The sequence below is a fragment of the Oncorhynchus gorbuscha genome, linkage group LG10 (genome assembly GCF_021184085.1).
Source record: "Oncorhynchus gorbuscha isolate QuinsamMale2020 ecotype Even-year linkage group LG10, OgorEven_v1.0, whole genome shotgun sequence".
Lineage (NCBI taxonomy): Eukaryota > Metazoa > Chordata > Actinopteri > Salmoniformes > Salmonidae > Oncorhynchus > Oncorhynchus gorbuscha.
Window position 1 is genome coordinate 87,898,780 of NC_060182.1, and position 72,089 is coordinate 87,970,868.

Consider the following 72,089-nt stretch of genomic DNA (forward strand, 5'->3'; position numbering starts at 1 on the left):
ACCTTGAATTCATTAGGGTTAGGGCAGGTAGTAGCTACACCCTTAACTCACACTATACTAAACACCAATGGCTATTAGTGCACCCTCTCTCTGTCACTAACCTGCGAAGGACACATAAACAAGACAAGCAGTCTCCGATAAGCTCTTCTAATTACAAACACACATTTCAGCCTGCACATCATTATATAATGATTATTTTATTTCTTCAGATACTTGGCGCTGTACAAACAACTGATCCTCAAGATCCTGAGGCTCGGACCAGGTGACGTTCCTTAAACTATTCACTTCGCTTTATTCCCAAATGTTTGGTCATTACTGACTGAGAAATAATAATATCACATTTTCATCAGAGGAGCAATGTTTTTGGTCTCTTGGGGTACGTCTCTATAAGCTTGGCACATCTAGCCACTGGTATTTTTGCCCATTCTTCAAGGCAAAACTGCTCCAGCTCCTTCAATTTAGATGGGTTCCACTGGTGTACAGCAATCTTTAAGTCATACCAACATATTCTCAATTGGATTGAGGTCTGGGCTTTGACTAGGCCATTCCAAGACATTTAAATGTTTCCCCTTGAAACCGCTTGAGTGTTGTTTTAGGAGTGTGCTTAGAGTCATTGTCCTGCTGGAAGGTGAACCTCCGACCCAGTCTCAAATCTCTGGAAGAATGAAACAGGTTTCCCTTAAGAATTTCCCTGTATTTAGCGCCATCCATCATTCCTTCAATTCTGACCAGTTTCCAAGTTCTTGCTGATGAAAAACATTCCCACAGCATGATGCTGCCACCACCATGTTTCACTGTGGGGATGGTGTTCTCGAGGTGATGAGAGGTGTTGGGTTTGCGCCAGACATTGCATTTTCCTTGATGGCCAAAAAGCTCAATTTTAGCCTCATCTAACCAGAGTACCTTTTTCCATATATTTGGGGAGTCTCCCACATGCCTTTTGGCGAACATCAAATGTGTTTATTTCTTATTTTTTCTGCAATGGCTTTTTTCTGAACAGTCTTCCGTAAAGCCCAAATCTATGGCGTTTATGGCTCAAAGTGGTCTTATGGGCAGATACTCAAATCTTCGCTGTGCAGCTCCTTCAGGGTTATCTTTGGTCTCTTGGTTGCCTCTCTGATTAATGCCCACCTTGCTTGGTTCATGAGTTTTGGTGGGCAGCCCTCTCTTGGCAGGTTTGTTGTGGTGCCATATTCTTTCAATTTTTTAATAATGGATTTAATGGTGCTCCATGGGATGTTCAAAGTTTCAGATATTATTTTATAAACAAACCCTATTAAAAATATATTTAAATTACAGGTTGTAATGCAACATAATAGGAAAAATGCAAAGGGGGGGTGAATACTTTTGCAAGGCACTGTAGATGGTATTTATACATTATAAAATCATGTTTTCAGTCACATGACAAATGTATTATATGCTGTATTATAGATATTTTCATCTGACCAAGATAGTTTGTGTGTATGCATTGATATGTAGTCTCTCTATGCCTTTTTTATGTATGTAGTTCTGTCCTTGAGCTGTTCTTGTCTATTAATGTTCTGTATTAGGTCATGTTTCATGTTTTGTGTTGGACCCCAGGAAGAGTAACTGCTGCTTTAGCAACAGCTAATAGGGATCCTAAAAAAATGCTAAATAACAAATCTACATGTGGTCATTGCTATTGATAGTCTCTCTATTATCTTGATATAATAGCTATTACACAGCATGTCCCTCTGAAAATCAGTCTGATGATTCCATAAACTGAATTGGATAGAGTACATGAGTATTATAGTATTGTATTCATCTCCATGCCTCATCTCCTCTTCCTAGGTGGAGCTGTGATGCTGTTGGTGTAGTATTGTATTCATCTCCATACCTCATCTCCTCCTCCTCCTCCTAGGTGGAGCTGTGATGCTGTTGGTGTAGTATTGTATTCATCTCCATGCCTCATCTCCTCCTCCTCCTCCTAGGTGGAGCTGTGATGCTGTTGGTGTAGTATTGTATTCATCTCCATACCTCATCTCCTCCTCCTCCTCCTAGGTGGAGCTGTGATGCTGTTGGTGTAGTATTGTATTCATCTCCATACCTCATCTCCTCCTCCTCCTCCTAGGTGGAGCTGTGATGCTGTTGGTGTAGTATTGTATTCATCTCCATGCCTCATCTCCTCCTCCTAGGTGGAGTTGTGATGCTGTTGGTGTAGTATTGTATTCATCTCCATGCCTCATCTCCTCCTCCTCCTAGGTGGAGCTGTGATGCTGTTGGTGTAGTATTGTATTCATCTCCATACCTCATCTCCTCCTCCTCCTCCTAGGTGGAGCTGTGATGCTGTTGGTGTAGTATTGTATTCATCTCCATACCTCATCTCCTCCTCCTCCTCCTAGGTGGAGCTGTGATGCTGTTGGTGTAGTATTGTATTCATCTCCATGCCTCATCTCCACCTCCTAGGTGGAGCTGTGATGCTGTTGGTGTAGTATTGTATTCATCTCCATGCCCCATCTCCTCCTCCTCCTCCTCCTCCTCCTAGGTGGAGCTGTGATGCTGTTGGTGTAGTATTGTATTCATCTCCATACCTCATCTCCTCCTCCTCCTCCTAGGTGGAGCTGTGATGCTGTTGGTGTAGTATTGTATTCATCTCCATACCTCATCTCCTCCTCCTCCTCCTAGGTGGAGCTGTGATGCTGTTGGTGTAGTATTGTATTCATCTCCATACCTCATCTCCTCCTCCTCCTCCTAGGTGGAGCTGTGATGCTGTTGGTGTAGTATTGTATTCATCTCCATGCCTCATCTCCTCCTCCTAGGTGGAGTTGTGATGCTGTTGGTGTAGTATTGTATTCATCTCCATGCCTCATCTCCTCCTCCTAGGTGGAGCTGTGATGCTGTTGGTGTAGTATTGTATTCATCTCCATGCCCCATCTCCTCCTCCTCCTCCTCCTAGGTGGAGCTGTGATGCTGTTGGTGTAGTATTGTATTCATCTCCATGCCTCATCTCCTCCTCCTCCTCCTAGGTGGAGCTGTGATGCTGTTGGTGTAGTATTGTATTCATCTCCATGCCTCATCTCCTCCTCCTCCTCCTAGGTGGAGCTGTGATGCTGTTGGTGTAGTATTGTATTCATCTCCATACCTCATCTCCTCCTCCTCCTCCTAGGTGGAGCTGTGATGATGTTGGTGTAGTATTGTATTCATCTCCATGCCCCATCTCCTCCTCCTCCTCCTCCTAGGTGGAGCTGTGATGCTGTTGGTGTAGTATTGTATTCATCTCCATGCCTCATCTCCTCCTCCTCCTCCTACGTAGGTGGAGCTGTGATGCTGTTGGTGTAGTATTGTATTCATCTCCATGCCCCATCTCCTCCTCCTAGGTGGAGCTGTGATGCTGTTGGTGTAGTATTGTATTCATCTCCATACCTCATCTCCTCCTCCTCCTCCTAGGTGGAGCTGTGATGCTGTTGGTGTAGTATTGTATTCATCTCCATGCCTCATCTCCTCCTCCTCCTCCTAGGTGGAGCTGTGATGCTGTTGGTGTAGTATTGTATTCATCTCCATGCCTGATGAAGCCCACCAACCTGCCTTAAGGTGCCCACCAGTCTGCCTGATGAAGCCCACCAGCCTATCTGATGAAGCCCACCAACCTGCCTTAAGGTTCCCACCAGTCTGCCTGATAAAGCCCACCAGCCTATCTGATGAAGCCCACCAGCCTGTCTGATGAAGCCCACCAGCCTGTCTGATGAAGCCCACCAGGCAGGCCATTAGGATGCCCACCAGGCAGGCCGTTAGGATGCCCACCAGGCAGGCCATTAGGATGCCCACCAGGCAGGCCATTAGGATGCCCACCAGGCAGGCCATTAGAATGCCCACCAGGCAGGCCATTAGGATGCCCACCAGGCAGGCCATTAGGATGCCCACCAGGCAGGCCATTAGAATGCCCACCAGGCAGGCCATTAGGATGCTTACCAGGCAGCCTGATGATGCCCACAAGGCACTATTTTGAGAACACTGATGTACTGATTTACGTCATCGACAGTGCAGACAGGCCCCCTTAGGGGGCCTGCTGTCTCAGGGTCCAACACCCATAGGCACCCCTGACCCCTTAACTTCTAACAGACTGTTCCAGCCAGTGGATGTGCCATATATACAACCATAGTACAACCAGAATACAACCAAACACACAACTGCTAATGAACACTGATCTGTTATCTATATTACAGCTATACAGCGTTCAATCTAATCTTCTATTACAATCAATAGTATTCCACCTAGACAAATCAAGGCCCTGCCTCATCTAATACAAAAAATTATTGGGAACAATTTACACTTATAATGCAATAACGGTGAAATAAATAAAATAACCATACATGCCATGACATACTGTGTGCATAGTTTCAGGGCCGGCCCTGGGCATAAGCTCATTGGCAGTCAGCTAGATTGGAAAATTAGTCTACCCAGCTATCTAAACTTGTAGTAATCATGGCCAATTTACCGACCGGGCACGAAGGGGGGGTCCTGCCCAGGGGTCCTGACCTCCAGGGGGCCCCTACTGATTCTGTTATTCACTCTCACTCATAGCATATCAACATGGAATCATTTATGGCTAAAGTTATAGAATTGCAAATAACTTGCTTAAAAACAGAAAACTTTTCCCGCCTAGGGCCCCCGAAAGGCTAGGGCTGGCCCTGCATAGATGATCTGCCATACTATTCATAATACAGGGGGTTTAGAGTCCACTACAAAATATTACAGACATACAGCCACGACCCGTGTTCCACGGCCAAATGGCCAGATTACGCACACGCCACACCCACAGTACCGTAAATCACAGGAGACTTCACATGAACGGAATCAACCACCGACTCACATTGGTGTCTAGAAAACACTTGTTTGAAATAGTTCGTGATTTTTATATATTTATTTTTCAGCGTGCCTTTGAATCTGATTAAAACACATCAAACTTGAAGCATGTGCGTGTGTGCACTGTGCGTGCGTGCGTGTGTGTGCGCATGTTCCTGTCAGCCATAATAGGCTGTGTTGCGTCAGTCTCCTCTCTTCTCTCCTGTGGGGCTAGCTAAGTACAAGCTAAAATAACAACCTTCGAGATATTCAAATATTTGAGCAGAGAATGGAGTCTACAACACACTCTCTCGTTCTGCTCTATATCTCCTGTAGGAACTCACTCACACACACACACACACACACACATACACATACACACACCTGCAGCTCAGCCAAAGGGCGATGGTTCCCATTCAGGAAATTATACCTGGCTCACTTGCGCTCCCTCTCTTTCTCCCCCATTCACTTCTTCTTCTCTCTCTCTCTCTCTCTCTCTCTCTACCGCCTCTCCTTCTCTCGCTCTTTCTCCTCCCCTTTGCCCCTCTCTCCTCCTCTCTCTCTCTCTCTCCTCTCCCACTACCCCTGGCAACAGTCAGCAGTAGTCTATGTTGAGTCAGTATTCTACTTGACACTCATCACGAATGTGTGTGTGTGTGTGTGTGTGTGTGTGTGTGTGTGTGTGTGTGTGTGTGTGTGTGTGTGTGTGTGTGTGTGTGTGTGTGCGTGCGTGCGTGCGTGCGTGCGTGCGTGCGTGCGTGCGTGCGTGCGTGTGTGTGTGTGTGTGTGTGTGTTCTCTGCTAAAATGAAATAAATAAAATGAAATAGCTGTGGGTTTTGCCCCGATAGACTGGCTAACAACTGAAGGTTGTGGATGGATGGAATCGTAAAAGCCTAACGTGTTCCCATGGTAATGGAGTGTCAAATGCATGTGTTTGTTTGGGTCTTGACTTCGAGCAACATGTGAGCCTCGTGTGCTGGATTAGCTTAGCAACGCAGTAAACCCCTCCCGACAGGAAAACATACATACAGTACAGGCATGCATACTCTTAACTGCACCTTCCCCCATACTGAACATATACACTCAGTGGCCAGTTTATTAGGTACACCACGCTGTTCAAGAAAATGGTTCGCTCCTACAGACAGTGAGTCACGTGGCCCTGGCTTGCTATATAAAGCAGGCAGGCATCGAGCATTCAGTTACTGTTCGATATAACGTTAGAATGGGCAAATAGTGAGGGGGGGACTTTGAATGTGATAGGATCGTCAGTGCTTGGAGTGCCAGTTACAGTGTCTCAGAAACGACCGACCTCCTGGGGTTTTCATGCATAACAGTGTCTATGGTTTACCGGGAATGGTGCAAAAAAGAATGGTGTGGCAGTCCTGTGGGTCAAAACACTTCAATGATGAGAGAGATCGAAGGAGAATGGCAAGAATCATGCAAGCTAACAGGTGGGGCACAAACAGGTAGATAATGATACAACAGTGTTGTGCAGAACGACATCTCGTCGGTCCTTGTCACGGATGGGCTATTGCAGCAGACAACCTCACCGGGCTCCACTCCTATCAGCTAAAAACAAGAAGAAGCTGCTCCAGTGGGCACACGATCACCAACACTGGACATTTGAGGGTAAAAACCTGCCTGGTCCGACGAGTCCAGGCTCCTGTTGCGTCATGCTGATGGCAGAGTCAGGGTTTGGCGTAAGCAACATGAGTCCATGGCCCCATCCAGCCTGGTGTCAACAGTACGAGGAATGTTTTCCTAGCACACGTTAGGTACCTTGATACCAATTGAGCAACGTTTGAATGCCACACCTTGTAGAATCCATGGCCCGAAAAAAATCAGGTTGATCTGGAGACAAAGTGGTTTTGTGGTTTTCCCCGACACAGTACTAGATGGGTATACCTAATAAACTGTCCGCCAAGTGTATGTTAATCCCTTGCAATCTCGTCTGTCTCCATCATAATGACCTATCTGTCCCTGTCTCCACTTTGGCCGCCATTGCAATCATGACAAAACAAAACATATAGTAGCAGCATGTGGTTTTCCCCTACCAGGCCAGTGGAAACAGAGGGAACTGAAAGACCAGGATCTGTATACACAGTATGTGTAGGAGCCATAGTTTAGAGTTTGGTGGTAGTGTTCTGTGCTGACATAGTTACAAATGGAAAGTAGGTTTTAAGACATACAGGAAACAATCTGTCTCTTGTCACCTTCCTTGTAAAGACTCCAGTGATCAAGAACACGCCAGACCCATGTATTCCAGTAATGGTGTGTGTGTGTTTAACACGCCAGACCCATGTATTCCAGTAATGGTGTGTGTGTGTGTGTGTGTGTGTGTGTGTGTGTGTGTGTGTGTGTGTGTGTGTGTGTGTGTGTGTGTGTGTGTGTGTGTGTGTGTGTGTGTGTGTGTGTGTGTGTGTGTGTGTGTGTGTGTGTGTGTGTGTGTGTGTGTGTGTGTGTGTGTGTGTGTGTGTGTGTGTGTGTGTGTGTGTGTGTTTAACACGCCAGACCCATGTATTCCAGTAATGGTGTGTGTGTGTGTGTGTGTGTGTGTGTGTGTGTGTGTGTGTGTGTGTGTGTGTGTGTGTGTGTGTGTGTGTGTGTGTGTGTGTGTGTGTGTGTGTGTGTGTGTGTGTGTGTGTGTGTGTGTGTGTGTGTGTGTGTGTGTGTGTGTGTGTGTGTGTGTGTGTGTGTGTGTGTGTGTGTTTAACACGCTCTTAACCCATGTATTCCAGTAGTAGTGTATGTTGCACTCGACTCAGTGTTACTCTAGTTGGAGCTTGTCTTGTTTCTGAATGCGTTGGGTGGAGTGAAGACAACCATATGACATTTGGAGGCAGACTCAACATCATGAATTAACAACACATGTTCTTTCTGCCCCCTTCATTCTTAAAACGACAGCGTTTTCCTTTTGGACCTCACTTTCAGAACGTTTGACCTACATTAGATTGAAGAGCCCAGATTATTACACCAAACTATTTATCTTTGTTTACAAAACATACTGATCACATATTTTAAAAGCAATGGCTTAATTTAACGTGGTTATATTTTAGGTTCCTTCCTATAAGCCAAAAGAAATGGATTTTGTCCAAGAGTGATGTGTGTTTTAGTTGTTAAGAACATCATCTTAGGTAGCGACAGCGTAGCCTAGTGGTTAGAGCGTTGGACTAGTAACCGGAAGGTTGCGAGTTCAAACCCCCGAGCTGACAAGGTACAAATCTGTCGTTCTGCCCCTGAACAAGGCAGTTAACCCACTGTTCCCAAGCCGTAATTGAAAATAAGAATATGTTCTTAACTGACTTGCCTGGTTAAATAAAATAAAAAAGGTAACCAATTTGTAAGTCTGTATAAGAGCGTCTGCTAAATGACTTAAATGTAAAGGTAGACTCAGCGATATGACGTAGATGCAGAAAGTAAACCTCATAGTGGGTCAATTTCCTCAACAACTAAGAGCGGTGAAGCGTGAGGGTGAACATTTCCACTATATTGATGCCCTGGCTACCACAGTGTGAAACAAACCAGTGCACATGCGCAGATACTCTCCGTGATCGTGTGAGAGGACATTTTTGCATCTCGCTCATCTCAATATTGGCGGTGTTACTTGTAGCAATGTCATTTTGCTGAGTCTATCTTTAAGGTTGAGCACCATGAATTGGTGGTTCTTCCTATTGTTTGGTTATTGTTTGGTTATTGTTTGGTTATTGATTGGTTATTGTTTGGTTATTGTTTGGTTATTGATTGGTTATTGATTGGTTAATGTTTGGTTATTGTTTGGTTAATGTTTGGTTATTGATTGGTTATTGTTTGGTTATTGATTGGTTAATGTTTGGTTAATGTTTGGTTAATGTTTGGTGATGGATTGGTTAATGTTTGGTTACTGTTTGGTTATTGTTTGGTTAATGTTTGGTTAATGTTTGGTTAATGTTTGGTTAATGTTTGGTTAATGTTTGGTTACTGTTTGGTTAATGTTTGGTTATTGTTTGGTTATTGATTGGTTAATGTTTGGTTAATGTTTGGTTAATGTTTGGTGATGGATTGGTTAATGTTTGGTTAATGTTTGGTTAATGTTTGGTGATGGATTGGTTAATGTTTGGTTACTGTTTGGTTCATGTTTGGCGATGGATTGGTTACTGTTTGGTTAATGTTTGGTTATTGATTGGTTATTGATTGGTTATTGTTTGGTTATTGATTGGTTACTGTTTGGTTAATGTTTGGTTAATGTTTGGTTATTGATTGGTTATTGATTGGTTATTGTTTGGTTATTGATTGGTTACTGTTTGGTTAATGTTTGGTGATGGATTGAAGGGATTCTGAGTAGGGCTGGTACAGTGTGATCATATCACTGTGGTTGACGTACGTTCAAAAACAACACTACCATCCCAGAGTTATTGTGCTGATCTAGGATCAGGTCATGCAATCTCTTATTGTGTTCTAAAAGGCAAAACTGATCCTAAATCAGCACTCCTGCTCTTTATAGAGACCCTTTATACATACGGCCACTGTTCATCTTACTGCAGCTCTGTGATGTGGTTCACGTACGGTCAGAAACAACACTAGGATCCCTGATGCAACGGTCCGTGACCACTGGGTACGGGGGAGAATGCTTTCCAAGTCAAATCAGCCCCGGCATGCAAAGACAATGGGTTGAATGTTTACACTGTCACTCACAGAAAGGGACTGTTGATGGAACTCTGTGTTTGGTTTCGCCAGATATAAATGGGACCCATCTCCAAAACGTTCACTCAAGTTTGCCAAAAAGCACCTGAAAACACCTCATCAAGACTCTTGGAAGAATGTTCAATGGACAGATGAGTCAAAAGTATAACATTTTGGACAACATGGGTCACGTTATGCCTGGCAAAAACCAAACACTGCATTCCACAGTAAGAACCTTGTACCAACGGTCAAGCATGGTGGTGATAGTGTGATGGTTTGGGGATGCTTTAATGCCTCAGGACCTGGATAACATGCCTTAATAGAAGGAACCATGAAATCCGCTTGGTATCAGAGAATTCTACAGGAGACTGGCAGGCCATCCGTCTGTGAGCTGAGAATGAAGTGTAGTTGGATCTTGCAGCAAGACAATGATTCAAAACACACAATCAAGTCTACATGAAAATGGTTAAAAAGCAACAAATTTGAAGTTTTGGAACGGCCTGGTCAAAGTCCAATCCGAATCCCAAATGAAATGTTGTGACAGGATTTGAAATGAGCAATGTCACGGAGTTAAAGCAGTTCTCCGTGCAAGACTGGTCCAACATTCCTCCACAGCAACGTGAGAGACTGATCAACAACTACAGGAAGCGTTTGGCTGGAGTCATTGGAGATAAAGGTGGCACAACCAGTTATTGCGTTTAAGGGGACAATTACTTTTTCACACAGGTTTATTAGGGTTATTAGGTGTTGTGTAACTTTGTTAATGAAATAAATTAACTAGGTATGTAATTGTTGTGTTATTTGTTCACTCAGGTTCCCTTTACCTAATATTAGGTTTTGGTTGAAGATCTGATATCATTCAGTATCAAAAATATGCAAAAGTAGAGATAATTAGAAAGGAGGCAAATACTTTCTCACAGCACTGTGTGTCAGTGTATATCATATTAATTAAGTAGTACTATGTAAAATAGCTGCTCAGTTCCATCAAGCCCCTCTCTCTCTCTCTCTCTCTCTCTCTCTCTCTCTCTCTCTCTCTCTCTCTCTCTCTCTCTCTCTCTCTCTCTCTCTCTCTCTCTCTCTCTCTCTCTCTCTCTCTCTCTCTCTCTCTCTCTCTCTCTCTCTCTCTCTCTCTCTCTCTCTCTCTCTCTCATCTGAAACCTCAGCCCTTTCCCAAGTAATGAAGTAGACTATGTAAAAGAGCTGCTGTGTTTCATCAAGCTCACACACGCAACACACACACCTCTCCGCAACACACACACCTGTCCACAGCACACACACCTCTCCGCAACACACACACACACCTGTCCACAGCACACACACCTCTCCACAACACACACACCTGTCCACAGCACACACACCTGTCCACAGCACACACACCTCTCCGCAACACACACACCTCTCCGCAACACAACCTCAGCCCTGTGCTGCTGGCCTGCTGTTTGCTCAGGACTTAATGAGTGTACATACCCCAGGTCAGGTGGCTGGTGACCTCACAGACCACAGGCAGATCAGGTTGTCCTTGTCACTACTAGTCTCTGAGTCGGTTTGTTACTCCAACACACACACACATACAGATGCAGGATCTTAATTTGAGCCAGTTTGCTACAGCAGGAAAATAGTCCTGCAGCTACACAAAATTTGAATTATTGTGTGGACTATAATAAATTGACATTTTTGTAGGGGTTGATACATTTTTTTGTGAAGGAAAATCAAATCTGAAATGTACAATCTTCATAAGCTTTTTTAAATCTCAAATACACAACAAGTTTTAAATGCCCTGCATTGCACGAAGGTTATCCTGCAAAAGGGTAATCAAATTAAGATCCTACACCTGTGCACATACACACACACTCTTTTTTAAATCTCAAGCGAACATCTCTTTTTCTCCCTCCATAAGTCCCATTATTAGACAGACACAACGCCATTAGAGGCACAAATGCTTTGATTTATACCTGTGTGATGATTAGCTGTACCCTGTCCATGGTTGAATGGACCTTCTGGGTGACATCTCTCATGTCAAACACTTCTTGACACACCAATGGAATCACTATCTATTGGTTACTCTTTTCATGCACAATATTCTCAGATCCATTGGGATGGAAAAACTCACCTAGAAGTTAAAAACTTTTAAAATCTCTTAATAACTTAAACATTAATATATTGACCTACGCTAATATAATATAGATCGACAAGAGTAGAAGGTTATCATGGTCGAAATGAATTAATTCAACACGTGTAATTGGAATACGGCTGGGCCTACCTATTCAGAGGCAATACGGCTGGGCCTACCTATTCAGAGGCAATACGGCTGGGCCTACCTATTCAGAGGCAATACGGCTGGGCCTACCTATTCAGAGGCAATACGGCTGGGCCTACCTATTCAGAGGCAATACGGCTGGGCCTACCTATTCAGAGGCAATACGGCTGGGCCTACCTATTCTGATTCAAAATGGCATGAAAAGGAAAATGTGAAAGAATTAAGAAACATTTATTCTCTCTGGGAAACTGTCGACCACCAGTAGGCAACCTTGCAACGTTTTACCCAGCCGTAGCCTGAGTAGAGTATACCACCCAGCCGTAGCCTGAGTATACCACCCAGCCGTAGCCTGAGTATACCACCCAGCCGTAGCCTGAGTATACCACCCAGCCGTAGCCTGAGTATACCACCCAGCCGTAGCCTGAGTATACCACCCAGCCGTAGCCTGAGTATACCACCCAGCCGTAGCCTGAGTATACCACCCAGTCGTAGTCTGAGTATACCACCCAGCCGTAGCCTGAGTATACCACCCAGCCGTAGCCTGAGTATACCACCCAGCCGTAGCCTGAGTATACCACCCAGCCGTAGCCTGAGTATACCACCCAGCCGTAGCCTGAGTATACCACCCAGCCGTAGCCTGAGTATACCACCCAGCCGTAGCCTGAGTATACCACCCAGCCGTAGCCTGAGTATACCACCCAGTCGTAGTCTGAGTATACCACCCAGCCGTAGCCTGAGTATACCACCCAGCCATGACATCCCTACGCAACATTCTTGTTTCATGTCAAGCGAACATTAAGTTGGCAACAATAAGTAACACGCACAGAATGTGTTGTATTGAGAAGTTATTGTAAATACCCTATTGTAGATTTTATGCCATTCTGATGCTAAAGTTGTAGCCTAACAAATAGCCTACTATCACTAACAAATTTCTACAATTTTAGGACCAACAAAAAGCTTTTATGTAAGCACTTAATCTGTATTGAATTGTTGCATATGGCCTACATTCCTAAAACTCTGGCTAAATTTCACATGTGTGACTTTTAAAAGTGTGTAGAATATTATTTCACGCACAAGTTCTTTTTGATAATACTACTTTCACTTGAGTTTCTAAGGTTTCTGAAACAACCGCTACAACCGCTAAGGTTTCTGAAACAACCGCTACAACCGCTAAGGTTTCTGAAACAACCTCTACAACCGCTAAGGTTTCTGAAACAACCGCTACAACCGCTAAGGTTTCTGAAACAACCGCTACAACCGCTAAGGTTTCTGAAACAACCGCTACAACTGCTAAGGTTTCTGAAACAACCGCTACAACCGCTAAGGTTTCTGAAACAACCGCTACAACCGCTAAGGTTTCTGAAACAACCGCTACAACCGCTAAGGTTTCTGAAACAACCGCTACAACCGCTACGGTTTCTGAAACAACCGCTACAACCGCTACGGTTTCTGAAACAACCGCTACAACCGCTAAGGTTTCTGAAACAACCGCTACAACCGCTAAGGTTTCTGAAACAACCGCTACAACCGCTAAGGTTTCTGAAACAACCGCTACAACCGCTAAGGTTTCTGAAACAACCGCTACAACCGCTAAGGTTTCTGAAACAACCGCTACAACCGCTAAGGTTTCTGAAACAACCGCTACAACCGCTAAGGTTTCTGAAACAACCGCTACAACCGCTAAGGTTTCTGAAACAACCTCTACAACCGCTAAGGTTTCTGAAACAACCGCTACAACCGCTAAGGTTTCTGAAACAACCGCTACAACCGCTAAGGTTTCTGAAACAACCGCTACAACCGCTAAGGTTTCTGAAACAACCGCTACAACCGCTAAGGTTTCTGAAACAACCGCTACAACCGCTAAGGTTTCTGAAACAACCGCTACAACCGCTAAGGTTTCTGAAACAACCGCTACAACCGCTAAGGTTTCTGAAACAACCGCTACAACCGCTACGGTTTCTGAAACAACCGCTACAACCGCTAAGGTTTCTGAAACAACCGCTACAACCGCTAAGGTTTCTGAAACAACCGCTACAACCGCTAAGGTTTCTGAAACAACCGCTACAACCGCTAAGGTTTCTGAAACAACCGCTACAACCGCTAAGGTTTCTGAAACAACCGCTACAACCGCTAAGGTTTCTGAAACAACCGCTACAACCGCTAAGGTTTCTGAAACAACCGCTACAACCGCTAAGGTTTCTGAAACAACCGCTACAACCGCTAAGGTTTCTGAAACAACTGCTACAACCGCTAAGGTTTCTGAAACAACTGCTACAATTCAGAAAAATCAGGTAACAATCCAAACAATGATTTTAATTCAGATACATTCAATTTCATTGTGCATGTTTTGGAACTGCAGCTTTTTACTTGTTCTACCATAATGTAGTCTTAAACATTAGGGAACGTTCCCCATACGGTCTCCACCGTGGACTTATAATGTAATAACTGCACTTTGTTTAACCACAGTACCTTAGTCAGTCTAATAAATAAACATTAGGATAACTTCTCTGAAACGTTGCATTACATTTAAGTTGAGAAGTGAAAAAAACAATGTTCAATATTGAGACTGTTGCGTTTATAAAATAAAAAAACAGAACACAAACAAAAATGAAAAAATACAAAACATCCAAAATAATGGCAATTTATTTCACCCTGAAACACTTCAATGCAAAACATTGTTTTCCTGCTGGTTTAGATTGTCACCGCCTGCTTTAGCCCCTTGTCTCTAATAACATTTGCAGAGAAGTGTTCAAAAATGGGTTTAAGAGACAAACTGTTGATGAGGATGGCACAATGTCCCCCATCCCCAGTCAGTCAGTCAGTCCTTCAATACACCTGACCTGTCCTGTGAGCTGTCTGCTGGACAACAAGCAGACAGTGTCATGTCTGTAGATACTGTAGAAAGTGTGGCAAACCTTTCCTTCCATGTCCTGTCTTTAACGAGGTGTTAACTTGAGTTCTCCACACCATGTTACATGGAAGAGAATGTTGTGATTGATATTTCTCCTAGGTGAGGTCCTTCCTTTAAATACAGAGAGGTGATTGTTTGTGATGAGCTGACAAGGGACCCATTGTAAGAAAGGACTCATCTCTCCATTTCTCCTTCTGTCATCCTCTTTTCTCTCAATCTGCCCATCTGTCTGTTCTTCTCCCCCTCTTCTTCCCTCTCTCTCTCCCACTGTCTCTCCGTCCGTCCATTCGCACGTCTGCCTGTGTTCTACAGTGCTGAGGCGCTGACGGTGTGGGGGTGGTGGGCTGTCATACCCTTGAAGGCCAGCGAGGAGGCAATATTGTCACAGCTGTGGTGAGAGAGAGCACTGCCACTGGGCGGCTGCCATGTGGGACCGGTCACATAGGCCGACGTGGTGGCGCTGTACCCCATGTAGGGCGACACTGGGGTGGGGGGGGGGTAGGCCGGGATACTGGGCGCTGTGACATAACTGTTCACTGTGGGAAAACCACTCTGCATCTGTCAGGGAGAAGGGAGAGAGAGGGGAGAGAGAGAGGGGAGAGAGATGGTGAGACAATAGATAGGGAGGAGAGAAACAAGGTGAGGTAGGTAGAGAGCGACATAACGGTTCACTGTGCTTGGGCAAGACACTTTGTGTCAGAGAGAGAGAGATAGATAGAGACACAGGGAGACCAGATTAGACAGAGGTGGAGTGAGGGCCAGTGAGAAAGGAGAGACCTGGTTAGACAGTTAGAGAAAGAAAGAGGAGAGAGACCTGGTTAGACAGAGTTAGAGAAAGAGGAGAGAGACCTGGTTAGACAGAGTTAGAGAAAGAGGAGAGAGACCTGGTTAGACAGAGTTAGAGAAAGAGGGGAGAGACCAGGTTAGACAGATTTAGAGAAAGAGGAGAGAGACCAGGTTAGACAGAGTTAGAGAAAGAGGAGAGAGACCAGGTTAGACAGAGTTAGAGAAATAGGAGAGAGACCTGGTTAGACAGAGTTAGAGAAAGAGGAGAGAGACCAGGTTAGATAAAGTTAGAGTCAGGTAGAGTCAGGTAGAGAGAGGAGAGACCAGGTTAGACTGAGGTAGAGTGAGGTAGAGAGAGGAGTGACTAGGTCAGACTGAGTTAGAGAAAGTGGAGAGAGACCTGGTTAGATAAAGTTAGAGTCAGGTAGAGTCAGGTAGAGAGAGGAGAGACCAGGTTAGACTGAGGTAGAGTGAGGTAGAGAGAGGAGAGACTAGGTCAGACTGAGGTAGAGAGAGGAGAGACTAGGTTAGACTGAGTTAGAGAAAGTGGAGAGAGACCTGGTTAGATAGAGTTAGAGAAAGAGGAGAGGGACCTGGTTAGACAGAGTTAGAGAAAGAGGAGAGAGACCTGGTTAGACAGAGTTAGAGAAAGAGGAGAGAGACCTGGTTAGACAGAGTTAGAGAAAGAGGGGAGAGACCAGGTTAGACAGAGAGAAAGAGGAGAGAGACCTGGTTAGACAGAGTTAAAGAGGAGAGATACCTGGTTAGACAGAGTTAAAGAGGAGAGACACCAGGTTAGACAGAGTTAGAGAAAGAGGAGAGAGACCTAGTTAGACAGAGTTAGAGAAAGAGGGGAGAGACACCAGGTTACACTGACTTAGAGAAAGAGGAGAGAGACCAGGTTAGACAGAGTTAGAGAAAGAGGGGAGAGACCAGGTTAGACTGAGTTAGAGAAAGAGGAGAGAGACCAGGTTTGACAGAGTTAGAGAAAGAGGAGAGAGACCAGGTTAGATAAAGTTAGAGTCAGGTAGAGTCAGGTAGAGAGAGGAGAGACCAGGTTAGACTGAGGTAGAGTGAGGTAGAGAGAGGAGTGACTAGGTCAGACTGAGTTAGAGAAAGTGGAGAGAGACCTGGTTAGATAGAGTTAGAGAAAGAGGAGAGGGACCTGGTTAGACAGAGTTAGAGAAAGAGGAGAGAGTTCGGGTTAGACAGAGTTAAAGAGGAGAGAGACCTGGTTAGACAGAGTTAGAGAAAGAGGAAAGAGACCAGGTTTGACAGAGTTAGAGAAAGAGGAGAGAGACCAGGTTAGAGTAAGGTAGAGTGAGGTAGAGAGAGAGAGAGGAGAGACCAGGTTAGATAGAGGTAGAGTCAGGTAGAATGAGGTAGAGAAAGAGAGACCAGGTTAGACTGAGGTAGAGCTAGGTAGAAAGAGAGAGGTAGAGAGAGGAGAGACCAGGTTAGACAGAGGTAGAGTGAGGTAGAGAGAGAGGAGAGCCCAGGTTAGACAAAGGTAGAGTGAGGTAGATAGAGGAGAGACCTGGTTAGACAGAGGTAGAGTCAGGTAGAGAGAGGAGAGACCAGGTTAGACTGAGAGAGACCAGGTTAGACAGAGGTAGAGTGAGGTAGAGAGAGAGGAGAGACCTCTCTCTACCTCTACCTCTCTGAACAGGTTACAGAGAGGTAGAGGTAGAGAGAGAGAACAGGTTACAGAGAGGTAGAGGTAGAGAGAGAGAGAACAGGTTACAGAGAGGTAGAGAGAGAGAACAGGTTACAGAGAGGTAGAGGTAGAGAGAGAGAACAGGTTACAGAGAGGTAGAGGTAGAGAGTGAGAACAGGTTACAGAGAGGTAGAGGTAGAGGGAGAGAACAGGTTACAGAGATGTAGAGGTAGAGAGAGAGAACAGGTTACAGAGAGGTGGAGGTAGAGAGAGAGAACAGGTTACAGAGAGGTAGAGGTAGAGAGAGACAGAACAGGTTACAGAGAGGTGGAGGTAGAGAGAGAGAACAGGTTACAGAGAGGTAGAGGTAGAGAGAGAGAGAACAGGTTACAGAGAGGTAGAGGTAGAAAGAGAGAGCAGGTTACAGAGCGGTAGAGGTAGAAAGAGAGAACAGGTTACAGAGATGTAGAGGTAGAGAGAGAGAGAGAGAACAGGTTACAGAGAGGTAGAGGTAGAGAGAGAGAGAGAGAGAGAGAGAGAGAGAGAGAGAGAGAGAGAGAGAGAGAGAGAGAGAGAGAGAGAGAGAGAGAGAGAGAGAGAGAGAGAGAACAGGTTACAGAGAGGTAGAGAGAGAGAACAGGTTACAGAGAGGTAGAGGTAGAGGTAGAGAACAGGTTACAGAGAGGTAGAGGTAGAGAGAGAGAACAGGTTACAGAGAGGTAGAGAGAGAGAACAGGTTACAGAGAGGTAGAGGTAGAGAGAGAGAGAGAGAGAACAGGTTACAGAGAGGTAGAGGTAGAGAGAGAGAGAGAGAGAGAGAGAGAGAGAGAGAGAGAGAGAGAGAGAGAGAGAGAGAGAGAGAGAGAGAGAGAGAGAGAGAGAGAGAGAGAGAGAGAGAGAGAGAGAGAGAGAACAGGTTACAGAGAGGTAGAGGTAGAGAGAGAGAACAGGTTACAGAGAGGTAGAGGTAGAGAGAGAGAGAGAGAGAGAGAGAGAGAGAGAGAGAGAGAGAGAGAGAGAGAGAGAGAACAGGTTACAGAGAGGTAGAGAGAGAGAACAGGTTACAGAGAGGTAGAGGTAGAGAGAGAGAACAGGTTACAGAGAGGTAGAGGTAGAGAGAGAGAACAGGTTACAGAGAGGTAGAGAGAGAGAGAACAGGTTACAGAGAGGTAGAGGTAGAGAGAGAGAGAGAACAGGTTACAGAGAGGTAGAGAGAGAGAGAGAACAGGTTACAGAGAGGTAGAGGTAGAGAGAGAGATCAGGTTACAGAGAGGTAGAAGTAGAGAGAGAGAACAGGTTACAGAGCGGTAGAGGTAGAGAGAGAGATCAGGTTACAGAGAGGTAGAAGTAGAGAGAGAGAACAGGTTACAGAGAGGTAGAGGTAGAGAGAGAGAACAGGTTACAGAGAGGTAGAGGTAGAGAGAGAGAACAGGTTACAGAGAGGTGGAGGAAGAGAGAGAGAACAGGTTACAGAGAGGTAGAGGTAGAGAGAGAGAGAACAGGTTACAGAGAGGTGAAGGTAGAGAGAGAGAGAACAGGTTACAGAGAGGTAGAGGTAGAAAGAGAGAGCAGGTTACAGAGCGGTAGAGGTAGAAAGAGAGAACAGGTTACAGAGGGGTAGAGGTAGAGAGAGAGAGCAGGTTACAGAGCGGTAGAGGTAGAAAGAGAGAACAGGTTACAGAGGGGTAGAGGTAGAGAGAGAGAGAGAGAGAGAGAGAGAGAGAGAGAGAGAGAGAGAGAGAGAGAGAGAGAGAGAGAGAGAGAGAGAGAGAGAGAGAGAGAGAGAGAGAGAGAGAGAGAGAGAGAGAGAGAACAGGTTACAGAGAGGTAGAGAGAGAGAACAGGTTACAGAGAGGTAGAGGTAGAGAGAGAGAACAGGTTACAGAGAGGTAGAGGTAGAGAGAGAGAGAGAGAGAGAGAGAGAGAGAGAGAGAGAGAGAGAGAGAGAGAGAGAGAGAGAGAGAGAGAGAGAGAGAGAGAGAGAGGTAGAGAGAGAGAACAGGTTACAGAGAGGTAGAGGTAGAGAGAGAGAACAGGTTACAGAGAGGTAGAGGTAGAGAGAGAGAACAGGTTACAGAGAGGTAGAGAGAGAGAACAGGTTACAGAGAGGTAGAGAGAGAGAGAGAGAGAGAGAGAGAGAGAGAGAGAGAGAGAGAGAGAGAGAGAGAGAGAGAGAGAGAGAGAGAGAGAACAGGTTACAGAGAGGTAGAGAGAGAGAGAGAACAGGTTACAGAGAGGTAGAGGTAGAGAGAGAGATCAGGTTACAGAGAGGTAGAAGTAGAGAGAGAGAACAGGTTACAGAGCGGTAGAGGTAGAGGTAGAGGAGAGAGACCGAAGGGGAGGAGAAGAGGCATTATGGAAATGTGGTGTAGGTGGTCATTGACGGAAGGGGACTGCAGGGAGATGAGGAAAAGGAGAAAGGGAGAAGTGAGCGTTATGGTGAGGCTTAGGGTTGAGCTAAAATGTACTGTACTGTAGGTTAACGATAGAGAGGTGACAGGTGAGATAGGAGAAGAGAGGGTGAACGTGGACAGAATAAAATAGGCATTTAGAGAAGTTTAGGTTTTGTTGAGAGGAAGGAGAGAGGAGATGTGGGATGACAGAAATGAACAAGAGAAAGGGGAAAGAAATGTACAGAGGGTTAAACAAGCATGAGCAACGTTTTGGCACCATGACAAAAAATAACTTTGAGAATTCACCAAATTGTTTCAACACTTTGCCTTAGATATTATATCCATGTGTGGTCTATTCTATGACTTATGGGAATCAGAATGGTTTCTGCGGAAGAGAGATAATTTTCGTTACTGTATAGTGGCCAGGAATTCCTCGACATAAGACCCAATGTCTATATTATTTTTTCATTCAATGGACATTTACAGTCATGAGGATGCGCGTGCATTACTCAGATTCTAAACGCTTTTAGTTTTTATGGACCATAGGTCTATATTTAAGGGATGTTTTGTATATCACGAAGCAAAATGCCGTTGGCCTACTTACATCATGGCATTTTAGTTTACGGTTAACCTATCTAATGTTCTTCTACTGAATGTTTTCCATAGGCCTACATAGCCTTTCATTTACGTTTTTTTAAAGATATTGAAATGATTTTAAAGCGAATAAAATAGTTAATAAAGTAGCCTGTCCTAAATAGCCCATGTTGCACATATCTTCATTTGGTAAAATTATTTTCCCGGTGTTGGATATTGATAAATCAATATGCACACGTCACATGAATAAATTCAGTTTTATCGAATCCTGATATTCTACACGACTTGTTTTTCGTAGAGGCCAACTTTTTCTCCCCTCCTTTATTCATAAGTATTAAATGTGAAGTCAGACTTGCTTGTTTGTGGCTCTCAATAGTTATTTTAATGGCTATCATTCTACAGTCAATTCTGTCAAATGGAAAAAGGCAAGATTACCAATTGAATTCTAGTTTTTTATTTCGTTACATAATTGAGTTTCTTTTTGTTTATCGTTTTCATGCCATTATGTTATACAAGACGGCGTACCTGAGATGAATCACAAATAGCCTATATTGACAGATAAAGGACATTTAAATTGCAATAGGCGCCCACTGAATAGGCCGACAGATGAGGATCATTGAAATAAGAAAACGTATGGTGCACAAGGCAGTCTGTAATAATACATATTTTATCATATCTATTCTAATCCAATCTCGAGGTATTTAGACAACAGTAGACCATATTGAAATCCATAAAATGGTTTAGCCTAATAGGCTAATAAATCAGAATTGTAGGGAAAATGCCGTCGTATCCAACATGTCAGTCAAAACCTAATGGTGTTTGCTATGTTGCTATTATGTCTGATGAAAACGATCCTATAGACTCTAGACGACTGACTGGCACGTAAGAAATGCATTTAAAGATTTACATCCGAGCCGCCGGCGTTGTTTGTGAATATGCGTGTAGTTACCTTAAATTGAAATGTAATGATCCAATTATTTTTCCAAAGAGTGACATGATACACCCTGCCCTGTGGGCGCGTGACTGGGACAACTAAAGTAGGCCTACGGTGCATGCATGTACTGTAGCCCAAAAATAATATACATCTTGAATTCATTGTAATGCTTTTGATTATTTTCAAATGTTTGCGTGTGGGTTCGAAAAATATATATATATAATATGTGTTATCAATCTATACATGCTTCATTGACCTGTCATTGGGAAGGAGTTATTTATTTATGTTTCTCATCAGTAAATAGCTGTGCCATTGCAGTTGCATAGCCTGTTCGCTGACACTTGAACAAAGAAAAAACAACATTATTTTAGCAAAAGTTTTATTTGGACATAATGAATTCTTCAGCTTTTTGAAATCCCCACTCCTTAATTCAGTCGCCAGAAGTCTACTTTTAATATAAGGAGGGACTGTCGATGTGGGTAGGGAGAGGGCGGGCGTGTTCCGTTGTGTTTTGAAAGTGCGTGCCGACTGCAGTGTGTATAGTGCTTTTAAATATGGGTCTATATGCCCCAATTTGAAAAGATTTAGTACATCAGTAGGCCTAGTTTATCATCATCAAATGAAGTCCCGTTGACAACTAGAGGCCTATAGCAGCCTGTTGCACGCAGAGAAAGCCACACTTTGAAAATGGGGCGTTTGAATCGATTAAAACCGCACGAATTGCAATCCAAATAGTTTCAAACGTATCGTATTATAAGTAGTTCTTATATTCTGATGATGGCTTCAGATCAGACTTTGACATACAACATTTCAAAACTAAATCATTTGCTTATTGAAACATTGGACTAAAATAAAGTAATAATGTAAAAAATAACTTGACCTATGGCTGATTATGCCATGTATAGACTATCTGAAAAAGGCATTAGGCATACATTTTTTTTTTTTATCCGAACGAGTTATATCACCACCGCATGTGTTTTTCTGCATAATTTGTCCCCATTGACGCATCAAACGGTAATCTATTGAAAAAAATCGAGGTCTCCATGTATCATCAACTGATAATAACTCGCAAGTCTTTTGGTCTCAATGGGTGTTTCAATGCTGCATGTTTAAACAACAAAACATCACATACATTTGACAATACCATACTTGAATGTCGATCAATTCACTTCACATTATACAATTTGAAATGGTCCGTGTGCCTTTTTCCACTAGGCGTTATGGCGGTCAAGACCCCGGGATTAGTTTTGGCATTATCTCGCGAGCCCCCGACGATATATCAAACGAAGTACGCATGCCTCCCCCTCTCACTTCCTCGCTCACACATACTATATCACTCATTCACGCTCGCACTCACACTCTGTGTCCTCCACCTCACACGTTGTTTGCACCCTTGCAGTCGATATATTATCCAACATAAAATGCACCATATTTTCTAACACAAGACTAACACCGAGTTTAGTGAGATGTTCTTTGTGAAACTTTTGGAATTAAAATACGTTCATACACACAAAAAATATAATCTGTTATTCGACTAGGCCTATTAGTGGGATAAGCGTCGATGAAATTTACCCACAATTTCAGCAATACCTTTCAACTTCTATTAGATCAGCGAGCAAATCATTATTGGAGGTTAATTGTTAACATAAATGTAGCCTAGTACCCTGGCCAAAATATATAAACGTGTCATTACGTTTGAATTATTTAAACCAGTCTTGTTATTCATTTACATTAGGCCTAATATTAGTCATTATGGCACGTTGGTTAAGACAATACGGAAATGCCGTGCAATTAGGAAGTCAGCATAAAATATACAACAATTACACACAAAAATAAAAATATATTTTTTAAATTCTCCGATGACTGTTATGATTATCTTAGTCTGTCAATAGGTGTGTCTTTTGTTTTGTGCCAATTGATTTTCTCTTCTTGAATTAAAAAAATATATTAATGTAGAAACGTGTCCAATTTATTTTTAAGAACAAACTCGTATTTACAATGACGGCCTACTGGACAACAGTGGGTTAACTGCCTTGTTCAGGGGCAGAACGACAGATTTTTACCTTGTTAGCTCGGGGATTGGATCCAGCAACAACGCTCTAACAACGCTCTGACCACGAGGATACCTGCCGTTCAATGATGCAAACCGACGTCAGCAAGATGACTTGTTTCCTCTGGTCAAGTTAACTGGTAGAAAATATAGGGACTTGAGAAGTCTAGTTTATTTTTCTTAATTGATATCCCTAAATCTTATAAGATAAAGGCAAGTGGCTGCAAAGTACAAAATAACAAGCTTTTGCTGAAAAAAATTTGCTAATTAAATATGTTACCCCCATACAACATTTGGCTATGGAATATCGCTATATTTAAAGTTTCATTCAAACAGAACTCTACAACCCTTCCATTTTTAAACAGCTTAACAACTGCAGTAACTGCAGTGAAATGTGGTATTTGTGGTATACTGCACTCAAACTGACAGTAACTGCAGTGAAATGTGGTATTTGTGGTATACTGCACTCAAACTGACAGTAACGCTGAAAAATTACAGCAGTAAAAAAAAACGGTGTTAGTTTGGATGCAGTATTTTCAGCATGCTGCAGTTATACTGCACTCTGACTGCAATATTTTTTAGTACGGAAAAGTTGGTCTATTCAAATGCACATTTGCCGTGCTACGCCATTGAGCTTTTCAGTGGATCATACATAGTGCCTTCGGAAGGTATTCAGACCCCTTGATATTTTTCCACGTTTTGTTACATTACAGCCTAATTCTAAAATTGATTAAATCGTTTTTTCCTTCGTCAATCTACACACAATACCCCATAATGACAAAGTAAAATAGGTTTTTAGACATTTTTGCAAATGTTTTTTTTTAAATCAGACACATCACATTTACATCACATTTACAAAAGTATTCCGACCCTTTATTCAGCACTTTGTTGAAGCCCCTCTCGCAGTGATTACTGCATCGAGTCTTGTTGGGGACTTTCTCTCATTCTTTTCTGCAGATCCTCTCAATCTCCATCAGGTTGGATGTGGAGCGTCGCTGCACAGCTATTTTCAGGTCTCTCCAGAGATGTTTGATCAGGTTCATGTCTGGGCTCTGGCTGGGCCACTCAAGGACATTTAGAGACTTGTCCCGAAGCCACTCCTGCATTGTTTTGGCTGTGTGCTTAGGGTTGTTGTCCTGTTGGAAGGTGAACCTTCACCCCAGTCTGAGGTCCCGAGCGCTCTGGAGCAGGTTTTTATCAAGGATCTCTATGTACTTCGCTCTGTTCATCTTTGCCCCTATCCTTACTAGTCTCCCAGTCGCTGCCGCTGACAAACATCCCCACAGCATGATGCAGCCACCACCACGCTTCACCATAGGGATGTTGCCAGGTTTCCTCTAGACGTGAATGACGCTTGGCATTTAGGCCAAAGAGTTCAAGCTTGGTTTCATCAGACAAGAGAATCTTGTTTCTTATGGCATGAGAATCTTTAGGTGCCTTTTGGCAAACTCCAAGAGGGCTGTCATGTGCTTTTTACTGAGAAGTGGCTTCCTTCTGGCCACTACCATAAATGCCTGCTTGGTAGAGTGTTGCAGAAATGGTTGTCCTTCTGGAAGTTTCTCCCATCTCCACAGAGGAACTCTAGAACTGTCAGAGTGACCATTGGGTTCTTGGTCACCTCCCTGACCAAGGCTCTTCTCCCCGATTGCTCAGTTTAGCCGGGTGGCCAGCTTTAGGAAGAGTATTGGTGGTTCCAAACTTCTTCCATTTAAGAATGATGCCACTGTGTTCTTGGGAGACCTTCAATGCTGCAGAGTTTTGTTGGTACCCTTCCCCAGATCTGTGCCTCGACACAATCCTGTCTTGGAGCTCCACGGACTATTCCTTCAAACTCATAGCTTGGTTTTTGCTCTGACATGCCCTTTCAACTGTGGGACCTTACATAGACAGGTGTGTGCCTTTCCAAATCATGTTCAATCAATTTAATTTACCACAGTTGAACTCCAAGTTGTACAAACATCTCAAGGATGATCAAGGGAAACCGGATGCACCTGAGCTCTATTTCAAGTCACATAGCAAAAGGTCTGAATACTTATGTAAATAAGGTATTTCTATTTATTATTTTTATTATGTATTTCTGTTTATTATTTGTAATACATTTGCTAAAATAAAAATAAAATAAAAACTGTTTTCACTTTGTCATTATGGGGTCTTGTATGTAGATTATGGAATATTCAACAACAAAATGTGAATGTGGTCTGAATACTTCCCGAAGGCACTGTATGTCAAGATGTCAACATCTATCACCTGCAAGGAAATGTATGGGTCCGGAGGTTCCAGGTTCTTGGTTAATTTGTCACAGAACTGAATCAATCATATGCCAGTGATGGACACAAAAACTACAATATGTAATAGCAATGTAACAGCACAGTAGCCCTATGTAGCCGAATAGAACAAGCCACAGTAGCCTATACACTGCGGTGGTCGGTGCCTTGTCTAGAGGCATACCGCCCACCTCCAGAGAAGGAGTTAGCATGTCAATATGATTGAAAGCACCAAGAAAGCATACTCAACTCGTATATTGATTATACAATAAGTGTGAGACACTAAACTTGAAGGTCATCATATTGTACTTGACCTTGTTATTAACACAAATTAGGCTAAAGATGGATAAGGATGGAATTCTATAGAAAAGGAGGTGTTTCCTTTTACCTGTGTGCATTTTGCTTCAGGTTCTATAGAATGCGGTGGTTTGTGCTGCACGCCATTGACTAGTTGAGCACTTGCTGTTGGCAGAAAATGTGTTCTGTTTCTAACACTCCATTCTTCTAGTTTGGCGCTGGGAAAGGACGAACTGTCACTAACTGCAAGGAGCAAAACAAAAAGAGACAGAGACAGAGGCAGAGGAGAGGGAAGTCAGAGGAGATGAACTGAAGAGACGACACGCTACCACTCCCATCTACTGTCGGAATTCATCTCACCTCAAAACTATACAGCTTTTTTAGCAAAACCCCCGAATAAAAGTTATCCTGCAAAAATACGACGAATACTTGAAATGGTAACGATCATCATTTGCTAGGAATGACTTCAGATCCGACCATGTAAATAGAGAAATGGCTAGGGCTATGGTTGTCTTAAAAGGCGTTTCTGCATCTGTTTAGACAAATCTGAATTAGGCAGACTCGCTTTGTGCAGAGGGCGCCTAGCCCTAGTCATTTCTCTATTTACATGATCTGAAGTAATTCCTCAGAACCCTGGAAAACCCGTATATGTGTGTGGTTTTGCCTTAGCCTACTGATCAAACCGAAGCAGCTCATTGCTAAAAGGAATGCAGTAAGACGATTCTTTCGTGTAATGGTCAGGAACATTTAACCAAGCCCGTCTTCCTGTGGGGACAAATTAGATTTACTTTAACCGTTCCCCCTTTGAACGTGATGGATATTATATTATACACGGTTCCCAGAGTTTAGAATAGAGAAAGTAAGCCCACCAGTGTTGTAACTTGAGAAGACCACTGAATCGATTATTTTTTTCTCGACCCACTTTACTTTCTTTCAACAAATCAAGTTTTACTTGTAGTTTTCTGTTTTGTGCATAAAGACATTTGTTAAAATATTTGTTGAAGGTCTAAGGTTGGGGTCTTTTTTGGGGTATTTTTCTTAAATAATCATTCGCTGACATAAAGCTGTCTTAGGTCTTCCGTTCTTGATGGAGCGGTAGGCCTGGCTTGGCGTCGTGTGTGTGTGTGTGCGTGTGTGCCATTTGATGACCAATGCCTTTCAAAATATCGCCATATTCCAAATGCAACTCATATATTTTTTTGCGCATAGCCTGTAGGTTTACGCTAAGCCTATTGTTTTACGCATGAGGCCTGTACTCGCCATTTGCGTCTTAGTGATATTTTTTACGCACCTTGTCTTAGAATAGGCCTACTGTATTGAGTATTCACTCCATGTTGTAGTGTAAACCCAACAGCAGATCTATAATAGGCCATATCATAGTCAAGTTTTTCTAAATGAAAACCGGAGTCTCGAGGCTGGCGAAGTAATCGTGGCGCTAAAAGGCCTCACGTCATTCAGTGTACATTATACTTATTTCGGCTTTCAAAACCTGCCGCAAACATCTGCTAATAATTTGGAAATGCATACATTGTTTATAAAGGCATTCTTTGAGAACACATTCCTCCCCGGGATTTCTTGTTCGGCTTGAAGATCTGCGCTGCGTTTGAGGGGCGAAGCCTTGTTGTTTAGATTGTCGGAGTTAAGTTAAGACATGGAATGGCCGCGGCCTCTGGTATCTAAAGAGTTCTATTATACAACCTCTAAGGAGAGTGGCATGTTTCTATCTACAAGGCGGTGAAATCTTCTGACAGATGCACAGTTATGACATGCGCATAGGCGGTCGGCTGACATCTTACACTTTCCTACCTTAAACAAAAAACGTTGTCCCTAAAAATCTTATTCACAAGAAAAGCCATGCATTTTTTATTTGTTGAAGGTCTTATTTATTTAGGCTATATTGTTTCCAAAACATAATAGTATTTGTGGTAACATGGCGAAAACGAACTGTCCAATCATGACTGTAACTAACAAAAACAAGTTCTCTAAACTGAGATAGGGCCTTTTACGCAACAACACAGGCCTTCGGTAGCCTAGTTCAAATTAGCCCGTTTAGCCTATTGGAGCATTATGATAGTCTAAAAACGTGTGAAACTGCATTGCAGGCGTGTGGATTTGAAGCGAGGCAAGAACAAAATGTGTGGCTGCAAGACATGGCAAAGATTTGAACACCTCATTTTGATTTGATCTCCTCGTGCACCGCTGCGCCTTCCCTTCGTTATCCCACTAATATTCCACATCCGCCCCAAGCCTTCCTTCAACCATCTGTTTTAATGCAACCGTTTGAACTAGGAACTAAACGTTACCAATACATGCACTCACCGGTTCTAGCAAATAACACATCACTAACTTAGAAAGCAAATACATTTTCGCACTTCGTTCAGTACTTTATTTTTCATTAGTAGAATAATGATCCTGATTTTTTTTTAACTGCAGAACTCAAAATGTAAAAAGTTACACATCTGCCTACCTTGCGACAAGGCCCACTACACGCAAGTACACACGCAGACACGCAAAGTACGCACACGCAACGCACCCCCTGCTGACCCATGCGTTTTCCTATTTATTTTAACCATTAACAAATACAAATTCTTTGCCCATGTACCAAAGTAAAAATCATGCTTACTTTGTTGCTCTGTTATCGACCGAATCCCCAGAATATCTGTTACCGAGTGCGATGAGGGCCATATCCTGTGCATAGCCATGTGTCCAGGGAGGGAGTGCATGCCTGGGGGAGTCGGTACTTTGGTTCCAGAGGCTCCGATGGGGGTCGGATACGAGTATATGTGGTTGTATGGTAGCGTTGGTTGAGGTGGTTGGTGAGACGACTGCTTGCTGGACTCATACTGGCTCTGCTGGGATAGATTGCCAATCTTGTTGCGGAGGATCCGACTGATGGAGCTCACAGATGGTAGATTAAATTTGTCACAAACGCCATCAGCCAGTAGCCTGTCTCGGATCTCCCAGGCGAAAATACCCGGGTCCCTCTGCTTGTATGTCCGTATGTGCTTGACCACTGACGGCGTGGTGACCCGTGGCTTGCTGCCCCCGATCGCTCCCGGGAGTATAGAGCCGGTCTCATTGTACCGGGCCAGTATCTTGCTGACGCAGCCGTGGGACACCCGGAGCTGTCTGCTGATGTCGCAAGGTCTGATGCCCAGCTGAGCGAGCTCTACAATCCGCAACCGGATGGCGTTGGGTAGCGGTCTGCCGTTGACGAAAACACCGCCGAGCTGGTTCACCTCTCCGAAGGCTGGCTCTGGTGTCATGGAAACATATACAGAGACAGCCAAATGAAACACACATCTTAAATTAGATAACTTGTAGCTGTAGTAGCCTGTAATCACAACAATGCCCTATTATGACTAGTGTTGTTAATCATGCCTAAATGGTAATGCGGTCTGCAATGTTGTTTCCACCCGGTTAAGGACGAATTAAATGCTTATTTACAGCATATGAGATTGTCTTAAATGTATAGGGATGTATATAGAATATGTATGTCTTTATAATACACTCAAAACAAATTCGTAAAACCCAATTTAGCGTGTGATGAAAATAAAAACATGTCCTAACTGCAGTCGCTCATAAAAACCCCGCACATTTTTTCAGTTTGTCCATAATATACTGCTATATTGTAATACCGTTGTGTATTACTTTCAAGACACAGTTGCAGTACAAATGTGTTTTACGCATATCTATGCTATAGGCTAGTTTTACCAATCAGCTTCTAATAATGGTAATTGGAAAATCCCATCGTAAAAACCAACTGAAGCGTAAAACAACTGTTCGGTGTATCCACACAATCGCCTTATAAGCAATACAGGCTAATCATAATTGAGGCAGGAATACCCGGGGCCGAGTGACTGTTACAAACTCTATCATCGGCACACAATGTTTCCATATAAACTTACCCATTGCGTTTAGTCCACAAATGATTATTGGGATCTCGGAGTTATACCTTCCGTCCAGTTCCGCGTCCAGTTTCGCTGGTGTCTGGAAACCTGTCTAGGGGAGCACAAATCCTCGCTCTCCTCCGCCACGGGTAGGCTACTGCGATAACCAAACTACGATAGTAGCGAGAAGGACAAATCCGCGATGTGTTTCCTGATGGCAGCGGAGACAGGTTTACATTTCAATCCAGACAATCATGGGCCGGACTTCCAAAACTTTGTTTCTCCCCGAGGCTCGGTCCGCCAATGAAAGTTTGAGTTTCTAGAGAGTAGCTTTCCTATTGGACTGAAAGTTTGACATGACATAGCAAGGTAACCCCCTCTCTTCCACAGGAACTACAGACAGGGTTACCCTACCACCACGAATTGCAATTATGAGTTGCACTACACGGGAATGGTAAGTTATAATATTCATATTGTGATTATGAATCATACATAACAATGAATTAGGCTACAGGATAAACCACCAATGTAATCATCCCAATATAGTAATACAGTCAAGTGTTTGGCTTTTGCTGCCTATATAGTGAGTAATTCATGTGATATGAATACAAAATTATGAAAGTGAAAATCACATCTTACATATTGATATTTCATTTCCTCAGTTCAAATGGATAGTCTAACGTCCGTAAAGGCTGTCTTCCCTAACCAACCAAAGAAATAACAAGAGACATTGAGAATATTTGCACATCATGAAGTGGCACCCAGAGTAAGGCCAACGAATCTTATGATGTAATATTCACAGGCCTTGACTTTGACTTATAAATACACAAACAAAAACAAACAAAATAAGTTACTGTCGGAGTTGGTCGTTAGGTCATTGCCTATATTGCTCATTCCTGTTAGGCTACTAATACACTTGTATTTCAATGTTTTTTAAATATAAATGATCCTTGTGTAAAAAACTGGAATTTATATTCCAAAGTAGCGCAGGCCTTTTTTTGATTGTTAATTTGTGTCGCTTTAACCAATTTGGATTAATCTCTTTCCTCTTGCATCATTTTTCGATAATCGAGATACGAACAAAAATATATATTTCTAGGTTGTATGTTGATATTCAACTGAGTGTTTAAAAAAAAATAGGTCTAATGCGTAATCTCAGAAAACTTGGCCTAAGAGAGCAGACTGTATGTTTGCTATTAATAGCTTGAATAAATGTTAGATTTGCATATTCAACACAATGTATTTATAAAATAAAATAAAACATGTATTTGAGTTACTTATAATTGCATATTTCAAATACATTTTCAATTATTATGAAATATTTTATTTAAAAAATGAATATGAAACAGTAAGCACATGGAGGTTTGCTGTTATGTCAAGTTTATTTATTAAACTTATAGATACATACCATGAATGCGCTAGACTAACCCTACACCTATATTTCACTCATCTGACAGGCAATATGTAGAACGCCTTCCACACGTAGGTAATCGGACGCTATGTTTCCTGTTTACAGGAGAAACTATAGCTCTTAAATTAAAGCGCTCGGTGGTTGGTTGACCTGTGCTCACGGTTCTCTTTCTCTTGTTGCTAAGGGTCACTTCACAACAGTAAGCTTAGTTTTCTCGGCATCTTAGAAACAGATTTCAGGGTATCAACACTAGCCTATATCGTCTATACACACATATACGTCGCTCAAGCTTATTCTGCAATGCATTTAGTCAAGATTGTCTTCGACTCTGTCCATCTTCCAACTGTCCGTTTCTTCCAGGGCCCTCGTATTTTATAGCAGCGATAGATTCCAGGCTAGAGATCACTGAACTCTAAACTATTTCTCGCTCGTTTTCCAGCTGTTCTATTGGTGCACTTCCATACAGGGTTTACCCCAGCGTTTTGCCCCAAAGGCTTAGACTTTTCTCTTTCCATCTATGCGGGCCGCACCCGTGTCTCACTGGGCCATGGCTCCGGCGGAACTGCTCTCACTTGGGGCCAAAGCCACCGGTACTTTTCAGCTGACATTTAACCTATATAACAATGGCCAACTGTGAACTTATCACCTTCTCACAAACTGTTTTGATTATGCAGAGGTTCTTGATTCTGCTCTTCACAAGTCCGGACTGTCTGCCTTAGCTATGGAAACACTATGTCCCTAGTGTAGTCTAGTGGAACACTGGCTCTAATGCGTAACACTGACGTTACAGTCGAAAAGCAGCATAAGCGTGTTCCTGGTGTACGTATTTGTGCGGACCGGGCCGATTCCCCTGGCCCCCACTGTCGATGGCAGCCACTAATGCCTTAAGGATCATGTTTACCGTTGGAAAACGTGCTCAACTTGTTTCCATTGAGGTGCTTCGGATGTCTGGAATAACAAACAGAAGTCTGAGGGATCAGAGGTCTCCGCTCAGCAATTAGTAGTGTAGATACTTTCAGATTCACGTGATGGTATTTAAAAAGCATTTACTTTACTAACATTATACTTATATTATTTATTCCCATTCGGACCATGCATGGTGCAATGTTGATCAAGATTCGAAGTAGGCTTATTGATTATTTTCTTTTTAAACTATCCGTTGGTTCACGAGCAGATCCAGCCTCAAGTGCCAATTCAATTCCCCAGGGACGCGCGTGCATTGGGGCCAATCAAGGCATCGAGGGAATTCGCTTGCCGTCCATTCCACCTCCGTAACATTCTAATACGAATGAGTGTCTTGTGATGGGTCCCTCGGCTGTTTAGCTCTATTCTTCTTTCTGTCCACACGTCATCTTATCGCAGTGAGACATAAATCTGAAGGGTAAATTGGGCATTGACAGATAAGTGTTAACGATGTGTGTAGAGGAATGTGAAGAGATATATGCGCTCTTTAAGTCTGCCTAAAGAGAGAATAATTATCGTGTTTCATCAGCGAGATTTAGGCTCAGATTATATTACACCCGAAACGATATTACATCAGATGTTTGTATTATTGTTGTTGTTGTTGTTATTGGCTGTACTATTATTGTTATAACTGTGGATCTATTCCTGAAAAATATGATTATTTGTATAAAGGTGGTAGGCCTATAGACCTATTATTATTATTATTATTATATTTTTTTGTTATAGCCAAGCATGGTAGGAACTGACCAGATAAAGACATCGTTGTGTATTCCATGTGCAGGCCTACTAGGCTATAGTAGACCTACATCCTCCTATGTGTATCTCTATGCATTTTCCTGTAACCGAGCCTTTTTTGCCTTACATTTATGCGTTGCGATCACCAAAATAGTTCCATTTGTAAATTCATGAATTCTGTATAACATCGCCTACCACTGAAGAGATTGAAGGCGATGAGTGATGTATCGATGGAGATCACATTAATTAGCATGGCACGTCATCTAATCTATCAGATCGCAAGGGGATCGTTTGATGTCTGTGTTGCCATGATTTGTAGCCTATTATTTTAACCCGATATTTTCCAATATATTATACAGTTGACTAAATTAGGTAGGCCTATAAGTTTTGTGGAAATCTAAAAGGCATGACTAACAAGGAATTCAACTCTGCTCCCCATGCATGTCCTCAGTTTAGGACGATGTTCTTCGCGCATGGTATAGGCCTAGGTTTAATACTAGCGGTGCTCTCCTTTTTTGAACTAAAGGAATTTAAGGCATGCATCGTATAGTTGACTAAAACAGGATTAGCCGTGTCGAATGGTCCTAACCGCAGGTCAACGCATCGCGTCCTTTCTGATCTGTAAAACACGACTAACTGCTTTTGGGGGATACGGACCAACGGGACAGTCGACGTAATAACCCAATTTCAATATTTTCGTTTCTGTCCATTGAGCTCGCTTGTAACCCATGTGGAAATCCTTAATTTTACGCTCAAAATGGTGCAAACATAATTTCAATTTCACGCACCAAATCCAGATTTTTTAGGCTAAAAGAATGCAGCCATTAAATTGTCAATATTCCGCTGCCAATTGCACATAACCATTATTTACCTTACCTCTGTTGTAGGCCTATACAATTTTAAGATAGCCATGCACTGTAAAACATACCTTTTTTCTAATTATGTTGTTTTTTAAGGTAATTCAGTGGCTGTCAGTTACCTGTAAGTTACTGTAAAAAAGATACAGAATGTTACCGTAAATTAAAGTTTACAGTAATGTACTTTTAAACCAACGCTTTACAGTAATTTACAAGTAGCCTAACTGTGATTTATTTACAGGGGGGTTCTCATCATATGGCATGCTTGCTGCTATTTTGGCTGCATGGTGATAAAATGATTTTATGTATGAAGTATTCAACACATTGATTTAATTAAGGGGTATACCTATGTTAAGATCAGTATTTTTTATTACATTTGAGTGCCAGATTTGTATATATTTATTATAGGCTTACGCCTCGTTTTATTTGCACTGTGCAGTCAATATGGTCCAAATAGCCTACAGGTTCTCTTTCTGTTTGACCTATTCCGATATTTCGACGAGACAAAAACGTAACAAGCAGTGGACATCTGATGCGCTGTTCGGCTTGATTGAGCCAAACACAGAGCATATTGGACTGATCTTGGAGTTATTTATATGTGCCCTTATAAGGCAGACTAATGTCCCTTTCAGTAGGTAGACCTACTGTAAATTCAGGAGGATGTACCCGATCAAGGGTGTCTAGGATCGTATCGCCTTCTATTCCCATAAAGGTAAGGATTAACGCACCCCTCGACCAATATCTCATTCTAAAACGATTCAAGGAATTCAAGCATTCAAGTTATTATAAGGCAGGCTTATGTAGCCCTCTCGGTGAATCTAAACAGCGCGTGCATGATGTTCCTGGGGTGGCTCGTGACATTCCTTTATACCCAGAGAGGAAAGGGATAATGCAGCCTCAGCCGTTCTAAATTCTAAAAGAGAATAGGCCTATGTGTGTTGCTTTTATTCAGGGCGTGAGGTCATGTTGGTTATTCCACTATATTATAGACTGCATTGTCACCAGAGCAAGCCTACAGTATAGTTTAAACATTTCCTTCACCGCATGGACTATAGGCCAATATTGAGGTTGCCTAACTGGGACAACACAATACTTTCTGTTCTCAACAGCCATGTCAAGATTTTATTGTCCAATTATTTTCTCAAATATTTCTGAAAAATATCTAGAACTGAATTTTCTACATGGTAATTTGTGGTTGTCTACGGTAAAGCCCTTGTAGAAAACTGTAGAAAACTTTTGCCTGGTTCAGTATTTTTAGAGAGAGCGTCACGCCGCAGCAGCAGCAGCAGCGCCCCCCACCAGATTGACTGGGTATCTCAAGAGATTCTCTCCACATTTTAACCTTAATCTTCAATTTTACATATTTTTAAAATCTTTGAATTACCCTAGTATCCTCAAAAAAAATGGAATGATTATGCTTGACCAGTACTCCTTTGACTGGAATTAAGTAAATCACTTCATAGATTATTTTTTTACCTTTATTTAACTAGGCAAGTCAGTTAAGAACAAATTCTTATTTTCAATGACGGCCTAGGAACAGTGAGTTTAACTGCCTGTTCAGGGGAAGAACGAAAGATTTGTACCTTGTCAGCTCGGGGATTTGAACTTGCAACCTTCCAACGCTCTAACCACTCGGCTACCCTGCCCCGATGATCTATTTTGAGGAATAGGCACTTCATCTGCTTTGTGTTTCACCTATTTCTGAGTGACTCCCTCTATATCACATTCGCCTATATCATTTAGTGTACATGTTGTATGATATTGTATGATATCACATGATATCTAATTCACGATGCCCTGCATTGCCCAGTTTATCCTTTATCTCCCTGCCCGTATTAAATATTTTTCAGACAATGTCATTTGTATGTAACAGACTAATCTAATTCAGTGTAGGCCTATTTATGATGGCTATACATTGCCTATCAGTTTATAAACTATCAGGCAGTGGGATCCGTTTCATATACAATCTGATAAAGCCTAATGTTATTGCATAATTCGCTATGGGGGGAGTCTAACGTGTTCCCAGCGGTGCTTGGCCCGGCACCTCTGTTTTGATATCTCGTTGTGTAGTCTCTGAATTAACTTGAGACGTGCGCAGCAAGCAACATGTGTCCAGGTTGAACGGTTCCAAACAGAAGGCTATTTCATAATGTCCATGGTGAATAGCACTAAAACAACGTTACCACCATGTCTTACACGTTGTGCTGTACACTTACTGCCTCAATGCTTTTTGTACATGTTGATAAAAACTATCATCATTCGACCAATTTACATTTACATTTACATTTAAGTCATTTAGCAGACGCTCTTATCCAGAGCGACTTACAAATTGGTGCATTCACCTTATGACATCCAGTGGAACAGTCACTTTAATTTCTTCAAACGTCAAAATCGTCGCTTCCTATTTTCTATTTTGTAGCCTAATGTAATACATTCCTGGTTATTTAATGACATATTTATTGTTGATAATGTATCTAAACGATAGAATCCTTTATTGAAACAATAACAACGTGGACACCTCACCTCTGTTATGGTTAAAAGCTGAGGGATGGGCCTGGAGAAAATAATGTAACCACTCTCAAATTTATACAGAGCTATCTATGGATGACATCACAGTGATAGTTTTAACCATGTTTTGAGGCTTTACAGTGTTTGTTTACATTGTTAACCATCATTGGCGTAAAACAAGCTTGGATTTTGGGTTCTGATGGGGTACGTCAGTTGAATTGAAGCAAGTTATATTCTTAAAATATCAATGGGTAGCCCATGTATAATTAAATTATATGTCCAAAAAATGTATGTAGCATCTAAGGATTTCAGATGTAAGATGGGCTTATGTAATAATATAACATCCAGAATTATAGCAGGGTAGGTAGATATTATGGACGGACAGAACGCGCTCCTATTAACTTGATGACCAGTAATCAACTTTCCATGACAGTGGCGTTTTGTCCAAATTAAAGCCATTTGACGTTATTATAATGATGTTCTTCAAATTGCGTATTCATAGCATGACCATTTTATGAACAAGACTACGTGTAGGGATTTTACATAGAATGAACATTGATGTCGTGAATGGAATCTTCATTTGATACAGTATATGACCACTTTTTTAAAGAATAACAATCTCTCAACTAAATGTGAACCAGAGGATGAGGGCGCGAGCGTTCACTTAGAATTCCACCGAGACTGACCCAAAGAACGCCTGAGAAGAAGTCAATGGAGTGCACTAAAAGCCTTTCCTCATAACAGGCTAATGATTCGTCTATCAGCCATTGCGTTTTGGGGTACTGTATTAATAATCAAAGTAATTAGGATTCTCTTCATTTTTTTGTCTTGGGATAGCCTATACTGATCGTTGGTAAATGTCTCTTTGCCAAATCAAACTATCATAGTTGAAATCGTGTGACAACTGTGATAAATGGCTTATATAACGTATCTCACGCTAATGGCCACCTGGAATCAGCATCTACTACTAAGAGAGATGGACATTTGTCATGTTATTGGACAGACAGAAGCAGAAACAGAGTTTTCTGGTGTAAACGGACTCCTTTAGAATCGTTAGGCCTTATTTATAACAGAAGGCCTATCCTTTAACGTGAAATCGTGACGGCATGACGAAGTGGCAATATGAATCGAAGAGAACTCTGGGTGAATTTAAAGGTTGTGCATACAACCAGTGTAGATATAACTTTGTATATTCTCTATGTTGCTCAGTAGAGAATGCACATGTTAAGACGCAAGGCAATAACTTGATATCAACGAATCATTTGCCTATTGCTAAAATATCATCGTTCCTTTTCAGAGTTTAACATTGATGCAACATAGTCTGTAGACTAGGCCAGTCTTATGCCATCTCTGTGAAATGTCTATTCCGGTCGAAAGGAACAAGACTTACCCAAAAGGAAAATGGGTGACGGCAGGCCGTTTAGGCTTCACTACGTTCGGGTATGTGGTGACTGTAATTGCCCCAGTAATAATGCCATAATATCAAATGGATCATGTCAAATAACATCCAAATGTACTTGGCGATACAAAAATTGTTGATCCAAAGTCTCATGATGTGAATTGAGCTTTTAGTCTGAAATTGTAGTTGGGATGCAAGGAGGATATCATTTTTAATGTGAATATTAATAGCAATGATTTGGTCTAAATATGAATTATGCTATTTAAGTAGGTCTATAATCGAATATTTCTTAATGATCAGAATGTTTTGGGAATGTAAACTGTATAATTTTTCCTGTTTAAGATTGCAGCGATAAGACCATTATAATATGTATTATTATGATATGATGATTGTGATCAGGCCTACTACTATCGCTATGATTATGGTGATAGCCTACTGTAATTATTGTCATTATTATACGATTCGTATTAATTGTTAAGATAGTCATTATTATTCGTTGGTTGTCATTATAATTGAATATAACATTTGCCAATAACAACAACATATTATTACAGGCTTTCATTGATGTTATCACGCTGTGACTGTGTATTGCTGCGGTTATTTATTTTAATATATGCGATGGTCAAAGGAACCAATTGGGCACAGAAGCCAATTCTACATCTATTCCACGTACTTTCATTGAAATGACGTGGAAACAAGGTTGATTTAACTAGTGCGTGCTCAGTGGGAAGTTAGCCTTATTTGATATGCTTCTTGCTTGTAGTACAAGTCTCAGAGGCAAAAGAATTGTCACACTGCAATTTAGTGGGCCTAGTTCAGACAGTGTATTTAGGCTACTGATGTATTGAAGCCAACGACTAGACTAATATAATGTATGAAAAATGTCCTAAAAAGTTGTACTCTGTGTGGACCACTTTGGTCCTGATTTCTCCCCTGGCTACATGCGAATATTATATTGTACTTTCCCAGTGAAGATGGGGACGTGCATGACGACAGCATCTAAAAGCAAGTCATCTGTGTTTTGGGTTGCTAGGGGTGCGAAGTATACTTCCTGGTACTTGAGATTCTGACAAATCTGCAGAAATGGCAAATGAGTTAGACTCCACTACAGTTTACCACTTGCTATAATGACTGGATGGACTCCATTGTGGGAACTCAGCTTTCAACCCTAAATAGACTCTAGAGTCTAGAGGAAGGATACTGTTTCTGAGTTGTTAGGAACATTTTGGAGCTATTAACATTAGATTCTAACTAATTTCATGTATCTCAGATGTGTTAAATATGAGTTATATTATATTGTATTATATATATATTTTTTTATCTCGGGAGGGGGGGTCTCTGCATGGTTTTAGCAAATGTATAATCGCAGCTGGGACCTTTTTAAAGTGTCCCATTGATGACTAGAACCTCTCTCATCCGACACCATTAAAGCCCTTTACAGGTTAACACTTCTGAAAGGTTGAGTGCCCTGGAACTTTAGTACGGCCGTAATGAGGACGACTGCAGGTTAACGAGATATAGTCGTGTTTCAGAGGGCTAGGGCTGGATTTCACGTGAGAAGGACAAAAGAAACAATATTTATGACACTTTTAAGCATCCATCATTTTGACATCTGTACGTCTGGCACCTGGTCTTCATTAACATTAAGAGCAGAGCTCGGCCAATCAAAAATATTGGAAAATCTATTTTGCACAACAGTCAAATGAGTGGCAATATATCATTTACATAATTTAGCAGACGCTCTTTTTCAGAGCGATTTACAGGAGCAATTAGGCTTGAATGCCTTGCTCAAGGGAACATTGGCTGATTTTTCTCACCTAATCGGCTCAGGGATTCGAACCAGCACCCTTTCGGTTAGTGGTGCAATGCTATAAACCGCTTCCTGCCCCGAGGTACAGACGTCAGTTCAAGTACTAGTATTGATTTACATTTGGTTGAGTTGTCAACTAACGTGAAATCAAGTCATTGGATTTTGTCATTGGATTCAGGTTCAAAGTTGTCTGAAAAAAATACGATATTCTTTTATCTTGATGACAGATGTAATCTGTTTTCCACATTTATTCCATGTAATCACATTGAATGTTTTTGTTGAAATTACGTGGAAACGTTAATTCAATCAGTTGTTGCCCAGTGGAATGCTTCGTTTATGTTGGGTAATTCTTCAAAACGAATTCATGTAAACATTAGTTCGTTTTAATTCAGCACTGTTGGTGAATTAATGTTGTTTGTTGATAGGCCGTCATTGTAAATAAGAATTTGTTCTTAACTGACTTGTCTAGTTAAATGAAGGTTAAATAAAAATTACTTTAAAAAACAATTACCATCATTTTTATTTTACTAGGCAAGTACATTAAGAAACTATTCTTATTTACAATGACGGCCTTATCCCGGTCAAACCCTAAACATGCTGGGCCAATTGTGCGCAGCCCTATGGGACACCCAATCGCGGCCGGATGTGATAAAGTCTGGAATCGAACCAGGGTCTGTAGTGACGCCTCTAGCAGAGAGATACAATGCCGTACAATGCTGCGCCACTCGGGAGCCCAATGTAGTCTTGACCTACTGTAAATCCAAACCCATAACCTCAACCAAAACCTATAACCTCAACCTGAATTTTAAAACATTATCCGTTATTTTCCCAGGTAGATTGACTGAGAACACGTTCTCATTTGCAGCAACGACCTGGGGAATAGTTACAGGGGAGAGGAGGGGGATGAATGAGCCAATTGTAAACTGGGGATTATTAGGTGACCGTGATGGTTTGAGGGCCAGATTGGGAATTTAGCCAGGACACTGGGGTTAACACCCCTACTCTTACGATAAATGCCATGGAATCTTGAATGACCTCAGAGAGTCAGGACACCCATTTAACGTCCCATCCGAAAGACGGCACCCTACACAGGGCAGTGTCCCCAATCACTGCCCTGGGGCATTGGGATATTTTTTTAGACCAGAGGAAGGAGTGCCTCCTACTGGGCCTCCAACACCACTTCCAGTAGCATCTGGTCTCCCATCCAGGAACTGACCAGGACCAACCCTGCTTGCTTTCAGAAGCCAGCCTGCAGTGGTGGTATGCAGTGGTGGTATGCTGCTGGCATGAAGTCAAACATCTTTAAAAATAAATATGCGTCATGAAATTTGAATCAAATGTATATATAGTCACATTTTGTCCAATACATGTATCTAAAGGCCAAAATATATGTTAAACATAACACCATCAATTATAATGTATGATAACTGATAAGCCTAATGGGGCCCTTTTCATTCCCGCCCCAGAATTTCTCTATGAACACCACAAGGACAGGACAAATCTGGAAGAGTGGCCTGAAGTAAAAGTACATTTACTTGAGTAAAAGTAAAGATACCTTAATAGAAAATGACTAAAGTAAAACTGAAAGTCATTCAGTAAAATATTCGTTGAGTAAAAGTCTAAAAGAATTTGGTTTTAAATATACTTAAGTACCAAAATTAAATGTAATTGCCCATGTACTTTTAAGCAACAAAAGTAAAAGTATGAATTATTTCAAATTCCTTATATTAAGCAAACCAGGAGGCACAATTATATTGTTTTTTTGTATGGATTTCCAGGGGCACACTCTAACCCACAGACATAAGCATGTGTGTTTGGTGAGTCAGCCATATCAGAGGCAGTAGGGCAGGGATGTTCTCTTGATAAGTGTGTGACAATTTCCCTGTCCTGCTAAGCATTCATAATGTAATGAGTAATTGTGGGTGTCAGGCAAATGTATGAAGTAAAAAGTACATTATTTTATTTAGGAATTTAGTAGAGTAAAGTAAAAGTTGTTAAAAATATAAATAGTAAGGTACAGTTAGCCCAAAAAACAACTTAAGTAGTACTTTAAAGTATTTTTACTTAAGTGCTTTACACCACTGCCTAAGAAGACGTTGGCTAAATAGGAGGTTGTGTACTAGCAAGATGCACAGGATCAAAGAGCAGCATTGTCGAGCTCAAACAAAACAGTAAAGGCCTTAGGCTACCTATCTATGGGACGAATATGATGAAGTAAGTTGACACGTTGATTTCCGTAGGTTGTCAAGTTTTCTAGGTAGCTTTTTCGTTTTCGTATTCCAAAACCAACAGGAATAGAGGAATACAGAAGAATAGCAATGGGTTCGATGAAACTCGGCTGCTGTCTTGTTTAGTTGTTTTATTAGCCTGTTAAAGTGCTTGCCACATCAAATGACTTTTTGCACCATCAGATGACAAAGGAAATTTTAAAGAGACATGGCACGCCCTCCACATGGTTTACTTTGCCTGCCACCAACTTAGAATGTAGAGAATTATTGAAATTCTACACTGGAATTCTATTCCACGATTATGTGGCGCCATCTGGTGGAAATATCCCCTCACGTACAACTGAGCACAAGGCCTACGTTCTTACGAGTCTTCACAAGTAGGCTACCCCCTGTAGATAGGCTAGGTTCCCCCAGTTTGAGAACCCTTGAACGAGGCTGATGACCATATTGTGATATTTATATCATGTTTTTATAACTGCCCACCAGATAACGGATATACTCTTTCTGGATTTCAGATTGGGCCTAATTGTTCATTTAGATCTATAGCAAATTAGACCTATACTAACTAATTCTACACGCTGCATTCTGGGTCAGGTTGAGACTATGGCCTCAAGAGGGCAGCATGTTACCACGGTGACCTCCAGTCCAATGACGGTGTTGGGAGTTCAACGCTCATGCTCTATTGGTACAAGCAGAGGTCATGGGTGGGCCTGTAAAATAGGCCTATAGAAGTGAATGTTCGTTTTCTCGCCATGTTATTTGAAACGGTAAGAATAAGATTGGTTTATTTGCTGTATTTGCTGTATTTACCCTTTATTTATCCAGGTTAAGTCTCATTGAGATAAAACATTTAAAACATTAAAGACCTGGTCCAATCAAGACAGCAGCAGGGAGTAACATGGTTTGAGACAAATATCAACTATCAGACATACAGTGACAACGTACAGACTTAGACACACCATAGCTTTCCCAAGGACACAACGGGTACACCACTGCCCATGTTATCCAGACTAGCACATGTGTTAATCTTTTGTCAACTTGTTGTTTTAAGTAGCCTGTGGTATATGGTTTAAATCGATAAATAGGCCCAAAAGGAAAGGGAATATCACAATTTATTCAAACATTGTAGGCAGCCACGTTGATAATAAGCGTGCCCTCAATTCAGCTTTAATCTCTACACAAAAATAGATCGCCCTACTCTTCACGCAGTACTTAACCAGAGTAGCGGGTTAAGAGCACTTTTCTTCATTGCAAATGCCCCAACAACACCCGTTGTTCCATTTATCGAATTACTTTACTTTTGGCACGATCTTAACTATGGCCGTGCGTTTTAAACCGTTTTAGACCTATGGCAAAGAGGGCAATCGAAAGAAATGTACAGTGTAATGAGCGAATGCCAGAGGCAGATAAATATGGCTCTAGGTGTAACCATCAATATTTGGGATTCGAATTGCGAATATCGTTGAAGGTTTATGCACACATTTAATTTAAAAAAATACATCGTTGTTTTTGTGGTGGTATTTCTTAGATGCTTAGAATGAAATATGTTGTTCTTTACATTATCAACATATTAAGGACAGTTGCAGAGATCAGATTAAATTGAGATTAAATAATATTTTCAACATAATTTGTTTAACTTGTATTATTACACATATTACATGTTTGTAATTAGATAGAGTAAGAAATAGTATTTATTTTAATTGTCTTACCAAATGTGCCTAAAGGACTATACACTTCAAGTAAGAAAATCTAAATTTTTTTGAGAAGATTTGGAACCAACCGAGAGCCTAACAACCAAAGTAAATATTTGGCCGTAAAGAGCTCCAGTGGCCTCTCCTGTCCTTTCCTCTCATGTCTGGCTGAAGCTGAGGTCTGAGGGTGTAATAGATCAAGAGGGCTCGCGATGTCATTGTGGAAAGAAACATTCCCGTTATCATGAACATGACTTATCTTTGCGGTTTTGCACTTAAATGGAGAGTCCTTTTCTAACGTACCCACTTGAGCCACCGTAGTAGGCCTACTTGCTTTCAGTAATCTGTTAGTTCTTGCGACCTGGCTGTAGTGTTTGTCAACATTATTTGAGCAGTTGTTCACTGAGTACCTTGATGCACAGATCTGCGTTTTCCCCTGTTTTATAGGGGGATTATCCCTGTCTTTTATAGAATGAATATCAAACTATGATTAAACAAAAGTACTATTTCTCTTGATGTCTCTAGGGTGTTTTGGATCTAAATGAGTCTACATTTAGTGTTGTCGATTCTGTTTTTGTTACCAGGCTTGTTTTTAGAGTTGTATTCGGTGCATAAAGATGCAATATCTTGGTGCGTAAAGATTAAAGCGAAATGAAAGGCCACTATTTTGATCAGCCATATGATCCAAACCATCTAGGTCAGCGACTCCGTTTGTGTGGTGGAAACTAAAAGGCTTTTTAATTCGTTTGGAAATGCACAAGTAATATTTCTGCTCACTATGAACTTGGCGGGTGTTCGACGTAGAGCAACAGAAGATAGTACTGCACGCATCCCATTCCATTCAAAACCATGACAACAAGGAACAAGCTCGGATTTATTCTGGAAAGTTAAAGGACATTGTTGCAGGGCGTCAATCCCGTATTATTGCAGGACTGAACAAATGAAAAATCTCGAATGGAACAAATGCTTCCAACGGGTCTCGGACGCAGAGCTACATTTCCCTCCTTTGTTCTCGGCCTCTGGTTGGCGTGTATTTGTGTTCCCCCTCGGCCGACCACCCAGGACGACTTGAGATGGGAGGCCGAGGCTTGTCCACTCTCCTCGCTAGGGTAGGCTCTGTCACCAAGGCAAGGTGCGCGGAGCAGAGCAGAGAGGGGCTGGCATGGGAACTAGATGGAACTACACTGACTTGCCTGTGCAAGTATATCTGAAGTGTGGGACAAGAGCCAATATTAGACCTCTCTTCAGTCTGAAGTACAGTTTAACTAACACACACTCCAAAAACGAACGGAAAAAAGGAAACATGCATTATACGTGTATGCCTCATCTTCCCCTTACAGCACTCCTTACAGATGCCCCAGAATATGAACGCGTCTTCTGGTGATTTTTGATCACCTTTATCAGCTGCATCATTACTTTCTATTTATATCCCTTTATAAAACATGTGTTTTGACCGGGGGTGAAGGACACCTGTTCCTCCTTAGCGATATAGCGTTTGACCCATCCAAGAAGGGCGTGCCATATCTTGGAATCAAAAGCACTCCTTTGATTCAAGTGTCATCTCTAAAATAACACTAATACTAAAAAACTAACATATTTGTTTCAATTTATTTCACACTGTCCTTATGGCTAGCCTCTTAGAATTCACGTCTGTGACAAAATAAATAGCCATAATAAGATTCTGTCTTCTCATTAGAAATTGGTCATTGTCATCTCTCCATTTTAGAGTGGTGCTCTATGTACACCCTATACAGAAAAACGTCTTTTCCTCGGGAAAATAGAATGAGATTGATAGCGAAATAAGCGCAAGTTAAAGAACAATAACCTAATATTGCATTATTTCAAGATGAAGACAATCCAAACTAAATGTCCTTTAGAGGATTTTTATTGTCCTGTATTTTCATCTCAGGGACATTATTTACAACATGATTGTTCAAGTCTTTTCAAAATACCTGTAATGACTACGGGCTGCACATCCATAAATAAATTAGTTAAACCAACTCAGGGACATCTCACTTTGTATGCAAATATTGGACACGTTATTTCGACGGGGGGGGAGTGACGGGGCTGGGCTCTGTTGTCACTTGCCACCCAAGATGTGATTCAGCTGCAACAATCACCATTATCTGGTCACCACTTTTAACGATACGGGACGAATCTGTAATGATGACGAGTGTTTCCTTTCGCCATTGTTGAGGCAACGGTGTTATTCTTCTGTGCGGGTTCACACCTACCATCATTGGATAACGGCACTCGAATCATTCAGGTACTGAGCATCCTGGAGGAGGATATATAAGCGGGCGAAGTACTATTTATACAAACACTGCACTACCTCGTGTCCACACACAGACAGGGTATTCTAGGTCGTCTGTGACTCTGACAGCGAACGCTTAGCCATTTTTTGATACGTCGCTTTTACTCCCATATCAACGGTCTCTCTCCTTTGGATAGTTTTCACGCACAAATATTCCGTTTTTTTCCGGAAGCAATGGCTGGTGCTGCAAAGTTCAGTTTTTCCGTGAGGAGCATCCTGGATTTGCCTGAAAATGACTCAGACACAGTGCAGCCCTCCCCCGGTAACTCCTGCTCCAGCTCCCCTTACTCCTCCTGGATGGACGGCGACCGGACCCCTTGTCTCTGTAAGTCCCCCTGGTTGACACCTGAGCATAGAAACAGATAACCACTTCATATGATCCATATAAACACATACTATCTCTGACGTTGTTGATAGCTATTTTATTGAAGAAAAATGTACTTAATATGACTGTGATATGTGGTTGTCCCACCTAGCTATTTTAAGATGAATGCACCAACTGTAACTGGGCTGTGGATTAAGAGCTTTTGCTAAATGTAAACATGTAAATATGGGTCTTGCCTAAATGTACACAATTTCATATAATCCATTACTGCGATTTCCCACATAGCTGTTTTATGAAATCCAAATTGGTATACAATTAATTAAGACTTGTGTAATTATTGGATACATTTTATAAGGAGACGTGTAGTATATTAAAGCCTTCTATTATTTAAACATCTCTATATTCTGATATTTCTGGTGATATTGTATATCGTGAGTTGTTTATCTGGTTTCTTGATCAGTGTAGTAACATCATTTGTAATTCCTCAGCTTCAGATGAGAGCAGCCTGGAGACTGCCCCAGACTCAACCAAGTCAGATGAGTCTTCTCCGGACTCAGAGGCCGAGAAGAAGAAGTGCCGCGTGCTCTTCTCCAAGGCCCAGACCTTCGAGCTCGAGAGGCGTTTCCGTCAGCAGCGCTATCTGTCAGCACCAGAGCGCGAGCAGATTGCCCATATTCTCCGCCTGACGCCGACGCAGATTAAGATCTGGTTCCAGAACCACCGGTACAAAATGAAGAGGTCACGAGCGGAGGGAACGTCACAAGACATAAACCAACCGTCTATGTTGCGCAGAGTAGTGGTACCCATCCTAGTTCGGGATGGCAAGCCGTATCAGACCTGTTTCATTGACGCTGAGAAAGGAGGCGGTCTTGGACCGACCACATTCCCGGGTACACGCTTCATTTTTGGGTTCCAGTCTTTTCAGCATCCGTCGCCGTTCGCTCTACCTCAACAATATCAGCACTTGGCCAGCCCGGCAGCATCCAGACACATTGCTTCGAGAGACTTTCTGAACGACTCAGCTCAATTCGGTGCTTTTACGTGACTATATAATATTAAGTAGAGGAACACTTACAACCACTTTAAATGTTTTCTGAATTCTGTTATTTTTCGAGGTACTTAAAAGTGTACTAATAAGTACAGTAATATAATTTTTTTATGAGAAGTATTTTGCACATATTTTATTTTTGGTATTTTATTAAATGAATTGAATGATATTCTCGAAAGATTAGAGTCGTTTCGTTAGTTTACAAGTTACAAGTTAGTTTCTTGTAATCTGATGGTAGGCCTATGGACATTCTACTCCTGGATTCGACCCCCCAATACGATAATGTGGTGTGTGATTGGGGTGTAGCCTATATTTTATCAGTATTTTCAATGTTCATTTATTTGTATGAATTTAAAATCTACACAATGATATTTATCAAATGTACTAGGAAAGTAAAGGATGTCATTGAACAAAATCGTTGTGTTGTTTGATGTTTTGTGTTTTTATAGAATTACGAATAAATAGTTTATTTTATACATTTTTGCACATATTGTCGAGTATTTTTAATGTCATCATGCAATGAAATGTATTCCAATAAAACTCTGGCTGGGCCCCTCAAGTACATTCAGAGATTTGTCCCGAAGCCACTCCTGCGTTGTCTTGACTGTGTGTTTAGGGTCGTTGTCCTGTTGGAAGGTGAACCTTCAACCCAGTCTGAGGTCCTGAGTGCTCTGGATCAGGTTTTCATCAAGGATCTCTCTGTACTTTGCTCCGTTCATCTTTCCTTCGATCCTGACTAGTCTCCCAGTCCCTGCTGATAAAAAAACATCCCCACAGCATGATGCTGCCACCACCATGCTTCACCGTAGGGATAGTGCCAGGTTTCCTCCAGATGTGATGCTTGGCATTCAGACCAAAGTGTTCAATCTTGGTTTCTTCAGACCAGAGAATCTTGTTTTTCATGGTCTGAGAGTCTTTAGCTGCCTTTTGGCAAACTCCAAGCGGGCTGTTATGTGCATTTTACTGAGGAGTGGCTTCCTTCTGGCCACTCTACCATAAAGGCCTGATTGGTGGAGTGCTGCAGAGATGGTTGTCCTTCTGGAAGGTGCTCCTATCTCCACAGATGAGCTCTAGAGCTCTGTCAGAGTGACGATCGGGTTCCTGGTCACCTCCCCAACCAAGGCCCTTCTCCCCCGATTGCTCAGTTTGGCCAGGCGGCCAGCTCTTGGAAGAGTCTTGGTGATTCCAAACTTCTTCCATTTAAGAATGGAACACAATCCTGTCTCGGAACTCTACGGACAATTCCTTCGACCTCATGGCTTGGTTTTTGCTCTGACATGCACTGTCAACTGTGGGATGTTATATAGACAGGTGTGTGCCTTTCCAAATTAAATGCAATCAATTGAATTTGCCACAGGTGGACTTTCTACAACATGATGTTTCTACAAAATGATTGGAGTACACCTGTGGTGAATTCAATTGATTGCACATGATTTGGAAAGGCACACACCTGTCTATATAAGATCCCACAGTTGACAGGGCATGTCAGAGCAAAAACCAAGCCATGAGGTCGAAGGAATTGTCCGTAGAGGCACAGATCTGGGGGAGGGTACCAAAAAAGGTATTTCAGATTTTTATTAGTAATAAATTGGCAAAAAAATGTTGTGGTATTGTTTGTATATTGCTGAGGATTTTTATTTATTTAATCCATTTTAGAACAAGGCTGTAACGTAACAAAATGTGGAAAAAGTGAAGGGGTCTGAATGCTCTCCGAAGGCACTGTATATAATTGTTTTATTACGATTTTTCAGAGGGTGCTGCTACTTCCCCCAGCTATGCCTGTATCTATAACCTCTCACATATATCTTACTGTCATATTTACTCCTGCAGAATTAGACTATGCATTTCTTGCAGTGAAAATATACAACAAATGTTAAATTTGTCTCTGGAACAGAGACATATTTATTTAACCTTTATTTAACTGGGCAAGTCAGTTAAGAACAAATTCTTATCTACAATGAGTTATGTAAAAAAAAAACATTATTCTGGTGAGCGCTATATTTTGTGTTCTGGGCAACAAGGCAACAAGTTATGACAGCAGAGAAGCCACATGTAACAAACTACATTTACATTTAAGTCATTTAGCAGACGCTCTTATCCAGAGCGACTTACTACACTTGACAAACAAATGGCCTACCAAATGTCGGAAATTATAAGCATAAACGTGTCTAATTTAGGGGTGAAAGTCGCCAGTACTAAATTATAGTTGTCTAAATTATGTAATTATTATGGTGGATGGACCTGCACAGGTAGCCACTTTTTGAAGTGATTTGCTTGACAATCAGAAGAAACCATCATCACACAACATCCATGATATGTGAAATTGAGCTTGAGCACACCGCAAAAACAACAGTGAAAGGGATGAGATGTCTACATACCACAGTATCAGCATAGCATACATCAGCATTTCCCGCGCATTTTATCCGGGTTGCTCATAAACGGGATACAAGCTTTTTTCGGGTTATTGTCAACGGGATATGATGTTTAAAAACAGAATAATTGAGGACCCCGAATAATAACGGGATATTGGTGTGCATGTAAATGTTGTCAATGATCTGCAATCCTGATATGTGAGTATATAGGCCTATATGCTATTTCCCTTCTTGATATTGTTTTCAGTAGTATGACACTCCATGAACGATCAGTTCCAAAACAACAATGTGAACCAGGAACAAAGGTTTGGTGCCCCCTCCACGCCCCACTTCAAAGTCTGCTCATTATTCCAGAGGAATTAGCGCGAGCATTTGGACTAATTAACGTTAATTGACCATAATAGCCGTGTTCCAGAACAGAAAAGAGGTCCTGATTTAGATAATTAAGAAATGCTTTTGGAATTCAGCAATTAGTGACGGCATATATCCCAGAGGAAACGCGTTATGATGCTAATTTAGGGTAATTGCATGTAGGCCTCCTACGTGGAGCAGCTGAAGTATCACCGTAAAGTGCGCTCACCTGTCTACGATAAATTATTTATTGAGAGCACCTACGGGATATGAGATTATTGATTATATTCAAATGCGGTTCTCCTTGATAATAATTGTGAAGACGTACGCTATGACAATGGATGTTGTGGCCTACAGTGCCATTGAGGAGATGTTGATATTGGGATGAATTTGAAGAATGCATGGTATACCTGTAGGTTAGTTATGTAACCAATTGCTGTGGTGCACTTTGGGTAGAATCCTCACTTGATGTGTGCGTGCTTCATTAGTTTTTAAGGTATTGATATCAATGAGCGATTTATGAGCGAAAGTGGCATTATGCACAATTCTCTTCAGTTTGCAGTCATTTCCATTCAACAGTACGCGTGATGGATGGCTCAATGCAATGCAACGAGAAAATAAAAACTTTGAAATAGATGCGACCATGTTTTTCAAAATTGTGATTAAAACTAGACTAAACTGTCTAAAGTTGACATGATGAGAATCACTGATAAGACACGCAATACTTAGTCCTATTTTGCATCATCGCCACCAGAAGACGCTGTCTTGCTGTCGTTCTTAAATCCAATCCGTCCTGGACCACGATATCCAACATATACAGGCTTGCGTTCTAATCAACAAGACTGTACTGCTTTCCTGCATTAAACGATGTGTTCTGTTCGACATTACATCAAGGAACATTTTGTTGTCGTTTTATAATAACGGAGATTTAACTCCAGACTTCACTGCAGTAAGGACTGAGTGGCGCAGCAGTCTAAGGCACTGCATCGCAGTGCTGGAGGCGACACTACAGTCCTGGGTTCGATCCCGGGCTGTATCACAACCGGCCGTGATCGGGAGTCCCATAGGGCGGTGCACAAATGGCCCTGCGTCCTCCGGGCTAGGGGAGGGTTTGTCCGGGGTAGGCTGTCATTGTAAATAAGAATGTGTTCTTAATTGCCTTGCCTGGTTAAATAAAAGGACAAAGCACTGACACGATGACTGCAATATCAAATTTACCACATCTGTCATTTCCTAAATATCTCGGAAATTACAGTTTGTATGTAGTATTTATAAGGTAGGCCTAAATAGCAATATCAGATTTATTTTGCACTCTTACATGTGCACCTACACAGTGTACATCCATCCAACATTATATCATATCATAACATATTTCATATTTATCCTAAACTATGAATTTCCCCAGCATGCAGGCTTAAGCTGGGTCAACGGGTACATCTATAGGCCATGCACGTCCTTACTGACTTGTCGACCAATTCAGGTTGAAAAGCCTATAGGAGAGTAATGATAACTAAAAAATGTTACAGTAATGACAATGACGTTATTAGCCTATAGTAAAAGTAGGTAATATATTAGTAATAGTGATTTTTACTATTAGTAATGTTATTGATGTATACAGTAAAGTAGGACACTTGTTCAAAGAATTTAATAATTGTTATAATAGTTAATAATAATAACTATTATAATTATTATAAGTATTCATAGTGGGTGAGTTGTGTATATTGTAGAGTGTCAAGTGATAAAAGTATCTACTCCTTGTAGCTATATACTTTAGTTAATCTACTTTCATTTATCATTTTGTTTTTCCTTACTTAATAGATATGAAAACGTATTTGGTCATCTTACTAGCATAATAAAACAGCTAGTAAGAGCTAATAAAGCAGAGACATTACTTACAGTCCCAACAAAAGCTAAAACAAACAGTCTGTTTTTATTATTATTATTATAATTATCATTAGAATTCCTGGTGTTATATTCCATCTACGTGTTCAATTTCCTCAACAATGCAAAATTAGCTACAATTAGCCTTTCTTTCAATACATTCTGCTATAACATGTATGTCATGCTCCTTGAATAAAAGCGAGCAAAATACTGACCTGTATAAAAGCGCGTGTAACTGGAACTATAGCAAATAGCAAATATTCCTTCCTTTGGCATGAAAATTGTTTACCAATATTCAAATTACGAGCAAATACGTTTAGGTCATGCCAGGATTGTGTTATAATAACATTTCATTGGAAAGGTGAAGAGAACTAAGCGCATTTGACTTTTACGCAGCCAAGAGAAACCTGATTGAGTTAGAATATTATGTCTCCTTGAGCATCAGGGCGAGAGGCGGCTCACTGAGGAGGGATACTTGGCCTGGCGTGGTTCTCCCTCCCTGCCTGACTTCTGTTGCAGAAGGAGAGTAGGCCTAGATGTAGGCTACTTCAATTGAGCGACGTTAACTTTACCTTAGGGTCTCTCCTGAAAAGTATTATATTTTGACTGGCTCATGGGTTTCTGATCTGAGACGACAAGTGGAGCATCTGAATTTGGATCTGGGACGACACGCTGCTCTCACAGCTCTCTCTCTCTCCTCGAGCCCAAACAATGATATAAAATAGAAAAGGGGGTAATCATTCACGCGCTGCCACTTAACACGCGGATGTGTATTTATTTACTTATCCGTCAATTTTCCTCCCAAGTGCACTTTTACATGTCTGAGTACGATGCGAGCATAATTCAAAAACACGTCTGCAATCAACCAGAAGCCTCTTACGCCCATTAAAAGTCACTAGTTCAAGCTTTTCTCAGAGAACAGAGGCCGTGTCCTAAATGGCACGAACACTCCCTATATAGTGCATTACTTTTGACCAGCAACAGTGAAACATTATCAAAAGTAGTGCACCAAATAGGGAATAGAATGACATTTGGTAAGCATGCAGAGTGGGTTCTCCAGCTCTGAGACTCTCAAGTCCGTCTAGGCCCCTTTTCATCAAGAGGTCCTAGTAAACACCACTACAGTTAATAAAATGCATTGTGGTGCCTGTGCCTACCATTATACTGTCAACGACAACACACATACGACAGTATATATAACCCACCGAGCTAATGCTACTACAGTAGCCTGATATCAATAGCCTAGCCTATAATACACATTAATAGCCTATGAGACACATGCATATACATGCAAGTTGGTTATGGTATTGTGGGAGGCTACCTGCAGAGCTCATGTTGACTTGGATGCAATGAGGAGGATAGAGCTGCGTTGTATTGTTGCCCTAGTTGGTGATGCCCCGCCTCTGGCTTAAACCTGGCACCCTGCTAAAACAAACGAAAGCCAGCAGCACCAAACTCAGCCCAGCTCAACTCAGCTCCCACTCAATACAATTAAGGCGGACTTCAGGCGACTCTCCTACCTACGTGTTCATCTAGCAAGGATCGACGTTGAGACAACAGGAACCAGAGAGAAAGAGGGGCTTTGGTCCAACAAAAAAAACAGGAGAGATTGCCTTCTAATTTCTCCCCTCTCCAACAGCCCAAGAACAATGTCGATGAGCCCTAGGCATACGACTCCTTTTTCTGTTTCCGATATCTTGAGTCCTCTTGAGGAGAGCTACAAGAAAGTAAGTATGGAGAATAACAACTTGGGGTCACCTCTCGCGTCGTACCGTCAGCCGCAGGTGTCTCAGGCGATGATGCAGCAGCACCACATGGGCCATAACGGTACGGTGTCCGCGGCATACCATATGACTGCGACGGGGGTGTCCCAGCTGTCACACACCGCAATGGGGGGCTACTGTAACGGCAACCTGGGGAACATGAGCGACCTGACGCCCTACCAGGACGGCATGAGAGGCAGCGCCACGGCCGCTGGCTGGTACGGAGCCAACACAGACCCGCGATTCTCCACGAGTAAGTAGGCTATACCTTTGAGTTTTACTCTGCATGAAGCAGAACAGGTGAGCGTATAGCTTTTGTTAGCGCATTATCATATTAGCTAGTCTACACTAGATCCGTACGCTCTGGTCTGCACTGAAGTGAGTCATGGAAATTATTACAACTTTTTAGTGATTTTCTGCTTGTTTTTGCTTCTTCTTTTTTTCACCAAGAGGGAGTGATTTGATTTGTCAATTTAAAATAAACCTTGCACCTGGCATCAGATATATATTAGGCCTATACCTCGGTTTACTTTGGAGTGTTTGGTTTATTGAGTTTAGTCACCCAACGTGCTGTGCCTTTTTGCCAGTCTACCCAACACGACCATGTTTACCAGTGAATAGGGGACTGGGTTCAAAGAAAGCTAATTAATTGAACTGTTTTAGTTTGTGATATATTCATAAAAATGTATTTTAATGTCACGAGGGTGTATGAAGATATAACAAAGACACCTGTTGCTGATTTGTCCCCTATTGTGAGTAGGCTACAGAGGTTTCATGCACCTGTCATGTGGGGGTGTATAATCTAATTATTTATTAGCCTATTATTCTTCAGATTGCAAGGTAAATTAATAGCAATCAATCATGCAACTTCAAATATTTTGTAAACTATATAATTCCGTTCAAATACAAATTATGGTTAAGTAATTGTTCTATTAGGAGACAGAACTATGATTACATGATCATGTTAGCCTTTGTTTTAAAGGAACGCTATAGACATATACGCTTTAAATTAATTCACATTATTTATTGTTATGGGTAAAATATTGAAGCAATGTAATAATTGTTTTATTATCATCATCTCAATGGCCTATTTCTGCTTTCAGTCTCGCGCTTCATGGGTTCTTCTTCGGGCATGAACATGGGCAGTATGGGCAGCCTTGGCTCGCTAGTAGACGTGGGGAAAGGCATGGGCCCGCTCTCGAGCACCCCGAGAAGGAAGAGGCGCGTGCTGTTCTCTCAGGCTCAGGTCTACGAGCTCGAGCGGCGATTCAAACAACAGAAGTACCTATCGGCGCCTGAGAGAGAACACCTGGCGAGCATGATCCACCTCACCCCGACCCAGGTCAAAATCTGGTTTCAGAACCACCGATATAAAATGAAGAGGCAAGCGAAGGACAAAGTGTCGCAGCAGCAGATGCAACAGGACAGTAGTTCCTGTCAGCAGCATTCCCCTCGGCGGGTGGCTGTGCCTGTGTTAGTGAAAGACGGCAAGCCATGCCAAGGCAGTGCCCACACTCCCACCACTACTGTCCAGGCCCACCACCAACAAGGTGCCAATGTTATGATCATGTCCAGTAACGGTTCAGGCCTAGGTCAGCACCAGAGCCAACAGGTGGGTAGTGCAGATCACTCTCCAGACCTAGCACAACACTCCGCCAGCCCACCGTCTCTCCAGACCCAGGTAGCCGGCCTCTCTCACCTGAACTCCTCCAGCGCCGATTACGGGACGGCCCTGCAGTGCTCTGCTCTGTTATATGGCAGGACATGGTGATCTGTTATGCCGCAGGACATGGTGATCTGTTATGCCGCAGGACATGGTGATCTGTTATGCCGCAGGACATGGTGATCTGTTATGCCGCAAGACATGGTGATCTGTTATGCCGCAGGACATGGTGATCTGTTATGCCGCAGGACATGGTGATCTGTTATGCCGCAGGACATGGTGATCTGTTATGCCGCAGGACATGGTGATCTGTTATGCCACAGGACATGATGATCTGTTATACGGCAGGACATGGTGATCTGTTATATGGCAGGACATGGTGACAAACTATGATCAAACACATATACAACACTGCTCTCAAAGCTTTTTCAGCAAAGTCACTCAACAGACACGCAAACAAACAAACAAATTGTACTTTGTGTACATTTTTAACAACACCATTTGGTGAATTTTAGTTCATGCTCTTCTAAAATGTAATTGGATATGAGGACAGTAAGTGGAGACGAAAGAAACTCGACAGATGAAGTTATGAGGATATGCGAGTTCAATCTTCGCTTTGAAGGTGTATTTCTTATTTCTGTAAATTATACTGACGCTGTACAGGGCTAGTCCTACATCAAGAGGTCATAGGCCCTACTCCTGTGTGTTGGTCATTGGGCTAAAGATCTCAATAGAAAAACTGTGGGTGCTTTTCATTTTTTTTCACAGAAGGCTCTGGTTTATAATAGAATTTAATGTAAAACGTAGCTTGTATATTTCTGTAAAAGGTTTGAATTGAATATATAGTTTTTAGCAATCTGTTGTACAAAGTTTTTAGCGCTATTAATAGTTTGTGGTTGGTTCTTTGAGTTCCATCGGTATTTGTACGTTTTATTTACTTGTAACTTATATAGATAGATATTACTTAAATACAGCCAAACAATCCTATTAATTATGGTAATAAAATTCATTCAGATCCATTTATTGAAATTGTTTTGTATACTGTTTCAGAGAATACATAGGCCTACGAGAAACCTTGTCAAATTATTTTCAGAAAACGAATAGGCCTTTACCTGTAGAAAAGTAATATTATAATAATAATAATAATAAAATAATAATATTATTATTGTAGTAGTAATAATACAGATGATGATTCTAATTATAATAATGCATGATCTTGTCTATAGTCCACTTTAGCTTGTCAATTCAAGTCTCAATTTAGACCGAAATCATTTTTTGCTGTCTTATTATGTTAACTGCACACAATAATGGATTTTAAGCAATGCACGACTAATGAAAACCTGTTTTTGACCAGGTGTGATCGAAATCGTTGTTACTAAGTGTTGCTGTGTAGGTAGGCTAAATTGCTATTAGCCTAATGCTAACTTTTGCCTGATAGAGCTTAACCCCAATTCCAGGCTCTTTGGTCACGTTTATTATAGCTACAATTAACGGTTGTCAGTAGATGTGGTTCGTGGTACTCTGTGGCCGTTCCTACAAAACGCGGCGCCTCACAAATCGTGTATTGTGTACACACTATCTCACTTGGATCACGCTGGGTAAACTCAGGCCAGGTCTTTGTGTGCACTAGGCGTCCCTTAGGTTCTTAGCGTTCTTACGTTCTATGCCTGTTTCTGGTTTGGGTGAGTCATTTATGTGAGGTCTCGAAGCGTTCTTTTTAACACTGGAGATCAAACACGCGCTGACTAAAAGAACGTCTTATCGACAAAATCCCTTGCCAAACAACAGTATTCTTCTCAAATAACTTCAAGACAAATCGTCGTCTCTTATCAGAGGTAAGCATTGTAAGGTCTACACCTGTTGTATTCGGCGCATGTGACAAATAACATTTGATTTGATTTAAGCATAAGTTTATCAATAATCGATAAATCAACTGGGGTTGAAATGAAAATAGCGTGCAGTCTTTCATTTTAGAAGTTTAATGTAATTTGCTTATATCAAGTGGGATGACACGGCCCTGGCTCGTCAAGTTATCATTTGCATGCGGTGGAGAAGAGATTTTGTGGTGTTTAATTGATTCGTGAATGTTTTACATATAAATGGTACATTTCAAATGAATTGTGTGGGACGGACCCATAGGTCCATTGTGTGGGACGGACCCATAGGTCCATTGTGTGGGACGGGCCCATAGGTCCATTGTGTGGGACGGGCCCATAGGTCCATTGTGTGGGACGGGCCCATAGGTCCATTGTGTGGGACGGGCCCATAGGCCCATTGTGTGGGACGAACTCTGTTCTTGTAATTTAGTTGTAATGTAAAGGACTTGCAACTATTTTGATAGTATGATATTCTACACTGAGTATACAAAACATTAAGAACACCTGCTCTTTCCATGACATAGACTGACCAGGTGAAAGCTATGATCCCGTATTGATGTCACTTGTTAAATCCACTTCAATCAGTGTAGATGAAGGGGGGGAGACAGGTTAAAAAACTATATTTAAGCCTTGACACAATTGAGACATGTATTATGTATGTGTGCCATTCAGAGGATATATGAGCAAGACAAACGATTTAAGTGCCTTTGAACGGGGTATGGTGCCAGGCTCACCGGTTTGTGTCAAGAACTGCAACGATGCTCGGTTTTTCACGCTCAAAGGTTTCCCGTGTGTATCAAGAATGGTCCACCGCCCAAAGGGCATCCAGACAACTTGACACAACCGTGGGAAGTATTGAAGTCAACAGACCAGCATCCCTGTGGAACGCTTTCCACACCTTGTCCATGCCCCGACGAATTTAATTGTTCTGAGGGCAAAAGGGGGGTGCAACTTAATATCAGGAAGGTGTTCCTAATGTTTGGTATACTCCGTGTATATTGTTATATATCATTTTAATAATTATATTATAATAATATTTATTATTATGTTACTGTGATATTATGGGAATTGCAAATATTTTGTAGTCTTTATTATTAGGCAATATATGACTAGCCATACGTGCTCCTTCCTAAGTCTGCAAAACATAAGCTATTGAATAACAACTAAAAGGGCTCTCAAAATACTTTAGTCTTTACTGCACCAGGCCCCTAAACTGTAATTATTTCAGTACGAATATGACGCAAACGGCTACTCGTTCGTGCTCTTTATTTTATGCATTAGGCCCACTTTAGACATTATATTTACGTTATGATATTTCACATATTTATGCTATAAACATATGTGACAGAAATTTAGTCCAAGGCGCCATATTCATATACTGTGCATTTGACCTTAAGGGAATATTAAACCTAATATTTTCAGATTGTGTATGGTTATCTCAATTTATTTTGTGCAATTGTTCATCGAAAAAATAATTGACTGTCAATATAGCTTATTGATTTTGACTTTAAGGGCCCAGGTGGTTGAGTGCAATCCCTCCCCTGGCTACATTGCAGCGCCGGGTTAGTATGGCAAGCCATTGATGGAAGCACGCCCTTGGTCGCCATTTTTGTTTTTTTATTTGAGCGCGAGCTTTCATCGAGGGGAGGTGAATAGTAGCGTCCCATTACAACGGCTGTACCATTATGGCATAGGTGCAGTGATGTTGCCCTGTCTGCAACAACAGGTCGCTGGTATCTATCTATTGGCTCAGTTACAGTCGTCATTGCATGTCATTTAAATCTTAACCAATCAACACCGTTCACTCTCTCTCTAAATATCGTTTTGAGTAAGCTTTGTTTTATACTAAGACTGAAATACGAATCGAAATTCAGAAATGGGCAACGCAATTAACAGTACACCAGACGTCCAGTTTACTGTGGAGACTTTGCTCCACATAGCACAGCAGTGTGCGTGGAATTTAAAGAGGCACTGATTGTAATGGCTCTCTACTTTTCATTTATAAGAGTCATTAAATCAATCAATAGAGCTTTTCGTCGATTATTCTCTATATAAACGATATTGTTCAGCTTCTGCAGTGCTTATTTGTTCTGCATGTGATGTTTGATATTATATCTTGCAACCTCTAGCCCCCAGAATTGTTCTTCCCCAATAGGCTACCTACCTACAAGCGCTCTCATCTTTGTGCTGTGGCTGCCAGCCAGGCAAATATAAAGCACATGAGATGCATTTTCAACACACCTGCCGTTTTAGCCTATACTTGCGAAATGGGTAAAAGGAGCGGTGGTTTTCTGCAAACGAATTAAGTTTGCTTTATTTACAATCCATCCATTTACCAATAATTTGATTATGTAAGTTATTTAGCATAGTAGTCTATCAACACTTGATTGGTCATAATGGTATTGTGTGAATACCGGCCAATTTTATTGTCAATTTCAATACAGTATTTGATAGAGCTACTATTCAGTGATCACACTGGAGCACTCTTACAAATTATTTGACACAATTGTCGCCGATCCCGGAATGGAAATTAATTTGGCTGAGATTTTGCACTGTTCATTTAAAGCGACGTCTGAATCTTTCACAAATACTTAAACGGATTTATGATTATAGCCCAATAAAAGATAAATCCCCAAATTTCCTTAACTTCTTTCATTTACAGAGAGATTGAATCCTCTGTCGCTCTTATTATGATCTGTTGCTATAGTCCTACCATTTACCTAAAACGTTAACTTAGTGACAATTCGGGACATTTTCAAGCGACATCTTTTCAGCAGCATCAGATAGAACAGAACAGCGTTCTATTAGGTATTTGTTGGTGTCCTTTTGTTTTGTTCAGGAAGAGCCCCGAGAGGCTCAGGCCTACATTACCATATCTGTAGCACGGTGTGTGGTCTTTGTGTTGAGCTTGTAGCTGTTTAGAATGACTTATTTGTTGGAAGCGTGTGTGCTCTCATCGCTCTCTTTAAGGCTTGTCTTTAGACGGTCACATTGTACAACTCTGGCAAGTCCTCCCCACTTTATCGTCCCAAGACCTCCATCAGCCCAAAAGCAATTAGTTCCTAATCTCAAGGAAATCTTACACTAAATATACAAAAGTATGTGGACATGCCTTCAAATGAATGGATTGGGCTATTTCAGTCACACCAGTTGCAGACAGGTGTATAAAACCGTGCACACAGCCATGCAATCTCCATAGAACATTGTCCGTAGAATTGCCTTACAGAAGAGCTCAGTGACTTTCAACGTGGCACCGTCATAGGATGCGACTGTTCCAACAATTCAGTTTGTCAAATGCATGCCTTGCTAGATCTACCCCAGTCAGCTGTAAATGCTGTTATTGTGCAGTGGAAACGTCTAGGAGCAACAACGGCTCAGCCACAAAGTGGTAGGCCACACAAGCTCAAAGAACGGGACCACGCGTACCACGTAAAAATGATCTGTCCTTGGTTGCAACACTCACTATCGAGTTCCAAACTGCCCCTGGAAGCAACGTCATCACAACTGTTCATCTGGAGCTTCATGAAAGGTATTTCCTTGGCAGAGCAGCCGCACACAAGCCTAAGATCACCATGCGCAATACCAACCGTCGGCTGGAGTGGTGTAAAGCTTCCCAGAAGAGTGGAGGCTGTTGTAGCAGCACAGCAGGGACCAACTCCATATTAATGGCCATTATTTTGGAATGAGATGTTTGATTAGCAGATTTCTGCATACTTTTAGCCATGTAGCATATTTGAGTTAAGTGTTTGTTTCCCTTATTTACTCTAATTTAAAATTCAACACTATATAATGAAATACTATATTTAAGCCTATAAGACCTGTGTGGTAAACTCACTATTTCGAAATTGTCAGTGCACTATAGCCAGAAGATCACCTCAGTTGAGAATATTTGAGTTGAGTAACAAGAGGGAGAATGTTAGAATGGTTAACTCCTGAGTGGGAAAGCATAATTGTCCCCCAACGCATCAAAGTTTTGCTCCTCAATCGATAATTAAATCAAGTGTTACAACTTTTGACCATTTTCACACGCATTTACAATCAGGGCAAGTTGAACGGAAGAAGGTTTGGTATCTTTTAAAAGCTCAAAATCCAAGCTGGCTCATAAATCAATCAGGAGGAGGATGTAAATAAGTGGGTTGATGTAGGTCCTGATGAGTGCAGGTACCCCAACCAGCCGCCCAACTTCTTAGACGACGTCTACCTAGATTGTTTAGAACTGAGATCAATAACGAGTCTTGCTAGATACCGAACAATGTTTGTTTTGAAGACAATTTAAACAAAAATGATAAGCCTACTCGTTTTTTGAAAATAATACGTTTTGTTATAGCCTTTTACTCATGGAGCCTACATAAACTCTTTGTTAGCCCAGTGTACAAATAATTTAACATTTTAGCCTACATCATATCAAAACTTCAGCGTATGTGGGAACTCCTTCACGACTGTTGGAAAATCATTCCTCGTGAAGCTGGTTGAGAGAATGCCAAGAGTGTGAAAAAGCTGTCAAGGCAAAGGGTGGTTACTTTGAAGAAACAAAAATATGAAATATATTTTGATTTGTTTAACACTTTCTTGGTTACTACATGATTCCATGTGTTATTTCCTAGTTTTGATGCTACAATGTAGAAAATAGTAAAGAAAAACCCTTCAATGAGTAGGTGTGTCCAAACTTTTGACTGGTACTGTATATACTCATTAAAGTATTTCTATATCTGTGCAGTGATGATTAACATTAATTGAATTAAAACCACGAAATCCTCCTTCAGAATGCTACTTAAAATCTAAGCATATTTTATGTCAGACCAAAGAGAGAAGAATCTACTCAACTGTCATTAGGATCTAATAGTCTGCACATCCTGTCTACTGCAACTGGTGCTGTTCTAAAAACAACACAAACTGCTATAGTAAATCATGAAGTCAATCTACTAAAATGATATTTGTAGGTAGACTATAGGCGTCTGCATGGCACAAGGAGACATTGGTCTGACTCAAATGATTAATGTGATTTTTGACAAATCAGTGTTTTGAAGTCAATACATTTTTGTACTGGTAAACAGTCAATCGATGTGCAAAATGGTTTGTGGACACTTTTATAGGGTTTAGGCCAGGGCTCTCCAACCCTGTTCCTGGAGCTATCCTCCAGTAGGTTTTGCCTCCAATCCCAGTTCTAACTAACCTGATTCAGTTTACCAAACAGCTAATTATTAGAATCAGGTGTGCTACATTAGGAAGGGAGTGAAAACCTGGACCGTAGCTCCCTATCAACAGGGTTGGAGAGCCCTGGTTTATACAGATCTGATAAGCAGATAATGTAGATAATAGGCCTATTAATGTGCGTCTGAGTTATTGTGTGGACAGACTGATGATTGATGAATGCAATGCTGTTGATGGTTTTGTAGCTCTGCTGTGCTTGTCTGCTATTCTGATAGACAGTTTTACACAATACATTTAATGTAATTCTGAATAAGGAAGGATTTGTAAAAATGACTTAATTCATGCCTCCTCGCTAAGAGTTATTCTAAATTAACATCACACCAGGCAAACATTCCTTGCTTACTGTGCATGACAAATAGGACAATTACACTGTAACTGCAATCACCTCCTCTGTGGTAAATCTTATTGTCAAACTGGTAGCAAAACATCTTTAATTGTCCTGCATTTATCTGGATTTTGAAGCAATTGTGTGAACAATGCACCAGAGGGACAATTGCGAAGTGAAATACAACTTGGTTCCATCCCTAATGGCACCCTGTTTCCCAAACAGTGCACTACCAGGGCCCATAGCGTTCTGGTCAAAAGTATTGCACTATGTAGGGAATAGGGTGCCATTGGGAACGACCATTGTCATGCAAAGCTGAATACAAGATGCTGTACTTGACCTTTTCAGCATAATTGTTGCAGCAATGAAATGCATCGCAGAGCGCCTTTATAGCCCGGCTGAATAGAGCGTCGTCTTCGTCGTCGTCCCCCCTCGCATTTTTATACCTTTGTTTTTCATTTTGGTTTTGTTTCTTCTGTGAACATTTATTCTTTTAATGGCTATAGTCTAAGCTACTCTAGCTGCAATCAGTCGGAGATGAAATGTTAAGTCTTCGTGTTTTGTTGTATGGGTTAGAAAATGCATTATCCCGCAACTGACAATTCATGGTTTTATTTTCAAATGGCCATTAAAATGTACAGGGAAATGTCCCTGATTTCATGGGTCAATGTTGGAACGGAGCACTCGATTTCCTGCATGGACATACTCTTCTAAATATATCAGGAATGAAGTAGCCTTTATATAAGCAGACATTAGGAGATACTACATTTAATATTATTTTATTATAATAATCATATTTTAATTAGCTTTGATGACCATTTAAGATGTTGTATTCCGTTGATAGTGAACATCAAGAGTGTCAAATAGGACTTATTTTTCGTTCGTTGCGAATGCAAAGCTACATCACTCGCTTAACAAACAGACACGGGCTACTGCTGCTCTTCACGAGGTCCAGGTCAGGCAGGCGTGGCTGTCAACGAGGCTGTGGTCATGCGCAGAATCTCAATCACAGGCTTTCATTGATACATACGTTAATTAGCCACATTTCTCTGTGGACCGTCAGTACGACTGAGCTCACCTAAAGTCTGCTCTGAGACAGCTGAGAAGCAGCATGCCATGTGGGACTAGGCCCCTCTTCCATTCCACATCCTTCTTCTGAAGAGGCTCACATGGTGGGGTCTGCTGAGATTGGAATGACATTAAAGTTGTATAGAGTGGGGTGGGGTGCTGGGGGAATGTATGCTTGTAATTTTTATTACATTTGTTGAATTTTGGAGTATCCCTTTGGCATAGCTTTAAATGTGATGACAGTCTAAGTATAAACTGGCTGCTAGGTATGGGAATGTTTTTATTAATAAGAGGTGCGTCAGCCCTCAAACGGGCAGGAGGCGCGTTGCCATGCATGGCGTTGTACAGCCTGGTCTTAGAGCAAAACATATTATGTTACTACAATTCATGCCAGGTCAATTGCAACTACTTAGTACTTTTTAACTACTTCTTAGGATGTTAGCTTAGCATGCAACTACTTAGCATGTTAGCTAACCCTTCTAACCCTAAACTCAACCCTTCAACCTAATCTCAGCACAGTACCCTGCCCTGAACTTTGGTCACTATTAGTAGTATTACCCCTTACTCTACCCTGCATGTTAGAGACTGCTAGACTGCTAGCCCTTATACAGCCTGGAGGTGTTGGATCACTGTCCTGTTGAAAAACAAATGATAGTCCCACTAAGTGCAAAGCAGATGGGATGGCGTATCACTACAGAATGCTGTGGTAGCCATGCTGGTTAAGTGTGCCTTGAATTCTAAATAAATCACAGAAAATGTCACCAGCAAAGCACCCTCACACCTCCTCCTCCATGCTTCACGGCGGGAACCACACATGTGGAGATCATCCGTTCGCCAACTCTGCGTCTCACAAAGACAGCGGTTGGAACCAAAAATCTCAAATTTGGACTGATCAGACCAAAGAACAGATTTCCACCGGTCTAATCACCATTGTTTCTTGGCCCAAGCAAGTTTCCTCTTCTTATTGGTGTCCTTTAGTAGTGGTTTCTTTGCAGTAATTGAAACATGAAGGCCTGATTCACGCAGTCTCCCCTGAACAGTTGATGGTGAGATGTGTCTGTTAGTTGAACTCTGTAGCATTTATTTTGGCTACAATTTCTACAATTTCTTACAATCTCTAATGACCTTATCCTCTTCAGCAGAGGTAACTCTGGGTCTTCATTTCCCGTGGCGGTCCTCATGAAGAGCCTATTTCATCATAGCGCTTGATGGTTTTTGCAACTGCATTGAAGACACTTTCAAGTTCTTGACATTTTCCAGATTGACTGACCTTCATGTCTTAAAGTAATGATGGACTGTCATTACTCTTTGCATATTTGAGCTGTTCATGCCATAATATGGACTTGGTCTTTTACCAAATAGGGCTATCTTCTGTATACCTTGTCACAACAATTTGATTGGCTCAAACGCATTAAGAAGGAAAGAAATTCCACAAATTAACTTTTAACAAGGCACACATGTTAATCCAAATGCATTCCAGGTGACTACCTCATGAAGCTGGTTGAGAGAATACCAAGTGTGTGCAAAGCTGTCATCAAGGCAAAGGGTGGCTACTGTGAAGAATCTCAAATATAAAATATTTTTCATCTTGTTTAACCTCTCTTGGGTAGGGGGCATGAAAAGCGTGCCCAAAGTAAACAGCCTGTTACTCCGGCCCAGAAGGTAGGATATGCATATAATTGGTGGATTTGGATAGAAAACCCTCTAAAGTTTCTAAATAAAATAAAAAATATGTCTGAGTATGACAGGACTGATTTGTCAAGCGAAACCCCGAGGACAAACCATCCAGGGGGGAAAAAAATTGAGGTCATAGGATTTTCTAATGGGATACCCAGTTTGTTAAAGCTATGGGATACCCTTATTATTAGGAACCTGGTTGCAGTTCCTATAGCTTCCACTAGATGTCAACAATCTTTAGAAACTGTTCAATGTTTTTCTTTTGAGAAATAAAGAAGTAGGGCTGTTCTTTGTATGTGTCGCTCCAGGTGGACTCTCCTCCTGTTTTGGTGCGCGTGAACTGGAGCGAGCTTCACGTTTTTATTCCGTCTTAAATTGTATTGATTATTTCTGTTTTAGGGTACCTGAGGTTGGATTAGGAACGTTGTTTGGACCAGGTTTACAGGTTACTTATTAGATACTTTGTAGGCATGTTGGGCGAGTTGAAACTGGTGTATTTCTGAATCAAACGCGCCAAATTAATGGACATTTTTGGACATAAAGAAGGACATTATCGAATAAAAGGACCATTTGTGATGTTTCTGGGACATTTTGGCGTGCCAACAGGAGAAGATCTTCAAAGGTAAGGCATTAATTATATCGCTATTTCTGACTTTTGTGGTGCACCAGCCTGGTTGAAATATGATTTTCATGTATTTGTATGCGGGGCGCTGTCCACAGATAATCGCAGGGTTTGCTTTCGCTGTAAAGCCTTTTTGAAATCTGACAGTGGCTGGATTAACAAGAAGTTAAGCTTTATTTTGATGTATTACACATGTTTTCAAGAATGTTAAATATTTGGTATTTTTGAATTTCGCGCTCTGCAATTTCACCGGATGTTGGCCGGGTGGGACACTACTGTCCCACCTGCCCATAAGAAGTTAACACTTTTTTGGTTACTACCTCATTCCGTATGTGGTATTTCATAGTTTTGATGTCCCCACTATTATTCTACAATGTAGAAATAGTAAAACAATTAAGAAAAACCCTGGAATGAGTAGGTTTGTCCAAACGTTTGACTGGTACTGTATATATTTATATTCCGGACTATGATATTGCTTGTCCTGATATTTCTTAAATCCTTTTTATTTTGGGGATTTGTGTGTATTGTTAGGTATTACTGCACTGTTGGAGCTACAAAGACAAGCATTTCGCTGCACCTGGGGTAACATCTGCAAAATGTGTATAAGACCAATAAGATGAAATGTTTTACCTTAACCCCTAACCCTAACCCATTAACGACCTATCTAACGTTAGAATTAGCCACCTAGCTAATGTTAGCAACAACACATTGGAATTCGTAACATATATGTATTGCAAATTCAGAACATTTTGTACAAATTTAAGTTCGTAACATATCATACGAATTGGAATTAGTAACATAGGCTACTATACATCCTACAATTCGTACTGTATTGAATGACTGCTATATTACATTGGTTGGCCAATGTAATGTAACTTAAAATATCAGACAAAATAGAGTGACACGGATTTATGTAACATATAATATGTTTTGCTCCTAGACCAGGTTGCCTTGTAGGCTACTGTACCAGTGGGTGTCCTTTCGTAGCCACCGAGCCATTACTAACTGTGTTAACATGAGGTCTTTGGCATGTAATCGTCTCTTTCTCCTGTCTCACTGACAAACTTTGTTTTCTTCCTCGTGCACCTTTTAATATAGACTGATTGCCTGCGCGCGTGGCGCAGAAAAAAGAACCCCGCCATCCACCACTAAAATAGCTGCGGCTATATTTCAAACGGCAAAAGGTTTAACATAATGGAACTTAATTGGAGGACATTGCAAGCCACCTACTGAGCTTCAGTCTGCTTTCACAACGGGTTTAGTGAACTGGATAAATGTATTTAGAGGAGTTGAAATGGATGCTCTCACTCCCCTGCCACAGTCAAACAGAGAAAACAAGAGTTATTCGGCTTTAATACAGCATTAATGACCCAACTAGGATGCACTGGGCAATTTTGCGCCTCATTTAAACAATACGCTATGAAAATCACGCCTACTTCCTGTTTCAAGTCCCGTACTGTTTTTGAATGGGATGCAAGCATAGCATAAAATTAATGAAAACCTGGTCATTATATGTAAAGCTATATTCGTATTCGTGGATCAATTTATTTCTAACTGATGCCTTTCATTAACATTTTCGATTACGTTATTGTATTTGTTTTAATCGAAAGGAATCAGTAAGTAAATTATTCCACGAATAAGAATATAATTTTACATATCATAAATGACAACGTTTTCATGAATTTGATGATAAGCCTGGTGCGTATTCAAAAACATTATGCGATTTACAACAGGAAGTAGACGACAAGATAGAGAAGTTGTTTTGACAGTTGCTCCTATTGACATGGAACAGCAACAACAGAAAACATCCGTTAAAATCCTCATTAGGACCAACGTGGATATCGAAATATCATGTGAAATCAATGACACATTTAGCAAAAAGCAGAGTGTTCAAAAGCACTCAAATCTGTCATGGTGAAATTATTACATTAAAATCAGCTAAATATCTATTTTGTCATTTTTATATGTCAAAATAAAAATACGTCAAAATAGTGACATTTAACCAAGCCACCTCTTTATCTCATCATTTACAACTTGCCTTGATAAGTTGTCCATTTGGCAGGCATTATGGCAACCTTATACCACATATCCAAAATGCAGTTTTCTGCTAGCCCTATAGATGGTGTTAAAAAAAACGTTTTTATTTTTTTACAGTATTACAGGTATACAATAAAACTAACATCAATGTACCATATAAATTCAAATTAATTGTTGGTTTAACATGACATTGATCTAAATAAGTACTGTATTTCACATGGCACTGTAAATCCACCCTACATAATACAGTTCCCTACTGTATTTTTAAAGCCCAAAAATATTTTGATCAGTAGTGGGTGCATGCTATTGTTATATCTGGCTCATTAACATATTTTGTAAGAGGCTAAATTATTTGCACCAGTGAGTTGGAGTGCTGTACAAATGTAACTGATATATGGTAGTTGTACCCCAACAATTACATGTGTATATTTAATTGTTAGGAAAAACGCAAACCTTTAATGGTTGAGTATTTGCCATGTCCTCGGGCTGTTTTTCCCTGTAGTCACTGCAAGTTTGGAAGCCTTTGTTAAGGCCTCTAGAAGTGCAAGTGATATTAAAGACCAAATATACATATTTGATATGCTGTAATCCCATGCAATTACTGTAAAATACAAACCCTGCCTCCCTCCAATGAATTTCATTCATTCATCCATTCATTCATTACAATTGCAGAAAAAAATATTACAGTAAGAGTATTGGTCCCATAAAACGTATTAAGGTAACATGCTGTACTGTAAATTTACAGCATTATACTGTCAGCAGAATTACAGTATTTAGCAACTCTGCTGCCATTATAATGCTGTACATTTACTGGGGAAAGTTTTACAGTGATAGGCACAAGTAGGCTATAGCCAAACCACAGTGCCCAACGGAGGGAGTGTTTTTAAAAGGGGTGAACAAAACGAGGTAAAAAGGTTACTCAAATAAATAGCCTGTTGATAACAAGCCAAAATAACAAGCAATCCAATCAGGACACCTTATTCCCTAATAACCTCAGAATTACTATGACATGACAGCATGATGATTTCAGACTAAAAATAATCCCCCTAAGTATATGTTTGACCAATTCAATAGTCGGGGCTGAGAATGGCAAAGCACGTCTATTTAACTCACACCAAAATAAGCAAATGAAAAATACAGCCTAATGAAAAATACTGGGAGTGGTCGGTGTGAAGATGGCTAGGCTATAGCATTAGAACCTGTTGAGACGTTGGAAGGCGTTCGTTTTGTTCTTGAACCAATCGGGATGGGTGCCATTGGCCCCCTAATGAAATATGCCATTATGACGAATTCATGCGACACAAAAGGCACGCCAGTCAAAAATTGCCCCACCACTGTTCTGTAATTATATAGTTTGCCCTGGCAGCGGGCCTCCTCGCGCGGAGGCAGGTGGCGATAGTCCATCATGCAAATAGCCTTGGCTGTGTAGACATAATTAGCCGCTGCGAGCCGTTTAAATTAACAATTAGCTAACATGCAATTCGGTCTATGTAACGTGGTAGTTCTACTTTGTATTGTATTTCCCGCCCAGCAGTTGAATGCAATGAATACTGTACCTACCATTTGTTTCATGGTCAGTAATAAGCCAAATCTGAAGGAACGAAAATCGGTGGTAGCCTAGTTCAAGGCGTATGGAGACAGTTGGAGCTCTCTGTGTTTGGAGGCGCTAAATATGTCTATAAAACCAAGTTTACAAGTTCAATAGGCTTACCTTTAATACTTTACACCCCATGGTCATAGAAACTTGTTCCAAGTGACATTGACTGCACTCCGCTCAGGCTATTCTTTCAAATAACTGTTTGTTTTTGTTTTTTAATTATACTGCCAACGATGTGCACAGTGACGGCATATGTTCTCTATTGATTTATAGATCATTTTAAGTCATTTTTGCGACAAAACGGTACCGGGAGGCATTCAGGCCACATGCTGCGCCCCAGTCTGTCTCAAAGGTGCTGATATTCTAACCTAACCGCTGATCCTCCTTAATAACCCACATCCAACACAATCCAATCCTGGCCCACCCACCCGTTCATTATCCCTGCTGCCCTCCGACATGACACGGGAACAAAGTAGACATTAAGGAACATTAAACACGGGGATGGGAGTAATCAGGACCCCGTTATCCGTTAATGAGGGGAAACACATGCGGAGGGATACACACACAGCCAAATCAATAGAAGCTCACAGACAATGCCGGTTGGGGTTCAAAGGGCGGAGCCCGAGCGCAAAAAAAAAAAAGTAAAATGCAAATCAATTAGGCTGTTTGCTTTCAAACCGGCCATTCTATCTGTAGCAATTACTTGTTCATTAAATGTAATTTCGTTAGGTCTACACAGAAACAACAGTTGTTTATATCCCCAGAGTGTTTTAACAAGAATTCATGAATGCCAGGATGGAAAGTTTGTAGGCAATGAGTTGACAATCTCTTGAAGTCACAAAATGTGGTTTACAGATAGTATTTTTTAAGCTATAGTCCACCTCTTTATACATGTGTGGATTCTAAACAACATCATGAAGTTAAAAACATAGGCCTATAACCTACCACCAATTGCAGCCCACTGACCAAAAGCTGGTTGAATCAACGATGTTTCCACTTCATGTAAATATATAAAGACACAATGTGAATCAAGGTGGAAAACTGATTGGATTTGGAGAGTGTCATCAAGGTGAGGGAATTATTGACTTTTTCTCACCCAACTTTTTAAATCTAAATCCAATTACAGGGTGATGTTGTTTTTTCATGTTGAATTCAAGTTAGTAGTTAACTCAACCAGATGTGAAACAACACTAGATGTTATGTGTTTTTCTTGATTTCCTGTTTATAAATAATCTTTTGATCACCTTTTAAAGAAACAGGTTTGACTAAAGGGCTTTCATTTTGATCAAACAGGGCTGAATTTGACACACTTACATCATATATATTTAGTATTATCTTTTAGTGTGTTATCACTGTTACCATGACTTACTGCAGCTACTTTACTGTGGTTGTACCAGAGGCCTACCTCCCCTAGACTATGCCGTTGCTATAGCATTCTCAAGGACCATTCTACTAAATCCCCACCCCCACAAACCTGCTCTGTGCACTTGTCATAAATTAGCCTCAAGTGAAACAGCTCAATCGGTATTTGGAGCAACTTGATCAAGCTGGACATGGCAGGGGCATACACTTTAGTGAATCGTACCTCACATACACACACATTTTAATGTTACACTGTGTATGACCCACAGAAGTGGCACCTTAATTGGGGAGGATGGGTTTGTTGTAATAGCTGGAGCGGAATTAGTGGAATGGTATCAAATAGATAAAATACATGGTTGACATTTGTGCCATTCTAGCCATTTTTATGAGCCATCCTCCCTTCAACAGCCTCCACTAGTATGCCCCTGACCCAACCGATGTTGTCTTAATACTATATTTTATACAGCTGGTGTGTCCATTTCTTACATAATCCCAGCTGTGGGTTTGCTGGTGTTATGTTACATCTCTTGCATGCAGAGCCTCCACCTCGCCCCCTATATTCCAGCCTGAAGTGCAAACACTTGTGAAGTCTAGGCACTATAGGCTACTGAGAGAAGTTCTGATTTGTTGACTAATTGAGAATGGCCCTTCAAAATGGCCCATAAAGCGAACCACCACTGTAGCCAGGCACCTCCAGGTTTGGCAGTGAACAAGTGGAAATTTGAATCATTCAAGCCCCTTATTCTATGAACCCCCCCCCCCATCTTTGCCAAATTGAATGCTGATTGAGAATAATTTTACAGCTCTTGACTTGTGCAATTCATTGCACTGGATTTGTTTATTGCTATCACATTAATGAGAAATAAAAGCAGTTTAGGCTTAAGTAAATGCTTCACATGATTTCTATGCATGGTTGCATGGTCATTTGTGATGCATATGAACAAGGTTGAGGAATAATGACTTCATTGAAATATGGTGTTTTTTTTTCTATTGACTATTTTTTTGGAAGGTTTTGAATGAATAAATCCTGGGTTTTTATTTGTTATATATTGACATTGATGTAAATAAAATAAAATAAAAAGCATTTATGATATAGTTAAGCATGATAAATAGCCGGTAGATGTGAATCATTGAGTTTCTCTTCATACCTTTATAGAAGTTCATCCTAAAGGAGACTCAAATACTAAAGCCTACTGCACATAACCCCCCTTACTAGCTCTCCTTGACCCCCCCCCCCCATCCTAGCCCCTCCCACCCCACCACAGGACTAGGACCAATCCCACGCTGTGATTTGCCAGAAAATCAATAAAAGGGAAAATCTGTTCTAATCATCGGTACATTTACCATCACAATCAACAATCAAAGCCAAGACCCTGGCTCTTTATTTGTAGGCCTGAGCCGCACAATTTCCCCACTGTGAAAGGCAGGCGAAATTAGAACCCTTGGTTCCTGTAGCTGCTCTTAATGGCCCTGATTTGTGAACTGCTAAATGAGGTTA

At 41.3% G+C, this 72,089-nt stretch overlaps 3 protein-coding genes across 4 annotated transcripts; 2 read left to right on the top strand and 1 right to left on the bottom strand.

The window, feature by feature from the left end:
* Positions 1 to 13,183: 13,183 nt before the first annotated feature.
* LOC124046683 (paired box protein Pax-9-like) lies at positions 13,184 to 29,702 on the bottom strand. 2 transcript variants are annotated; one of them, XM_046367340.1, is made up of 4 exons: positions 29,515 to 29,702; positions 28,230 to 28,862; positions 25,698 to 25,849; positions 13,184 to 15,189 (listed from the first exon to the last, which is right to left on the bottom strand). In XM_046367340.1, the coding sequence occupies exons 1-4, from the start codon at positions 29,516 to 29,518 to the stop codon at positions 14,938 to 14,940; spliced, it is 1,041 nt and encodes a 346-aa protein (XP_046223296.1). In that variant the 5' UTR covers positions 29,519 to 29,702; the 3' UTR covers positions 13,184 to 14,937. The 2 variants fall into 2 exon arrangements, with proteins under 2 accessions (XP_046223296.1, XP_046223297.1); XM_046367341.1 differs by lacking the exon at positions 25,698 to 25,849 and having other exon boundaries at positions 28,273 to 28,862.
* Positions 29,703 to 45,586: 15,884 nt separating this feature from the next.
* Positions 45,587 to 46,782, top strand: LOC124046970 (homeobox protein Nkx-2.8-like). Its single transcript, XM_046367719.1, has 2 exons — positions 45,587 to 45,737; positions 46,226 to 46,782. The coding sequence occupies exons 1-2, from the start codon at positions 45,587 to 45,589 to the stop codon at positions 46,780 to 46,782; spliced, it is 708 nt and encodes a 235-aa protein (XP_046223675.1).
* A 6,050-nt stretch (positions 46,783 to 52,832) lies between these two features.
* LOC124046684 (homeobox protein Nkx-2.1-like) lies at positions 52,833 to 55,834 on the top strand. Its single transcript, XM_046367342.1, has 2 exons — positions 52,833 to 53,405; positions 54,256 to 55,834. The coding sequence occupies exons 1-2, from the start codon at positions 53,039 to 53,041 to the stop codon at positions 54,921 to 54,923; spliced, it is 1,035 nt and encodes a 344-aa protein (XP_046223298.1). The 5' UTR covers positions 52,833 to 53,038; the 3' UTR covers positions 54,924 to 55,834.
* Positions 55,835 to 72,089: the final 16,255 nt, after the last annotated feature.

Excerpts from the sequence above, each read along its gene's own strand:
- LOC124046970 (XM_046367719.1), top strand. The coding sequence starts at position 45,587 with ATGGCTGGTGCTGCAAAGTTCAGTTTTTCCGTGAGGAGCATCCTGGAT. Across the intron at positions 45,738-46,225 it reads CGACCGGACCCCTTGTCTCT|CTTCAGATGAGAGCAGCCTG; the intron begins GTAAGTCCCCCT and ends GTAATTCCTCAG.
- LOC124046684 (XM_046367342.1), top strand. The coding sequence starts at position 53,039 with ATGTCGATGAGCCCTAGGCATACGACTCCTTTTTCTGTTTCCGATATC. Across the intron at positions 53,406-54,255 it reads AGACCCGCGATTCTCCACGA|TCTCGCGCTTCATGGGTTCT; the intron begins GTAAGTAGGCTA and ends TTCTGCTTTCAG.
- LOC124046683 (XM_046367340.1), bottom strand. Across the intron at positions 25,850-28,229 it reads GTCGATAACAGAGCAACAAA|TTAGTGACAGTTCGTCCTTT; the intron begins GTAAGCATGATT and ends TGCTCCTTGCAG. Across the intron at positions 15,190-25,697 it reads CTGAAGCAAAATGCACACAG|ATGCAGAGTGGTTTTCCCAC; the intron begins GTAAAAGGAAAC and ends TCTCCCTGACAG.